At 41.9% G+C, this 72,089-nt stretch overlaps 1 protein-coding gene across 6 annotated transcripts; it reads left to right on the forward strand.

Moving 5' to 3' along the window:
* The first annotated feature begins 2,599 nt into the window (after positions 1–2,599).
* LOC139752844 (ileal sodium/bile acid cotransporter-like) lies at positions 2,600–49,359 on the forward strand. Of its 6 annotated transcripts, none has more exons than XM_071668802.1 (11): positions 2,600–2,618; positions 22,162–22,606; positions 23,207–23,344; positions 23,623–23,766; positions 26,902–27,108; positions 30,521–30,695; positions 34,550–34,697; positions 37,098–37,212; positions 38,740–38,926; positions 41,007–41,131; positions 48,126–49,359. In XM_071668802.1, exons 2-11 carry the CDS (start codon positions 22,511–22,513, stop codon positions 48,315–48,317), a joined length of 1,527 nt encoding a protein of 508 aa, XP_071524903.1. In that variant the 5' UTR covers positions 2,600–2,618; positions 22,162–22,510; the 3' UTR covers positions 48,318–49,359. The 6 variants fall into 6 exon arrangements, with proteins under 6 accessions (XP_071524903.1, XP_071524902.1, XP_071524900.1 ...); XM_071668801.1 differs by lacking the exon at positions 2,600–2,618 and adding an exon at positions 2,909–2,929; XM_071668799.1 differs by lacking the exon at positions 2,600–2,618 and adding an exon at positions 2,954–3,065.
* Positions 49,360–72,089: the final 22,730 nt, after the last annotated feature.

Genomic DNA, 72,089 nt, shown 5'->3' on the forward strand with positions numbered 1-72,089 from the left:
TTTGCAGTCGAGTCACATATCTAATCGATGGCTTCTTCTTGCAAAGGGTGTAGTAGCGAGCCCACATCAATGTTAGATGGAATTTGCACCAATTTCCAAACAAAATCATCCTAGGTGACATCTGGAAAGTAGTGCATAGATTTCTGAAGAATGGAATCCAGATAATTCCCCCCACCCCCACCCCCACCCCCACCCCACCCAAGTCATACTGATCAAGATCTTTCTTCTCTAGTCGGAGTTCACCGAGATGAGGTAACGATGAAAAGCTCCCAGCTTGTACTGTACGTTTCCATAGTTGAATTTTCTCAATGAAAGCTCTGAGTACGTCATAATGGGTAATGATGTTTGAGTTTCTTCCTTGTATATTTGAAGTGAGGTTCTTGATAGGCTCAGAAATGTCAATAAGATGTGCCGAGTGAAAGCTAGAACTTTTCGTCTGTGAGTGCATCGTACAGTTCTTTTTGTTTCTTGCTTTGAAAAATTTGCTCTTTTACCTTGAGTTCATAAAGCTGACTCGGAATATTTCCTCACGAGAGCCATTGGCTTCTGTGTGGAACAGGAGGGCTTTGTGATCACCTCCCAAATCTGAGCAAATAGCAGCAAACAGTCTAGAGTTTAAAGAGTTCTTCACACAAAATTCAAGCTTTTATTATCATATATAGTAAGTTGTGTAGGTCATCTGTAAGAGTCTTAGCAGAAAGCGCTTGTCTGTGGATGACGCAGTGAGTTCTAGTTATGGTTTGATTCTCTTCTTTGTCCAATTTTATGAAACCAGAGCAAAACCCAAGCATCGCTGTGACACCGTCAGTGGACACACACCCACTAGCTTTTCCCATGAAAGATAATTTTCTTGAAAAAGTCAGAAACATTTGCAAAAACATTGGAAGCCGTTGATGTGGTCTTCAGGGCTTTTGAGGAAAGGATTTCCTCTTTCACTCCTCCTATATCTGTAAATCGAGAATAAACAGGCAACTGACAGCATTAGGCAACATTAATGGCTTAGTTGCAATGTATCGCAGAAAAGTAGGACGCTTTTATTTCTAAAACTTGTAATTGTATGTCATTTGCTAGTTCATCAATGCGACATTTCACTGTGTTATCAGAAAGTGAAACCTCAGATAGCTTTTTCTAGCTTCCTCTGCCAAGGACAGTATTTACGGCACTCAACAAACACGGCTTTACTGAGTGTCTCCAATAGTGATCCTTCTTTGCTGTGGCAGTAAGTACTGACGTCTCGTAAAATGCTTCCACCACTTTGAACGTCTCCTGATGAAAAGCTCCGGTGGTGTCCACCTTCAAACGTTTCCACCCCTTATGTCTGGTTGTCAAACATTCCTTTGGCTTGCCTTTCATTGCCTTGTGGTTTGTGTTCAAATGTCGCTCCAAACGACCGGTCTCAGGGCATCATTGTTGAATAGTGCATGGAATACGACGCTCTGAGGGAGGTCAAGCCAAGCTTGATATACTCTTCTATGTACTTCCTTTTCTTTGTCACAGGCATTCCTGCAAATTACTACACAGTCACACACCACACCACACAGTTCCACACCACACAGTCATACCCGTCACACACCACACCACACAGTCACACACCACACCACACAGTTCCACACCACACAGTCATACCTGTCACACACCACACAACACAGTCACACACCACACCACACAGTTCCACACCACACAGTCATACCTGTGAAACACAATGCCACAGGCACACATCACACACTCAGACACCACATAGTCACATATAACAGTCATAAACCACACGACACAGTCATACAACTTAACTACAAGGTGGATTAAATGAGACCACACATAAGCTTTGTTGTGGGGAAAGCCTACGTCCACATCACGACATAGCTACAAGCAAAATCCACAAAAAAGATAATTTGAAGAGGAACACACGATGAGAAGCATGACATACATCTAAACACACACCTGAGGAAAGGGAAGATTGGTGGGTGGCAGTGTTGTGAGAGAGGAGCAATTAGTTAGCAAAGTATCAATGGCATGTATAAGACGGGTGAGCAATAATGTTGATGGATAGGAACTGAGTGATAAGGGTGACAACTGCATTTTGGTTTTGCAAGGATGTGTGGCAAGTTTAATCAGAGAGAGATTTCTCTTGAATGACATGAACTCACAATTTCCTTATCAGTCTCTTGTAAACAAAAAATCGTGCAACCTCCCCACTCCCTGTATCCACCTCACAACCCCCAAGGGGTGGCGCGCTTGGGAAACACTGATGTAAAGCAAATACAGCGTGTGTAATGGCAACTATACCTCTGCTTCGGAGAAAACATTTCTGAATTGACCACAAACACGAATTTCAACTCTTAGTTTCTCTCATACCCAATGTGTTTTAAGTTCCCAACCGTCATAGTGAAATCAGGAATGAAGAATGCTGCCATGTTGGACTGACATCCTTAATCTTTCCGCGAACACATAATATCCACTTGGAAACTGCAGGTAGCGATTGCTTATTCTCTCTTATACATCTATGACTATGTAGCGTATCACATGTTGTGGCGAGACGTGTTGTGGGTTCGTTCTCGTCAGAGTTAAGACTACAGCGACCTCATAACTTCCACGTTAGATATGGACGATACAGTCGTCCTGTGAGTTTGATTCCTAAAACGATGTTTAAGAAGACGAGTATATGTTCGATTTCACATACCGCCCAGGCATCTCTCGTTCTTCCTAGGGTCAGAGGAAGAGTGAAAACTTTGCCTCAATTATCTTACAATGCATTAGTCACAAAGTTAAAGTAAACGTGAAGAGAAAAATATTGGAACTAGAGTTCACTTTGTGATCATCCAGTGTCGAGCCAGTGTATAACGAAGTCTGTAGTGCGGAACTCACAGCGGTTATGGGTGATAATCTCATGTGTCAGGAATGTTACTAAAGTCCTTCTTGACGTAACAGCCAGGTGAGTGCGTCCCAGTAGCGTGGCCCCGCGCCGACATGACGCGGTGCTACCAACAGTCCAGGTTGAACGTCTGTGTTGTGGTGGTGTGTGTTGGCGTTCCCTGGCTGTTGAGAAACATACCCTGTTTGGTAGCAAGGTTAGAGACTATAGTCATCCTACTTTAATTCAGTCTGATCGTCTTGGGTAAGATCTACGTAATTCAACGCTGAAGTGTATAAAATTTTCCTATTTCCCGCTGTCATACTATACCCTGTGGAGTGTAGCGGACTTCCCTCATATGCGGGGTTAGATTTATACGTGGACTTCAACACTTATTAAGTGCTTTTTCTTTTTTTTTTACACTACTTGTTCGTCAACTGAAACCAACGTCTCCACTCATGCGATTACCTGGCACGAAGTGATTTCATTGCATCCAATCTCTATTCACTCTTTCAGCATCTACATATACGTTTAATCTCCTATATCTTTCTTATACGTTCCTGTGTTACTGATACCAACTCATTCAGTTTGTGTCGCTCCTGGTAGGTAATCATTATATATGCCATGACGTCAGTTTCTCGTCTTCCCTAGGCTGTTGCTTAACCACGGGGATTACTCTCTTTTTGCTAATGGTACGAATCAGCCACTTAGTTTAGTCGCACCAGTGCGAGCATTCTGAAAGAAGTTGTCATATGATAAGAATAGTGAAAGGTACTTTTTACGACGCTTCGTACCGTCAGGGAATACATAGTTCACTAGGGACTGAGACTGGGAATTTCAAGAGTGCGTGAAGAAATAATCAAGATGAGTTGGCCGAGAATATACATATTCTAAACGATGGTAATGCTGACAAATTGTGGGTCATTGTAGACTGGTCATGCTGAGGTCTTGCATGAATATTTTTTGTATTAACTGGGAAAGAAGGTCTCTAAGTTTCCCTTCATAGGATTCCATTCTGTTCCTGGTTTTGATAGCTGTATGCGAGACAACAAATGAACTCTTTGATATCACATGTTTCATCAAGAATGATGATATGAAACATATTAGTTTCATGAGGTGATACGTTGCTCCTTACTCAACGTAAATTTAGCCATATTCATTATCACTTAGATTTACGTTTGTACATGCAGTCCAGAATTTATTGATGAGCAGTTTGAGAAAATATGTTCTACCGGATCCCAGTTAAATATCCTGGATCTTTTTAAAGATAGATATCTTACCTTAGCTGAGAAATAAATTTGTAACCTTCAGCGATAAAAATACTAAAGGAAAAAAATCTGAATGAAAATTCGCCAAAATGTCTACGGGATGTATTTAGGGAAGCAGTGATGGCTTGCGCAAAAGATGCTTGTGGCGTGAGAAGCGTGGGAGGTGGGCAGATTAGAAAGGGTAGTGAGTGGTGCGATGAAGAAGTAAGATTATCAGTGGAAGAGAAGAGAGAGGCATTTAGAAGATTTTTGCGGGGAAATAATGCAAATGAGTGGGAGATGTATAAAAGAGAGAGGCATGAGGTCAAGAGAAAGGTGCAAGAGGTGAAAAAGAGGGCAAATGAGAGTTGGGGCGAGAGAGTATCATTAAATTTTAGGGAGAATAAAAAGATGTTTTGGAAGGAGGTAAATAAAGTGCATAAGACAAGGGAACAAATGGGAACTTCAGTGAAGGGGGCTAATGGGGAGGTGATAACAAGTAGTGGTGATGTGAGGAGATGGAGTGAGTATTTTGAAGGTTTGTTGAATGTGTTTGATGATAGAGTGGCAGATATAGGGTGTTTTGGTCGAGGTGGTGTGCAAAGTGAGAGGGTTACGGAGAATGATTTGGTAAACATAGAAGAGGTAGTAAAAGCTTTGCGGAAGATGAAAGCCGGCAAGACAGTGGGTTTGGATGGTATTGCAGTGGAATTTATTTAAAAAGGGGGTGACTGTATTGTTGACTGGTTGGTAAGGTTATTTAATGTATGTATGACTCATGATGAGGTGCCTGAGGATTGGCGGAATGCTTGCATAGTGCCATTGTACAAAGGCAAAGGGGATAAGAGTGAGTGCTCAAATTACAGAGGTATAAGTTTGTTGAGTATTCCTGGGAAATTATATGGGACGGTTTTGATTGAGAGGGTGAAGGCATGTACAGAGCATCAGATTGGGGAAGAGCAATGTGGTTTCAGAAGTGGTAGAGGATGTGTGGATCAGGTGTTTGCTTTGAAGAATGTATGTGAGAAATACTTAAAAAAGCAAATGGATTTGTATGTAGCACTTATGGATATGGAGAAGGCATATGATAGAGTTGATAGAGATGCTCTGCGGAAGTTATTAAGAATATATGATGTGGGAGGCAAGTTGTTAGAAGCAGTGAAAAGTTTTTATCGAGGATGTTAGGCATGTGTACGTGTAAGAAGAGAGGAAAGTGATTGGTTCTCAGTGAATGTAGGTTTGCGGCAGGGATGCGTGATGTCTCTATGGTTGTTTAATCTGTTTATGGATGGGGTTGTTAGGGAGGTGAATGCAAGAGTTTTGGAAAGAGGGGCAAGTATGCAGTCTGTTGTGGATAAGAGAGCTTGGGAAGTGAGTCAGTTGTTCGCTGATGATACAGCGCTGATTCATAGTAATGTTCTCGACTTCCACACATTTTTCAACACTCCCAGAACTTTCGCCCCCTCCCCCACCCTATGATTCACTTCCGCTTCCATGGTTCTATCCGCTGCCAAATCCACTCCCAGATATCTAAAACACTTCACTTCCTCCAGTTTTTCTCCACTCGAACCTACCTCCCAACTGACTTGTCCCTCAACCCTACTGTACCTAATAACCTTGCTTTTATTCACATTTACTCTCAGCTTTCTTCTTTCACACACTTTACCAAACTCAGTCACCAGCTTCTGCAGTTTCTCACGCAAATCAGCCACCAGCGCTGTATCATCAGCGAACAACAACTGACTCACTTCCCAAGCTCTCTCATCCACAACACACTACATACTTGCCCCTCTTTCCAAAACGCTTGCATTCACCTCCCTAACAAACCCATCCATAAACAAATCAAACAACCATGGAGACATCACACACCCCTGCCGCAAACCTACATTCACTAAGAACCAATCACTTTCCTCTCTTCCTACACGTACACATGCCTTACATCCTCGATAAAAACTTTTCACTGCTTCTAACAATTTACCTCCCACACCATATATTCTTAATACCTTCCACAGACCATCTCTATCAACTCTATCATATGCCTTCTCCATATCCATAAATGCTACATACAAATCCATTTGCTTTTCTAAGTATTTCTCATATACGTTCTTCAAAGCAAACATCTGATCCACACATCCTCTACCACTTCTGAAATCACACTGCTCTTCCCCATCCTAATGCTCTGTTCATGCCTTCAACCTCTCAATAAATACCCTCCCATATAATTTCCCAGGAATACTCAACAAACTTATACCTCTGTAATTTGAACACTCACTCTTATCCCCTTTGCCTTTGTACAGTGGTACTATGCAAGCATTATGCTAATCCTCAGGCACCTCACCATGTGTCAAACATACATTGAATAATCTTACCAACCAGTCAACAATACAGTCACCCCCTTTTTTAATAAATTCCACCGCAATACGATCCAAACCCGCTGCCTTGCCGGCTTTCATCTTCCGCAAAGATTTTACTAACTCTTCTCTGTTTACCAAATCATTCTCTCTAACCCTCTCACTTTGCACACCAACTCTACCAAAGCACCCTATATCTGCCACTCTATCAACAAACACATTCAACAAACCTTCAAAATACTCACTCCATCTCCTTCTCACATCACCACTACTTGTTATCACCTCCCCATTAGCCCCCTTCACTGATTTTCCCGTTGTTCCCTTCTCTTACGCACTTTATTTACCTCCTTCCAAAACATCTTTTTATTCTCCCTAAGATTTAATGATACTCTCTCACCCCAACTCTCATTTGCCCTCTTTTTCACCTCTTGCACCTTTCTCTTGACCTCCTGCCTTTTTCTTTTATACATCGCCCAGTCAATTGCATTATTTCCCTGCAAAAATCTTCCAAATACCTCTCTCTTCTCTTTCAATGATAATCCTACTTCCTCATCCCACCACTCATTACCCTTTCTAATCTGCCCACCTCCCACGTTTCTCATGCCACAAGCATCTTTTGCACAAGCCATTACTGCTTCACTAAATACATCCCATTCCTCCCCCACTCCCCTTACCTCCTTTGTTCTCACCTTTTTCCATTCTGTACTCAGTCTCTCCTGATACTTCCTCACACAAGTCTCCTTCCCAAGCTCACTTGCTCTCACCATTCTCTTCACCCCGACATTCTCTCTTCTTTTCTGGAAACCTCTACATATCTTCACCTTCGCCTCCACAAGATAATGATCAGACATCCCTCTAGTTGCACCTCTCAGCACATTAACATCCAAAAGTCTCTCTTTCGCGGGCCTATCAATTAACACGTAATCCAATAACGCTCTCTGGCCGTCTCTCCTACTTACATACGTATACTTATGTATATCTCTCTTTTTAAACCAGTCCTTTTTCAGCGCATAAATCTACAAGCTCTTCACCGTTTTCATTTACAAAACTGAACACCCCATGTACACCAATTATTCCCTCAACTGCCACATTACTCACCTTTGCGTTCAAATCACCCATCACTATAACCCGGTCTCGTGCATCAAAACTACTAACACACTCACTCAGCTGCTCCCAAAACACTTGCCTCTCATGATCTTTCTTCTCATGCCCAGATGCATATGCACCAATAATCACCCATCTCTCTCCATCCACTTTCAGTTTTACCCATATCAATCTAGAGTTTACTTTCTTACACTCTATCACATGCTCCCACCACTCCTGTTTCAGGAGTAGTGCTACTCCTTCCCTTGCTCTTGTCCTCTCACTAACCCCTGACTTCACTCCCAAGACATTCCCAAACCACTCTTCCCCTTTACCCTTGAGCTTCGTTTCACTCAGAGCCAAAACTTCCAGGTTCCTTTCGTCAAAGATACTACCTATCTCTCCTTTTTTCTCATCTTGGTTACATCCACACACATTTAGACACCCCAATCTGAGCCTTCGAGGAGGATGAGCACTCTCCGCGTGACTCCTTCTGTTTCCCCTTTTAGAAAGTTAAATTATATAGTTATAAATTATATATATTAACGACCACTACAAGGGAACGGCCAGAGGAGATACTACGTATTTCTTGGGGACTAAAGAAAGCAATAAAAAATAAATAAAATTCAAGTAAGGAAGATTAGTAAGAATCGCTTTATGCCAGACCCCGTCACATTGTTTTCGGAGCGTCGAGTTTACGTGAAGGTTTTCCCCATTGAGATGAACTACATGGAAGAGATCACCGGGAGACATAAACATGCGAAATCTAGATTCATGATCAGAAATAGTTAAAAAAGTGTTTATACATGCATGATTTAAAAGATCATCACTGCTATGTACGGGAGGTTTCCTTCAGAGATGTTACGCTTCTCTCGTATCCGGTCTACGCTCTGACGAACCTGGAAAGGAGGGTTTTCACGCATGACAGACACTGGTTCACTCACTCATAACCAACACACCGACGTTTCTGAACCGCAGTCGAAAATGTTTGGGTCACTAGAGTGAATGTTGTTAGAGGCCAGTCTGAAACCAGAAGATGATTAGCATGAGTACACACGGCGTAGCTGGAGGGTAAGATATTCAGGGCCATCTCCAGCTTGGCTCCAAACAAGGCACGAGACTCAGCCTCGCTTTGACAGTACAGGAATGTCGGAAGAACTGTGTAGCATCAGCGGTACGTCAAGATCATACTAGCCATAAGAGGGATGCTGCTTATGATTTTCTTTAGAATTCTGTCAGTTAATTCTTGATCGTTTGTGTGTGTGTGTGTGTGTGTGTGTGTGTGTGTGTGTATTGTAAGAGGGGGGGGGGGGCTGCTCTCTTTCGTGACCCTGACCATCCTGGTGCCCTCTATATGAAATGGTAATTTTGTAGTTGCGTGATTTCTCACACGCAGAATCCACTGGCCTGCATTTATGCCTATGTGGCAACTCTACTCACACCGGATGTAGGATTGCCAGATTGTTGAGCCCCGTTGCCATCCATCGTTCCAGGATGCATACAAGGCTTGAGATATAGCAGTCTCCTGATGGCCTTTATATTTCAATTGCTATTTCCGATTCTCCATGAGCCATTAGGAATAGCGTCGCCACCATATTTCAAGTGGGTATGCATGCATACCTGCTGTGGCATAGTCACCGTGAAAGACCGCAATCATAAAAATTCTCGCACCAAATATAGTCATTCATAAAACAGATGCGTCGAACACTAGAGTATTCGTTATGCAGATCAGACATTTTAACTGAAGAGAGATTTATGTGGATAATTTGTGGGATGTGTACCGTGCTGTATATGCGTGTGTGTGTGTGTACGTTCATAGAACGAGGTTGTATTGAGGATTCCCAAGTAGATCCTGTGCTAGGTAATAATTCACGTCTCTCTATGCTCTGTTTCTGAGGCTGGTAAAAAGAAAAGAAAAATGAGAAAAGTGACAATTGAAAATGAATATAGATTCTGAGAGATCTAGGATTATCAATATACCCTCTAGCGTATGAACAACAGTGGTGCTGGCTAAATTTCCCAGGTACTGTTACACTTCCTTAATGTTTTTTTGAAAAATTCCCTCGTAAATCTTGTTCTAGCATGACGGGACATCGAGATAATTCTGCAGTGTCGTGTTGGTGCTCACTTACTAGCACTGTAAACCTCAGAGATTTCGTGAAAGTTAACGAAAACATCACCTTTAGATATTTTTCTTGGTGAGCAAAATTGCGTAAGATATGTTGTAAACTTTTAGTTCTTTTATAATTAAGATCTAACGTCACATGGATATAAAAAATGAAACTTAGGTGTTGGCTATTAGTTTGTGAGCTCTGACTGTCCTCAGTTGACCAATAAGTCATACATCAAGATAAAAAGGGGGCATAAAAACGAGAGGATGAAAACCGATATGCAAGGTACAGTGACCAAAGCAGACTTGAAGAGAATAAATCATACATCTAAGATAAATTTCAACCACGGTCACAGATGGGCTGGTTGAGTAAATATAATGGTGTGTCATGTAGTGAAGATAATGATGTGCTTCCGGCTTCCTTTCAAGACTTAATGTGACATTGAGCCAACGAATATTGCTGTCATGTTTCATCACTGCTGTCATGTCTCATCCTCTACCCCGCCGTAGATACGCCACTGAACCCATATATGATACAAGAGCTTGATTTGTTGACAGACAGTATCAGTGTTGATTATGAACTTAATAACCTCGATACGAGGAGTATTGATAAAAAGGAGTATTGATAATAATAACAATAATGATGATATCAGTAATAACAATGATGATAAATGGCAAACTATCATCGTGATAATAATTATATCAAAATTGTAGTGATAGAGCAATAATGAATCTAGCTACACTATCATAATGATCACTAATGGTTATCATAATAAAGATGATAATGATGATGATTATAATAATGATAATAATAATCATGATAATAATGATAATGATAATATAATAATGATAATGAAATTGAAAATAATGATAATGATAATAATAATGATAATGATAATAATAATGATAATAATAATAATGATAATAATAATAATAATAATAATAGTAATAATAATGATAATAATAATGATGATAATAATAATAATAGTAATAATACAAAATGATTATGATAATGACAGTGATAGTAATGATAAGAATAACATCATAGAGAAGACGCAATGTGCTCTCTCCTCCCACACACTCGGCGTTGACCCTTTGCTTTCAAAATGCTAACTACTCCAACGAGCCATAGGTCCAGTCAGTACCTGCCAACGTCAGTAATAATGCCGCTAGGTTATAATCAACACCAGTAAAATGTTTAACAAATTCTAACGAGTCTAAACCTGATTCGAAGGCCACACACACACACTCACCAAGTGCAGGACCAATGAGTTAACGGGTTGGTTGATTGGTTGTTTGGCCCTTAGGTCTATCAACTGCCAGGGTCATTATGGCCGTCAACATCAAACTACATCCGTTAACCGAAAAGTCTTTAACACCTTCAGGTACTAAAGATAGCTCTAAGACACCGATTCCTGTTGGTATGTGGTCTGTGTTTATTCCAACATCATCACACCCGCAACACGCCTCAAGAACCTCAAGGACCCAATCTTTGATGTTATCTGGCTCAAGGTCTGTCCTCAACTACCATTGTTTCCCTCTCATCCGCCTACAGCTCTCATGATTTTACAAATTTTAAATCCTTCGACTGTCTGAACCCCTGGCATGAGGCCGTGACATCCTCTCACCCGCAAGCCGAGGTTATTGTTGTGGAAATGGAAGCAGTTATCCCATCTTCCCCCAAGATGACCTCTTCAACCAATCTATGGTTCATCCGTTCCTGTTCTGAGGCACGGGATCAGGCATATCGGGCTTGGAAAACTCTCCTTTCTCCGACTCTCTTTCAGCATTTATCACTACCCGTAATTATCGCAAGCCCGTTATCCCTAGAGCGAAGTGTTCCTTTATTCAAAATAAGTGTGATAACCTCTCCTTTTCGCCCACGTCAGGTCTTTTTTTCAGACAACTTCTGTCGCTCTACCTTTCCTTCTGACGGTACTATAGCTGTCTCTCCCGTAGACAAGGCAACTCTCTCTGGTTCTCGTTTCTCCTCTAACTCCACCTTGGATGATTCTAACATTCTTTTACCCCCTGATGAAACTCCTCTTACTTATCCTATGTCCCTTCCTGTAATCTCTTTTCGGACTGTCCGAAAAGTGCTTCTCTCTCTCTCTCTCTCTCTCTCTCTCTCTCTCTCTCTCTCTCTCTCTCTCTCTCTCTCTCTCTCTCTCTCTCTCTCTCTCTCTCTCTCTTTTGCTCATGTGTTCCGTTTCTATCATATCTTTTCCTTCTTGGAAGCATGCGTTGGTACATCCCGTCCCTAAGAAAGGTGATCGTTCTAACCCCTCCAACTATCGTCCTGTTGCTCTGATGTCTACTATTTCCTCAAAGACTTCTCTCTGATCCCCAGACTCACTAGCATCGCCAGCGCAGTCAGGAGTGAACACCTGGGTATAAAAACGGCAACGTCAAGACACAAAAACCAAATCAACTTTCACGACCTGTCATTTCTCAGGTCACCACTCCAACTCACAACACGACCAGAGGACTTAACAGCATCATCATCATGAAGGACCTTACAACACAATATTTAAACAACTCAACTGATGAATTCCTCTAGATTCCACACACTACTACTCCAGATGGGCTCAAAGCATCTCTTGATGTCGGAAGCCCATTCACCAGCGTTCCCACAGACACCACCATCGATTTCATCTGCGAAAACATATACAACCACCGAGATATATACCCACCAAGCATTGTATGCAGTACCCTAGAGCAACTTCGGAAAGCCTGCACCGCACAGGCTTCCTCCCACACACAGACGGCACCCTTTACTACCAGATAGGAGTGGCCGTAGGCTTGCTATATGTGTCACCTTCAAAACAGTGTTCTACAGGAAGAGATCACGCCTTCCATCTACATCCTGCAGATACGTCGATGATGTATACATTGCCATCAGAGATGAAACACACCTCAGTCGCCTCAAGACATAAATGGCGGGAAGCTCAGTTGTGAATTTCACTCATGAACAGAGCGTCAACATCAAGATGCCTTTCTTAAATGCCATGGCGAACGGCAACACTGATGGCTACGTAACCTTCATGTTTACATCCAAGTAACGAATGTCCCCAACTCTACAAAACTGGAGTCATTAACACTATGTTGCCCCGAGCACTATGTTACACCGAGCTTACAACTCCGCATCAAAGGGGCATACCTTCGACATAGAAACACAGCGTATTAAGCAGACCGTTACAAAAACTCAGACTTCGACAAACAACTAAGAAAACTTCTTACAAAACAAGCTCACTGCGGGCAGAGACTACACAACTGCGCAAAGTAGACTACTGCAACCAGGTGTCAACAACATGCGAGACAGATGAACGCGTACTACGAGACATCGGCTCTACAAATGTCAGCCACACAAGACAACAAAGTCAAGCGAATCATCTACTGTAGACAAGAAACAACTTCATCATGAGCAACCAGCTGTATAAAACACTAGACACCTTACAAGAATCCCATGTAGTTCATGAATTCAAATGTCAACATGGAGACTGTCAGCTCCATACCAACATGACCTACGTGGTAAGCACAACCTGTCCACTCTCCACAAGACTCACCCTACCTACACCTACAAGAAGGCTCCATCAAACTACATGTCACCCAGAAGCACAACACTGCCCTCGCACGAGAGACCACTGTTTAATCTACAAGGCTACTACGTCGTGAGTAAGATACAAGACGCCTACACACCTCAAAAAGCATTGATCAAGGAACAATAACAAAAGCAAGGCCAAGACAAGCTACTACATCTGCACGCCCCTACCATCGCGTTACAAACAATGAGAGCGCAGCGCTACATGCACGTCCGCTTACTGGAATTACTCAGCCTCACACAGTTTTCCCGCAGTCATTCCCAGCCGCCCTACCGACCTCTCCACACACTCCTGAAGATGATCTGATGATTCAAATGGAAACATTAAGACAACCCAAGGCAGATATCTTGCTCAACCTCCCCACGCATGGAAGAAAAAATAATCAGACAGCTTTAAAAAAAAATCAGAATGAATCTGATAAGAAAGTTCTCTGGTCATTTTAGCAAAACATCTTCATAAGAAGAACTGCTGCCAAGATCACACACACACACACACACACACACACACACACACACACACACACACACACACACCTGGCCAAAACAGGTATCCAATTTGTCGACCAATCACTAGGGGAGGATAAACAGCTAGATTGACAGTGTACTATTAATGTCTTTTCTAGACATATCAGCGCTTCTTAAACCTTCTCCGCATTTCATTTCGCTGGTGTTCGATCTATTGTCTTCCATTATGTGAAACACTTTTGAAAATGTTATGCAGTTCCTCACACATACCTTCCTTAACATCTCCTCCCTCTGAATCCCTAAGCTTGAGTAGCTGCTCAGCTGCTCTCTGACTGTCACTACACTCGTAATGAATCTAGGGAAGGGTTCTGGGTTTCCTTCCGTCTTGTCCAGAATATTCTTACCAAAGATTTTATGTTCCTTCAACCTTACAGTATCATACAGGTTCTTTGCTCTCCCTTATACCTTACAACACCTGCCGAAGATCCTCTCCCCTGTGGCATCTTTTATTGAACCACAGTCTCTCTCTCTCTCTCTCTCTCTCTCTCTCTCTCTCTCTCTCTCTCTCTCTCTCTCTCTCTCTCTCTCTCTCTCTTCTCGTTCCCTCCCAACTCCTTCATTGTAATTTCAACAAAACCTTTCACCACAATGCCCTGCTTCCTGCCTACTTGAGCTCCATTTTCTATTACTTGTTGCCATCAAAACTGTTGAATTTTCTTTAGTGTCCACGACTGTATCTCTTCTTTAACATTTGACTCGTCTTTGCACTTTTAACATTTACATTTACCACATCATCAGACTGAAGCATACCATATGTTGCTCTGGCTAACCAGACTTAAGTACTACGTATGTTGATATGGAAATGTGAAGTGTAGAATTCAGTCGTTTTGAAAATTAATGTAAATCTCTGATGTTGCTGAGGATAATCATAATGAACTCTACTGCAGTTTGAGGCTTGGTGGTGTAAACCTCCTCAAGGTGTTGGAAACCTGCGTCAAAAGGAGTAGTAGGAAAGACAGTGAGTGTGACCCGTTCTGTAACAAGGTAGTTCATCAATTTGAAGTTAGGCATTGAACGAGAACTTTTAATAGAGTTTGTCCTGGACTGATTTGTCCTGATTTACGTCTGGTCCATGATTGTGAAAGCGAATGTAAAGAAACAAAGATATGCGGATATATAGAGAGAAGCTGGTAGCAGCTCACCAAGGTTATGTCGTCCCATTATTATTACAGGCTCACTGTATCAACTGATTTGAATCAGCAATGAATCTTTTGTGGACAGACGCAGTACAAGGCCGAGCATTTCAGTCATGCTGTTCCCCTAACTGGTATAGTCTAACGAGTTCATTATAACGTAATTATGTTGTCAGTAAGGCGCCAAGATTCAATATACAACACGTAAGTAAGATAGATAGAGATACTCCAGTATCGGTGAATAATATCGTAACTGAATACATTGTCAGCTGCGCCATCAATACCATCAGATGTTTACTTGGTCTAGAACCTTCTACGCCCATCCGGCACGGACACCCACAGCTGAACACAAGGAAATTGCCACACAGTATTGTCTATGGTCTGTCAACCCTCCTGGTCCCTCCATCAACACACCCCCACACTCAGGCTCTGCTTGTTCTGTTCATGTTTTTTTTTTTTTCCTGTACCATCTTGCTTGTATGTGCTAAAGCCACACACATTGTGATGAATCATTGTTGGCTGCCGCCACCCAGGATATAGAGTCTCTCGTCACACACCTTTATCATCTGTAACACTCCCACCCCCCCTCCCCAAACACACAACCACAACACTTAACCATACACCTCCCACAACACCCACGTTCTCTCTCACCACGTTTCCCTCTCTGACGTTTTTGTGGGCCATGTTGAGGTTCCTGAGAAGTGGCGGAATGTTTGGATAGTGCGTTTACACAAAAACAATTATTGGATCAAATGTTTGCTTTAAAGAATTTGTGTGAGAAATACTTGAAGACAATGAATGGTAGGTGTGTGGCATTTATGGATTTGAAGAAACCGTGTAGTAGGGTTGACAGAAGTGCCTTGTGGAAGTTGCTACGAGTAAATAGGAAGTTACTAAATTCAGGCAGGTGTTTTCACTGGCAGAGTAAGAAATACGTGCGTGTAGGAAGGGAAGAAAGTGAGTGGTATGCTGGTGTAGACTGAGTCTACGTCAAGAGTAAGTGATGTTACCATGGTTGTTGATGTTCATGGAGGAAGTGGTGAGGGAGGCTAAGAAGGAGAGTCTTGGGGCTCTCAGTATGCTGAGCGTGAGGAGGGGGCACGGGAGTTGAATCAGTCGGTGTTTGCAGATGTTCTGATCTTATCGGCTTCCTCCTTCACCTTAATGTTCTCAGCCTTCAGTCTGTCTGGCCTCTTCCAGTCCCCCCCCCCACACACTCACTCTGCAGAAAGCATCTGTACCATCCGCTGTGATGTCAGTAGGGCAACACTTCATGAGCTTCCGTGGCGTAGTGGATGGTGGTGTTGCTGGCCACGAAGTCATCATGCAAGTGCCGCGCCGAGTGCGAAACTGGGTATGACGGACTGTACCCAGTCAACCCAGCTGTTCATCTCGCCCCAGGGCTAGTCGATAAATTGGGAACTTTACACAGTAGCCCTATTACAGGGCTCCTGTAGTTCCAAGGTTGTGCAACAATCAGTAGCAGGGAAACGGTGGATTCCTGTGGAGTGAGAAGTCCCTGAACGAGACTGTAACCTCGCCAAAGGTGAATTATCAGTCGTAGTGTAACTTCACACAGTCGGAGTAAGGTAACCCCAGCTAGAATATATTAGCAGCTTTGATGCACGAGACCGAGTTATAGTGATGGGTGATTTGAATACAAATGTGAGTAATGTGGCAGTTGAGAGAATAATTGGTGTACATGGAGTGTTCAGTGTTGTAAATGGAAATGGTGAAGAGCTTGTAGATTTGTGTGCCGAAAAAAGACTGGTGATTAGGAATACCTGATTTGAAAAGAGAGATATACATAAGTATACGTACGTGAGTAGGAGAGATGGCCAGAGGGCGTTGTAGGATTGCGTGTTAATTGATAGGCGTGTAAAAGAGAGGCTTTTGGATGTTAATGAGCTGAGAGGGGTAGCTGTAGGGATGGTTGATCACTATCTTGTGGAGGCGAAGGTGAAGATAGGTAGAGGTTTTCAGAAAAAAGAGAGAATGTTGGGGAGAGGAGAGCGGTTAGACTTGCGTGAGGAAGTACCAGGAGAGATTGAGTGTAGAATGGCAAAAGGTGAGACCAAATAACGTAAGGGGAGTGGGGGGGTGGATTGGGATGTATTTAGAGAAGCAGTAATGGCTTGCGCTAAAGATGCAGGTGGCATGAGAAAGGTGGGAGGTGGGCAGAGGAGGTAACTATCATCACAACGCACTCAGGAGGTGGGGTTGGGGAGTAACCACCAGCTTATCTGACACAACCAGTATGTTTTGACATTCAGTGTGCTGCAGTTCTTTCGTGCGCGCACCACTGTCATTTCCCACCCCACACCTGGTCATGCTGTGGCATCTTCTCAACAGTCATCAATCTACGCATCACCTGCTTTAAGGGAACAAGAACGAATGATTGCAACATCCCTCCACAACAAGGAGGATGTAGGCATAGTACGTCGAGAGGCCTGAGCTCATAATTCATCCCTACTATCGTCTTTATAACAAAAAGTAAAGGAATGCATATCTTTGGTGATGAGATTCATGACATATTCATGTTCATTCTATCTTATGACTTTCCCGCTAGAATTTCCTTCAGGTATATTAGTCCTACAAGGTATTTTTTTCCTACCTGTTTTCCGCGTCCGAGGCGTTGCTGTGGTGAGTGGAGGGGTGGGGTGGGGAGGGGAAGGAGCCTTTGCTTTGCTATCCTCTTCTTCTACTGCTTCCAGGGGAAGTGTCTCTCTCTCTCTTAGTAGCGTTAGGGCGAGACCACTTCTCTTGGACCTCAGGTCTGTGTCCTCTCTCTCTCTCTCTCTCTCTCTCTCTCTCTCTCTCTCTCTCTCTCTCTCTCTCTCTCTCTCTCTCTCTCTCTCTCTCTCTCTCTCTCTCTGTATGTGGTAGACAGCCACGGACCAGGGCCCCAGGTATACTACCAGTACCACCCAGCCTGGTCAGTGAGCCAGCACTTTAGTGTTTGCCAAGTGTCGCTCCTTTGGTACAAGTATTCCCCCTTTTCTCTCCGCCTCACCCACACTTGGCTGCTGGGCGTCCAGTCTCCACACACACACACACACACACACATAACACTTGGCATTGCGGTTCTCGCACAAGTCCCTCGTAACTCTGTCTTATGTCCTGCGGTGAGTGCTACGCGCTAGCCCTACCTTGTGGCGAAATCTCGTCGTAAAGTATTCGTAAGTATGTATATACTCTCTCTCTCTCTCTCTCTCTCTCTCTCTCTCTCTCTCTCTCTCTCTCTCTCTCTCTCTCTCTCTCTCTCTCATCTGGCCTGGACCTTGAGTCTGCCTCTCCCTCTCGTCCACTGTCCTTTGTCTCCTCCCTTCACTCTACCTCTCCCTCGACCTATCCACCTGACTACCGCACTCACGGTGGGGGGGGGGGGGTCCCTCAGGTGTTGGAGGTTTGAAGGAGCCATGTGTGTATACCTGACCTACCAACCTATCGTGGAAGACTGGGTTGGTCTGTGTCCGGTCCCTCAAGGCCAATTTGAGTAAGAGATGGCGGGGGGGGGGGGGGGGGGGGGGGGGGGGGGGGAGTGAAGGTAATGCTTAAGTCGACGAGAGAGAGAGAGAGAGAGAGAGAGAGAGAGAGAGAGAGAGAGAGAGAGAGAGAGAGAGAGAGAGAGAGAGAGAGAGAGAGAGAGAGAAGCACGGTCCTTCATCCAACCCCCTTCCCCACACAAACTAAAAAAAGAAAAAAAGAAATGAAATTCTTTGGAAACCAAAACAAAAAATGATTTCCATGTTGAAGCAGCTATCACTGTGAATGTCTATGAACAATCAACAGGAGTCACAGACTCGTACTGTATGGGGAAGGGGAGTCTACACTCGTAGGGTCAACAGCTCTTCAACATTCTCAACTGTCATCTAGTTTTGTAAACTTCTGGATACCGTCAGCATTTACATTTTCATTATTCAGTTTACTCCATTATTCAGTTTACGACCACTCTTACACGTCTTTTCTCACAAGTTTCGTGCTTAACTTCGTGTTATTTGCCCCTGGTTGTTTTACCTACGTGCACCTTTCGAAGAACATTTCATTGTTGATGTTATCAAAGAACCTTAAAAAAATGATGTGACCAGGTCGCCACTTAGTCTTCTATATCCCAGTTTCTTTATACTTCAGCTCTCATAATTCTGGTACTATTCTTGTTACTATTTCCTGTATGTTCTACATTGTTTCCTTGTGTTTCTTTAAGTACGGTGACCAAAGCAGAGAGGCATATTCTATTTACAACCTAAGTTGTGACAGTATGCTGAACATATCCATGTACCTGAATATAATGTTAATATATATACCAGTCGACTGTTTGTCTCAAACAATTTTTTTGAGGCAAGACTTTGGGAAGACAATAGGTATAATGTCCCTTTCTGTAACTTATGTCATCATGTGAATTCAGATTCTCCACGTCTGTCTCTGTTTACTTGACATCTTTCTTGATGAGATGACTACCAGGTCTATTCCACAGCATTAGACAAAACCTATTTTTGTTCATCAGGTCCACAATTAGCGACTGTTCCCCTCCGTCAGTCCTCAGTAGTCTACGTTATCTGTGTGTAATGGCCGTTACCTTTTGTTGATGTATCCCTAGGGCCCTCAGGCCCACGTCTCCGATGCTTGTCGTTCAATTCTTCTTTCCTCTGTTTACGATCTTTCTGAATCCCTTCAGTTGCCCTGATATCAGTTAACTAATCTCTTCCTTCTACCTTCTGATTCTGTTTCTCAGTAGCTGTTATCAATGCCCCTAGCCTTATGATTGTATACGATTAAGTCCTTTGATTCTTCTCTGAATCCTTTTTTTTCCCTCCATTCAACATAAAGTCTTCATTTGATTTGTGCCGAATCTCCAGCAAGTTTAATGCACACTTCATGTGAGCGATGGGGCAAGAGGATTATAACAGGTAACATAGGGTTTTTTTTCAGACTCCGGTGGAGTTACTTGCTTCGAGAAACTGTTATGAAATTGGTTCGTGACTTACGCTAACACAATTTCATATGGTAAGTTATACTGACAAGATGTGAAAAGTGGATGCAGTCTCAGAATTTCAAGTATCTTGTTATTAGCAAGGTTTTACACCCGTATAGTGTTGGTAATGTCTGTGTCCACCTCAGTGTGAATGTCTGTACATCGTCAGTAGTGTGAATGTGTTTAGTGTGAATGTTTGTGTGCAGCATCGGTGGTGCGAGAGTGCGTTCCAGCATCTGTGGTGTGTATGTCTACAAAAGCCTTCAGCAACATGTAGCCTTCACTACTTACAGTAAACCTGTACCTGTATCATTATGTAGGTCAGTTCAATAGGTGGAGCCACAATAGAACCCGATGATTCACTGCATCCTGGTCGTGGGACGTCACTATCAGCTTAATGACTGGTGGAAAGTTTGCTTCCCTTTTTTCTTCTCTCTCTCTCTCTCTCTCTCTCTCTCTCTCTCTCTCTCTCTCTCTCTCTCTCTCTCTCTCTCGTACACAAAATTTGCCTTAAGAAGTTCACGTTCAAAAATTCGTATTAGTATTGTGAAATATAGCTCATATTTCAACCCCCCATTTCGCATTACTTTGACTCCCTCGTCCGACGAAACGGTGTTCATATTCTGGGATGCTGCTATTTTGGTGTCATGTGTTTGAAAACGTTTGCGTCACAAAGACAGATTTAAAAAGATAATTCTCCGACTGTTGATTGGCCGTTCGGGCTTCAAGCATAACGATTGCCAGGGTTGTTCAGGCCGTCTGCGTCAAGTTGATGGCTTTGAAGATGATCATCGATGGTGATTCAAGAACCAGGCACGTTCTCACTGCATGAACAGTCCTAGTCCTGGTGGTTGGAGATTAAACCATGAAAACCCCCTGGTCGAGGATGGGAGGGAGAGGTTTTCGAATGGAGAATGACGGAGGGGTTTCTTGGAGGGCACGTGAGAGTTGGGAGAAGAGAAAGCTAAATGAAGAGGATGATAGCAGGTCCCGGGGCTATACGTTGCCCTCAATATGCTACCTTACACGGCAACTTGAGCACACGCGCTGGTGACGACTGGGCAAAGAAGACCAAGTCATTACTGTTCACTAAGAACAAACCTTTTTAACCCACTTTACATAACATTCTTAGTCTATACTTTGGCTGAAAATTGATCGAAAACGGTTTAACGTTTGATTGATTTCAGTATAGGGGTTAGTTTAGGTCAGGTCATGTTAGGTTAGGTTAGGTTAGGTTAGGCTGAGGTTAGATTAGGTCATGTCATGTTAGGTTAGGTAAGATTAGGTTAGGTTAGGTTAGGTTAGGTTAGGCTAGGCTGAGGTTAGACTGGGTCAAGTCATGTTAGGTTAGGTTAGGTTACGTTAGGCTGAGGTTTGTTCAATTCCGTTGTACAATGGTTTTGTGTTTGTGGACAAACGCGTTTGTTGACGTCTCAAGGGCCAGAGTTCTAGGTCATAGTCTAAGATGAGACGGCAGCTCCAAGTGGGAAGGCAAATTATCATAGTTATGTACGTTGCCTTACACAGTTGTGTGGAAAAACAATAATGTCGGAAAGCTGCAGACTTGCTGGACTCAACATTTGATCTGTTATTGTCAAGTAAAGTTTGGGTATGTCTGAGGTGGCATTATGTGCTGGCTAGGTAAGGCCTTGAGGCTTTATTATACCCCTGGTCATGCAAGGAAGGCAGCTCGTTTGCTTTACATGAGTTTGCTCAACAAAAACAAAATTGTAGACATTCATCTTACGGTTGGTTGTCTATCTTATTTTTTTTCTTTTAGCTCTGATGACGAGGCTGAACGTACACCAAAATAGTATACGGAAGCGAGAGGAACGTTTCTTCTCGGGGGTTTAGTCAAGGGAACGCAAAATTAGGTAGAGATATATGACCGGCGATATCTTTGCCGTATACTCTTACATAACTCCATAACAGATGAGAGCGTCACGATTTGGCCGCTTCGTAATTCATACCTTTCAAAATATTATGATAAATCTAATGTAACGTATTGTTAGAGCGAAGATTCAAGCCGAAAGAGATGGACCATTCTTTATCATTTTAGAAGCACCTGGTCACGTGCAGCGACCAGGCCTGTACAAGCAATAGGTCACATACGTACAGGAAAATGACTGTATGTAAGCGTGTATAATAAGAGTAACTGATGTATAGATGATTTGCAGTGCAATCATATATCTCCCTATTTTCATGGAGGCTGTATGACCCGCTTTCTTAAATGTTTGACATTCTAATAAACTTCACAGGTCTGTCACAATAAGGCATCCTTCCCATTCCAGGCCAGGCGGCGATATAGAAGGTCTCCACTACTGAGCAGTTCTACCCAAACAAAATACTGATAGCCATCCCGTTCCATGTACTGCCCCCAACATGACTGTCTCCCGCGGGTAGAAAACGGAACCATAAACACTCCGCCATGACTGTGGAGAATATACGAATGACTAGACCCATCAAAGGACATTACATATATACCATAAGTGGAGTGTGATACAAAGAAAAAGATGCTTTAGTTAACTAGATACTTCATGAATCATCAGAGTCTTCTTTGAAGAGGAAATATTAAAGACTTAGGCAAATACGACGTGGAAAAAGCGTAACTGCAGCTCACATCACTGTCTGATATCTGAAATGGTTCCCGTGAGGGCATCGGGTGGCCGCAGGTATGCGTGGATGATGGTGTTGGTGCCAGTGTTGGTACTACCCGCCGCTGCCCAGCACAACAACGTAAGTGATGTAATTGGTTGGCTTGATGCAAGAGCTTCTGGCGCGAATGTTGCTTGTGTTTCTAGAGATTGCATGTGTCTGTTTGTGTTGCCTTTCAGTTTTAAAACCTCTTCCTTTTTGTTTATTTCCCCCTACCTTCTCTCTCTCTCTCTCTCTCTCTCTCTCTCTCTCTCTCTCTCTCTCTCTCTCTCTCTCTCTCTCTCTCTCTCTCTCTCTCTCTCTCTCCAGAGTGACTTTGAACTCTAAACAACAGTTTTTCATCGTCACGTCTGTGTCTACTCAATCATTTATGAAATCATGACCTTCGAAAGTAAACTGAATTCTGAGCACAATGTAACGCTTATTAATAGTTGCCATATGTTGAGCCACAAGTAGAGTTAACTTGTTATTCAGATAACTTCATTTGTACCCGATAAAGAACCACGAGCAACCTTGAACCTAAAGTTACAATGACTTGAAACAGGACACGTCAGTTTATTAATCTGAAACAATATGGAATTTTGAAACTCCATGAAATCCGCTGACCTGGAACCAAGATAACACTGTATGTCATAGTATTTTGAACCCAAAGTTTAGGTTAACATTGTGTCTTCCCAACAGCAGATGACGGAGGACCGACCACAGTTGGTGCTGGAGCCAGAGGAGCTGCAAAAGGTGACGGAAGGTACTCAGCACCGGGTCAGGTGGCAAACTCTCATGCCCTCCGTAGTCAAGGTCACCGCCAGAGTGGAAAATGAGGTCAGAGGAAGTAATGGGGAGGAGGGGCTGATGGGGAAGGAGGGATATATTCATATGCTGGGGAGGTAAGGTGTAGTTTCAGAGGGAAAGTGACTACCTTCAACTGTAGTCCAGCAAAAAATTGGTCAGAGACATAGAGTGTGACTTAGCCCCTGGCAGAAAGTAATTCATGCCCTTATTCAGTAATAATAATCATAATAACTTAGAACTTTAGGCGCTGAATTGGATGACAAAGCACTTTAAGTCTTTCTTGTGTGGAACACTCGCGTTTGTTGCAGATGGTGGCTGAAGTGACGTCAGTAGGGATGGTGGTTCCTGGCGCCCCTGGTGACAACTTCACCTACTATGGCTACGTCAATGTATCGGCGCTCTTCATTGGCTACAACAATATCAACGTGACGTTGTACGATGACTTGGGTGATGTGAGTTTCACTTTGTACTCTTCCCTTGGGTCATATTTAAGTGAATTTATTGAAAGCTAATTTGAGATATAGCTAAGAACTTTTACTTTCGGATAACAATAGAGAACAACAGCGTCTACGTTAGTGGATGAAAAGAAAAAGACGGTGTGAATTCTTAAAAGAAAACAGAGGTTACGTCTTGGAGGTGCCTTTCCAAAGTGAGGTATAATAACCACTGGTGTTCCTCAGGGCTCAGTCTCAGGGCCATTGCTATTTGGGTTGATGCTATAAGCAAAAACCTACAAAGAGGCTTGAACAGGTTTCATCAGCAGTTAGATACACGGTTGAAATATCAAACCTAAACATATATTATGCAATGACGATGGAAGAGATTGGATAAAGTTAAACTATAAATCTCATTCACAGTAATCTACTTAGTAGTGGCACTTAGGGGTTGACATCTTGCCTAGTATGTATATTCAATGTATGTATGGACCATAGTGAAGTGCCTGAGGATTGGCGGAATGCATGCATAGTGCATTGTACAAAGGCAAAGGGGATACAGATGAGTGTTCAAATTACACAGGTATAAGTTTGTTGAGTATTCCTGGGATATCATATGGAAGGGTATTGACTGAAAGAGTGAAGGCATCAGACTGGAGAAGAGCAGTGTGGTTTCAGAAGTGGTAGAGGATGTGTGGTTGAGAGAGCAGAAGAGGGTGTGTTGACATAGTTTAGTCATGGAGAGAATGACTGAGGAAAGATTGACAAAGAGGATATATGTGTCAGAGGTGGAGGGAACAAAGAGAAGCGGAGACCAATTTGAAGATGGAAGGAAGGAGTGAAAAAGATTTTGAGCGATCGGGGCCTGAACTTACAGGAGTGTGAGAGGCGTGCAAGGTATAGAGTGAATTGGAACGATTTGTGTTATACAGGGGTCGACTTGCTGTCAATGGACTGAACCAGGGCATGTGAAGCGTCTGGGGTAAACCATGAAAAGGTATGTGGGGCCTGGATGTGGATAGGGAGCTGTGGTTTCGGTGCATTGCACATTACAGCTGGAGACTGAGTGTGAACGAATGTGGACTTTTTTGTATGTTTTCCCTGGCGCTACCTCGCGTAAGCAAGGGGTAGCGATGCTGTTATCTGTGGCGCGGGGTAGCGACAGGAGTGGATGAGAGCAAGTATGAGTATGTACATGTGTATGTATGTATGTATGTATATAACTGCGTATGTGTAGGTATATGTATGTATATGTCTGCGTATGTGTATCTATATGTATGCATATTAAAACGTAATTAAAACGTAATCCAATAACGCTCTCTGGCCATCTCTCCTACTTACATACGTATACTTATGTATATCTCTCTTTTTGAACCAGGTATTCCCAGTCACCAGTTCTTCTTCAGCACACAAATCTACAAGCTCTTCACAATTTCCATATACAACACTGAACACCCCATGTACACCAATTATACCATTAACTGCCACATTACTCACCTCTGTATTCAAATCACCCATCACTATAACCCGGTCTCGTGCATTAAAGCTGCTAACACACTCACTAAGCTGCTCCCAAAACACTTGCCTCTCATGATCTTTCTTCTCATGCCCAGGTGCATATGCACCAATAATCACCCATCTCTTTCCATCCACTTTCAGTTTTACCCATATCAATCCAGAGTTTACATTCTTACACTCTATCACATACTCCCACAACTCCTGCTTCAGGAGTAGTGCTACTACTTCCTTTGCTCTTGTCCTATCACCAACCCCTGACTTTTCTCCCAAGACATTTCCACACCACTCTTCCCCTCTACCATTGAGCTTCGTTTCGAAAACAATTATCTGGTTTGCCTCTAACTTTAGAAAGGATGTTGTGTGAAAGTGCAGGTTGAACCTCTCATCCGGTAACCTTGGGACCTGGCCATTACCGGGCCACATAAATGCCGGAGAACAGAAATTATACCCAAAGGGAACCTCCTCTGTAAATATTTTCCCACCCCTAGTCTTGCCAGCTCATTCCTCACTGCTGTGTTATCAAGGACAGAACAGAGCTTAGAGTAGGAAATAATACAGCCATCAAATCTTTCAAACATGGTTTTTATTGTTACATCAGTTTACATTAAAATGTCCCCAGATGGAGACTCCGCCATATCTTGGTCAGGGGTTTTTCGTGGCTTACAGCGTCAGTAGAGAGAGGATCTGTTAGCATTATGCTCTAGTTCTGGGGCTAAGTTTTCCGCTGTCACTAACTAACTGTGCCAATTCATCCACAAACTTTGTTGCAGCTTTGTGACGAGTAGTTAATGTAACGAATGACCATAGGCTGGTAGTTGGCTTTGGTCGACTCTTGTTACTATTGTTATCGTCAAAAGGCAGCCAACCCACCGCTACATCGGTCTCAGCCAGGCAGGCAGCCGGCTCGTACTCTCTCTCTCTCTCTCTCTCTCTCTCTCTCTCTCTCTCTCTCTCTCTCTCTCTCTCTCTGTATACGTATTGCTGTTTGTTGTTTGATAGAGAACTGGAGCTTTTATCGATCATTTAATACGACTTTAAACTACAGGCTTCCCTGTCAGTACTACGCTTTTCGCCGTACACATTATGTGCTGAAATTCCCTGTCTCCACTTAGATATTCTGTAAACATCCTTGCGAGTATTCATAGTCATAGTCTAGCTTTAGTTCTATATGAAAAACTTTGGCCTGCTCAATTAGCAACTCCTCAGAAATGCTTATTCTTTCATTACGTGGTGGCTTAAACCCTTTTATAAATGCACTAAGTCTGTGCTCCTGGCACCTTTCAAAATTTTCCGAAACTTTGAACTTTTCTGGCGTTCATTTTCAGCACAAAAAGAAAAAAATAAGAAAAAATAAACATAAGAAATTATGTTGGCTGCAACGTCAACAGATTTTGGCGCTTCAGCGCTGCTAACAGCCTCCCCCTCCCCTCCCCCTCCCCGGTTACGGTCGACTCAATACGTGGTGGACCATGGGAGTCGCCGGACCACAGAGTGCTGTATGAGAGAGAGTTGCAACCTGTACTGTGTCACAGAGGGGAACTGGGAGCTTCATTTCTTCAGGGACCCTTGACCTGACCTTTGAGCCTTACCCCTCACTCCTCATGACCTAACACTTTGCGCCCGACGCTCTTGCAGGTAGTGGGCGAGGGCGTGTTGCGCATGTCGGTCCTTCTCTCGTACCAGAACCTGAGTGACCTGTTTACCATGATCATCGGGGTGCTGGTGACTTTTATGTACGTCAGCATGGGCGCTACCATCGACCTGCAGGTCATCTGGAACATCGTCAAGAAACCCATCGGCCCCATGTTGGGCATGATCTGCCAGTACATCTTCATGCCCCTAGTGAGACACCAACACTTCTCTTACTTCTCTAACAATTATTATCATTTTTGTTATTCATTATTATTATTATTATTATTATTATTATTATTATTATTATTATTATTATCATCATTATTATTATTATTATTATTATTACTATTATTATCATTATTATTATTATTATTATTATTATTATCATCATCTTCATGCCCCTAGTGAGACACCAACACTTCTCTTACTTCTCTAACAATTATTATCATTTTTGTTATTCATTATTATTATTATTATTATTATTATTATTATTATTATTATTATCATTATTATTATTATTATTATTATTATTATTATCATCATTATTATTATTATTATTATTATTATTATTACTATTATTATCATTATTATTATTATTATCATTATTATCATCATCTTCATGCCCCTAGTGAGACACCAACACTTCTCTTACTTCTCTAACAATTATTATCATTTTTGTTATTCATTATTATTATTATTATTATTATTATTATTATTATTATTATTATTATCAACAACCAACACTTCTCTTACTTCTCTAACAATTATTATCATTTTTGTTATTCATTATTATTATTATTATTATTATTATTATTATCATTATTATTATTATTATTGTTATTATTATTATTACTATTATTATCATTATTATTATTATCATCATTATTATTATTATTATTATTATTATTATTATTACTATTACCATCATTATTATTATTATTATTATTATTATTATTATTATTATTATTATTATTATTATTATTATCATTATTATTATTATTATCATCTTCATGCCCCTAGTGAGACACCAACACTTCTCTTACTTCTCTAACAATTATCATTATTATTATCATTACTATTATTATCATTTATTATTATTATTGTTATTATTATCATTTTTATCATCATCGTTATTATTATTATTATTATCATTATTATTATTATTATTATTATTATTATTATTATTATTATTATTATTATCATTATCATTACTATCATTGTTGCTATTATCATTGTTATCATTATTATTATTATTATTATTATTATTATTATTATTATTATTATTATTATTATTATCATTATTATTATTATCATTATTATCATCGTTATTATTATTATCATTGTCATGATTATTATTGTTATTATTATTATTATTATTATTATTATTATTATTATTATTATCATTATTATTACAATTATCATTATCATTATTAATATCTTCATGCCCCTAGTGAGACACCAACACCTCTCTTACTTCTCTAACGATATTATTATTATTATCATTATTATTATTATTATTATCATTATTATTATCATCATTATCATTGTTATACTTTGTCGCTGTCTCCCGCGTTAGCGAGGTAGCGCAAGAAAACAGACGAAAGAATGGCCCAACCCACCCACATACAAATGTATATACATACATACACGTCCACACACGCACACATACATACCTATACATTTCAACGTATACATATATAAACATTATACACATGTACATGATTCATACTTGCTGCCTTTATTCATTACCGTCACTACCCCGCCACATATGAAATGATAACCCCCTCCCCCCAAATGCGCGCAAGGTAGCTCTAGGGAAAGACAACAAAGGCCACATTTGTTCACACTCAGTCTCTAGCTGTCATGTATAATGCATCGAAACCACAGCTCCCTTTCCACATCCATGTCCCACAAAACTTTCCATGGTTTACCCCAGATGCTTCACATGCCCTGGCTCAATCCATTGACAGCACTTAGACCCCGGTATACCACGTCGTTCCAATTCACTCTATTCCTTGCACGCCTTTCACCCTCCTGCATGTTCAGGCCCCGATCACTCAAAATCTTTTTCACTCCATCCTTCCACAACCAATTTCGTCTCCCACTTCTCCTCGTTCCCTCCACCTGTGACACATGTATCCTCTTTGTCAATCTTTCCTCACTCATTCTCTCCATGTGACCAAACCATTCCAAAACACCCTCCTCTGCTCTCTCAACCACTCTTTTTATTACCACACATCTCTCTTACCCTTTCATTACTTACTCGATCAAACCACCTCACACCACATATTGTCCTCAAACATCTCATTTCCAACACATCCACCCTCCTTCGCTCAACTCTGTCTATAGCCCACGCCTCGCAACCATATAACATTGTTGGAACCACTATTCCTTCAAACATACCCATTTTTGCTTTCCAAGGTAATGTTCTCACCCTCCACACATTTTTCAACGTTCCCATATTTTCGCCCCCTCCCCCACCCTGTGACTCGCTTTCGCTTCCATGGTTCCATCCGCTGCCAGATCCACTCCCAGATATCTAAAACGCTTCACTTCCTCCAGTTTTTCTCCATTTTAGCTTACCTCCTAATTGACTTGTCCCTCAACCCTACTGTACCTAATAACCATATTATTATTATTGTTATTATTATTATTATTATTATTGTTATTATTGTCGGTAGTAGTAGTAGTAGTTGTAGTATATCCTAATTATCATTATTATTATTATCATTATTATTATTATTATTATTATTATTATCATTATTATTACTATCATTATTATTGATATCATTATCATTTCTAAAGTTACTATAATCATTCCAATCATTATTCTTATCATCATCATCACTATTATTACAGTCCCTCATTATATCTTCACAGACATCCCTCCATCTTCTTTCTTCTTTCATGACAATTATCAACTTATTTCACAAACATCCTTCTTCCTTCCTGCTTCCTTCATAACTATCCTTCACTTTATTTTTCCTTCATATTTAACAACCGTCCATCCCTCTTTCTCCTTTTCACAAACATCCCTCAATGTTCCTCCTCCCTTCACAACCATACCCCACTGTCCTTTACAACCACCCTTTACTGTCCCTTTTTCCTTCACAACATTCCCTCACTATCCCTCTACCTTCACAACCACCCCTCACTGTCCCTCCTTCCCTGACAACCATTTCTCACTATCCCCTTATCTTCACAACCACCCATAACTATCCCTCCTTCCTTTACAACCACCTCTAACTATCCCTTCTTCCTCCACAACCACCCCTCACTGTTCCTTCTTCCTTCACAACCACCCCTCACTATCCCTCCTTCCTTTGCAACCACCCCTAATTATCCCTTCTTCTTTCACAACCACCCCTCTCTGTCCCTTCTTCCCTGACAACCACTCCTCACTATTTCCCCCTACCTTCAGAACCACCCCTAACTATCTCTACTTCCTTCACAACCACCCCTAACTATCCCTCCTTCCTTCACAACCATCCCTCACTGTCCCTTCTTCATTCACAACCTCCTCTCTATCCCTCCTTCCCTCACAACCATCCCTCACTATCCCTTCTTCCCTCATAACCACCACTAACCTTCCCTGTACTCCTCCTGCCGTGCTCGACCACAGATCGCCTTCGGGATCGGGTTAGTGGCCTTCCCAGACAATGTGTTGGCGCGGCTGGGGCTGTTCCTGATGGGGTGCTGCCCGGGTGGAGGCTCCTCCAACATGTGGACCTACCTGCTGAACAGCTCCCTCGACCTTTCCATCATGATGACCTTCGCTTCCTCCGTTGCCGCCTTCGGTAAGGCAAGTGGAGGGGCCTTCTGGAGGGCTTAATGTTTTGAAAAAAAAAAAGTCTTCTTATGGAGGGGCCTTTTGGGAGTGGTTAATGCTGGGCGAGCAGTCATATAGAGGGAGGGGTGGGGTCTTTGGGAATGGTTGATGTTGGGATAGTATCAAACACTCCACTTCCTCCAGTTTTTCGCCATTCAAACTTACCTCCCAATTGACTTGTCCCTCAGCCTTACAGTACCTAATAACTTTGGTCTTATTCACATTTACTCAGTTTTCTTCTTTTTCACACTTTGCCAAACTTCAGTCACCAACTTCTGCAGTTTCTCACCCGAATCAGCCACCAGCGATCTATCATCAGCGAACAACAACTAACTCACTTCAAAAGCCCCCTTATCCACAACAGATTGCATACTTGCCCCTCTCCAAAACTCTTGCATTCACCTCCCTAACAACCCCATCCATAAACAAATTAAACAACCATGGAGACATCACGCGCCCCTGCTGCAAACCAACATTCACTCGGAACCCATCATTTCCCTCTCTTCCTACTCGTACACATGCCTTACATCCTCAATAAAAACGTTTCACTGCTTCCAGCAACTTGCCTCCCACACTATGTACTCTTAATACCTTCCACAGAGCATCTCTATCAACTGTATCATATGCCTTCTCCAGATCCATAAATGCTACATACAGATTCATTTGCTTTTTTAAGTATTTCTCACATACAATCTTCAAAGCAAACACCTGATCGACACATCCTCTACCACTTCTGAAACCACACTGCTCTTCCCCAATCTGATGCTCTGTACATGCTTTCACCCTCTCAATCAATACCCTCCCATATAATTTCCCAGGAATACTCAACAAACTTATACCTCTGTAATTTGAACACTCACCTTTATCCCCTTTGCCTTTGTACGATGGCACTATGCATGCATTCCGCCAATCCTCAGGCGCTTCACCATGAGCCGTACATACATTGAATATCCTCACCAACCAGTCAACAATATAGTCACTCCCTTTTTAATAAATTCCACTACAATACCATCCAAACCCGCCGCCTTGCAGGCTTTCATCTTCCACAAAGCTTTCACTACCTCTTCTCTGCTTATCAAACCATTCTCCCTGACACTCTCACTTCGCACACCACCTCTACCAAAACACCCTATATCTGCCACTCTATCCTCAAGCATATTCAGCAAACCTTCAAAATACTCACTCCATCTCCTTCTCACATCACTACTACTTGTTATTACCTCCCTATTAGCCCCATTTGTTCTCTTGTCTTACGCACTTTATTTACCTCCTTTTATCTTTTTATTCTCCCTAAAATTTAACGATAATCTCTCACCCCAACTTTCTTTTACCTTCTTTTTCACCCCTTGCACCTTTCTCTTGACCTCCTGCCTCTTTCTTTTATTCATCTCCCAGTCATTTGCACTATTTCCCTGCAAAACTCGTCCAAATGCCTCTCTCTTCTCTTTCACTAACAATCGTACATCTTCATCTCACCACTCACTACCCTTTCTAATCTGCCCACCTTCCACCTTTTTTCATGCCACAGGCATCTTTTGCGCAAGCCATCACTGCTTCCCTAAATACATCCCATTCCTCTCCCACTCCCTTTACGTCATTTGCTTTCACCTTTTTCCATTCTGCACACAATCTCTCTTAGTACTTCCTTACACAAGTCTCCTCTCCAAGCTCAATACTCTCACCACTCTCTTCACCCCAACATTCTCTCCTTTTCTGAAAACCTCTACAAATCTTCACCTTCGAATCCACAAGATAATGATCAGATATCCCTCCAGTTGCTCCTCTCAGGACATTAACATCCAAAAGTCTCTCATTCATACGCCTATCAATTAACACGTAATTTAATATCGCTCTCTGGCCATCTCTCCTACTTGCATAGGGATACTTATGTATATCTCTCTTTTTAAACCAGGTATTCCCAATCACCGGTCCCTTTTCAGCACACAAATCTACAAGCTCTTCACCATTTCCATTTACAACACTGAACACACCATGTACACCAATTATTTCCTCAACTGCCAAATTACTCATCTTTGCATTCAAATCACCTATCACTATAACCCGGTCTCGTGCATCAAAACTGCTAACACACTCAGCTGCTCCCAAAACACTTGCCTCTCATGATCTTTCTTCTCATGACCAGGTGCATATGCACCAATAATCACCCATCTCTCTCCATCTACTTTAAGTTTTACCCATATCAATCTAGAGTTCACTTTCTTACACTCTATCACATACTCCCACAACTCCTGCTACAGAAGTAGTGCTACTCCTTTCTTGCTCTTGTCCTTTCACCAACCCCTGACTTTACTCCCAAGACATTCCCAAACCACTCTTCCCCTTTACCCTTGAGCCGTGTTTCACTTGGAGCGAAAACGTCCAGGTTCCTTTCCTTTTTTCTCATCTTGGTTACATCCACACACATTTAAACACCCCAATCTGAGCCTTCGAGGAGAATGAGCACTCCCCGCATGACCCCTTCATCTGTTTCCCTTTTTAGAAAGTTGAAATACAAGAAGGGGAGGGTTTCTAGCCCCCCGCTCCTGTCACCTTTAGTCGCCTTCTGCGACACGCAAGGAATGCGTAGGAAGTATTCTTTCTCCACTATCCCTCAGGGATATATACCTATTACAATCTGTCAAAGGGCGACGGCAAAACCTTCACGAAAATCCTTGAGAGAGGATGACCAGAAGTGAGTTACATGGAAGAGATCACCAGTAGGCATAGCACTGCGAAATCCATACTCATGATCGGAAAGAATGGAATGGGATTCCACGTGCCTGGGAGAATGAGAGTCGAGGAGAGATTCAAAGACATTAGAAACAGTGGTAGTGAGGAGTTGAAACTGGTCTCCTGTCTTAGGGATGGGCTGCACCAAGGCATGCTTCCGAGAAGAGGGGTATGCTCTGGGTGTTTAGATAAATACGAAGTAGCGAGCTAGGGTCAGAGATAGCTCACTTAGGAGATAAGGAGGTTATGCCATCTGGGGTATTCGCCTCGCTACCTTTGAGATGGGAAGGAACACGGAGGATATTACACGATGAAAATATAGGAGTTGACTTTAGGTTCAGTGGGAGGTGATGGTGGAGGAGAAATGGACGCAGAACCATCCAGTGCTGAATGATGGGAAAATATGGTAACAAAAAATGTGGCTTTAGCAGTTAAAGAATTAGCTATAGACATGAGGTCGGGAGAAGGGAAGAAAGATTGAATTACTGAGTTAGTAAAGATGGTTTTGGTCAAAGACGAGAGAGACTGGTCAAGAAGCCCATGAACAAATTTGCTCAGGTGATTATCAATTGATTTTTACTTCTTGTTCAACGAAGTTTACATCCGGTGTCTAGTAGTGGTAAAGTGTTATATGTGCTCCTGGGATACGGGACATATGCGCTCCAGGGATACAGAACATATGTGCTCCTGGGATACGGGGCATATGCGCTCCAGGGATACAGAACATATGTGCTCCTGGGATACGGGGCATATGCGCTCCAGGGATACAGAACATATGTGCTCCTGGGATACGGGGCATATGCGCTCCAGGGATACAGAACATATGTGCTCCTGGGATACGGAATATTGATTCTAATCCTTGACTAATGATGATATCAATGATCACATGTATTTGCAGTTGTACAGGAAACGCCATACACTTTCCTCTATGTCCACTACAAGCCTCACATATATATATATACCTTTGTTTTTAACATATTCTCATTTCAGTATGTTCCATGCTCATGTACCTTACTGTTCAACACTCCTCCTCTGTGATCATGTTAGTGTTTATTACAATACGTTGTCCCTCTGTTTGCTGTGCCGTTGTAGCGATGCTACCTGCATGGGTCCTGCTGCTGGGTCGGGTCATCATGGCGGACCAGGATTTCTACATGCCCTACAAAGACATCGCCCTGGTGATCCTGAGCCTGTCCTTCCCCTGCTTCCTGGGAATACTCGCCCAGAGGTACCTCCCCAGGTTAGTGTGTCCATGGGCTGGTGCACCTCAGGTCAACCCTCAAGGTTATGTATGTGTGTATTGGCAGCGTCGGGAGCTTGATGAAGAGGTCTGGAGGTGAGGGATATTCCATCGAGAGTCTGGAAATCCATTAAGGAATCCTGGAATCCCAGTAGGGATCCTGGATCCTGTTAAAGGATTCGGGATTCCCGCTTTCCAACTGAAGTCCCATTAGGCAACTGGGATTCTAACGGGATTCTGAAACTCCCGCCGGGGTTCATGGGATTTCGCTATGAACCTGAAGCACCGAAAAGATGCCTCGAGTCCCCAACAGAAGCCGAGAGGTTCAAGTAGGAAGTCTGGGATCTAAACAGAACTGTGAAGCTCCAGTGAAGGTCTTGGATTCTTATTGGCTGTCCGGATCTCAATTAAGTGTCTTAGGGATCCCAATAAGGAGCCGAGGAATCACACTGGCAGTGTGGATCCCAGCTGCCTTGCAGATCCAAATAAGGAAGCCAAGGATCGCAGTAGGAGTTCGAATCCCATCTAAGTTCCTGAGGCTCCCAGGTAGAGATGAATTGGCCACTTGGCAGATATTGATCATTGAGGTCCTCTCTCCCTGAGGTAATACATCGACTAGTCTTGCTATGTTATCTCTTGGTCCTCTAGTGAGGAAAAACTTCCCGAGCTGCTCTCACAATGTTGAATCTCTCTTCTCTCTCTCTCTCTCTCTCTCTCTCTCTTCTCTCTCTCTCTCTCTCTCTCTCTCTCTCTCTCTCTCTCTCTCTCTCTCTCTCTCTCTCTCTCTCTCTCTCTCTCTCTATCTATCTATCTATCTATCTATCTATCTCTGTTGTATACTATTTTCTCATTTCTAGAATATCTCTGGTATAGAAAAGAATTTTCCTCGTACAATCGCCTCACTTGAATAAATGGAAACTACACCGCACAAAATCTGCCCACTCTTACTTCACACAGACTTCCTACAGTTCGGCGTAATCGTCCCATATCTCAAGGGAAAGTGCCCAGTAAAAAGTCTTGCGGTATCTAAAAAGAAAAAAGTTTAAAAAGCCATCACGCACCCCTGCCGCAAACCAACATTCACTGAGAATCAATCACTTTCCTCTCTTCCTATTCGTAGACATGCCTTACATTCTTGATAAAAACTATTCACTGCTTCTAGCAACTTGCCTCCCACACCATACATTCTTAATACCTTCCATAGAGCATCTCTATCAACTCTATCATATGCTTTTTCCAGATCCAAAAATGCTACATACAAATCCATTTGCTTTTCTAAGTATTTCTCACATACATTTTAATCTACGCATCCTCTACTACTTCTGAAACCACACTGATGTTCCCCAATCTGATGCTCTGTCCATGCCTTCACCCTCTCAATCAATACCCTCCCATATAATTTCCCAGGAATACTCAACAAACTTATACCTCTTTAATTTGAGAACTCACTTTTATACCCTTTGCCTTTGTACAATGGCACTATGCAAGCATTCCGCCAATCCTCAGGCACCTCACCATGAGTCATACATACATTAAATAACCTTACCAACCAGTCAACAATACAGTCACCCCCTTTTTAATAAATTCCGCTGTAATACCATCCAAACCCGCTTCCTTGCCGGCTTTCATCTTCCGCAAAGATTTTACTACCTCTTCTCTGTTTACCAAACCATTCTCCCTAACCCTCTCACTTTGCACACCACCTCGACCAAAACACCCTATATCTGCCACTCTATCATCAAATACATTCAACAAACCTTCAAAATACTCACTTCATCTCCTTCTCACGTCACCACTACTTGTTATCACCTCCCCATTAGCCCCCTTCACTGATGTTCCCATTTGTTCCCTTATCTTACACACTTTATTTACCTCCTTCCAAAACATCTTTTTATTCTCCCTAAAATTTAATGATACTTTCTCACCCCAACTCTCATTTGCCCTCTTTTTCACCTCCTGCACCTTTCTCTTGACCTCCTACCTCTCTCTTTTATACATCTCCCACTCATTTGCATTATTTCCCTGCAAAAATCGTCCAAATACCACTCTCTTCTCTTTCACTAATAATCTCACTTCTTCATATGTATATATATATATATATATATATATATATATATATATATATATATATATATATATATGCGTGTGTATGTGTGTGTGTGTGTGTGTGTGTGTGTGTGTGTGTGTATGTTGGAAAGGATCAAAATTTTGCGTGTGATCAGGTATATTCCTATGAGTCCGCGAGGAAAATAAAGATAACCAATACTGATTGAATCTCCAACTCACAATATTTTTTTGTATATCATCCGTTTCTAAATATCTCTTTATTTCCAGTATGGTCAAGGTTAGGAAGGGTCACTGCCAAAACCACAGACATTACTCTTTTTCTTCTATTCCCAGGGTGACGAAGGCGCTGAAATTCCTCCTGACGCCTGTAACAGTCTTCAACCTTCTCTTTATATTCACCTTCGGCGTCTACGCTAACCGCTACGTCTTCAGACTTTTTGACGTTAAGGTAAGAAGGAGGAGGAGGAGTAGGGAAGGTGAGGGAGAGTAGAGGAGGTGAGGGAGAGTGAGAGTGATTTCTGCTTGTGTCTTAATGGAGAAAGTCTTACTCGCAATAATGTCTTGTATATACTTTACTATACTTTCTATGTACCATATCTTCGTGTATGCACACACCCATTCATCCACTAGCCACGAATGGTTGGAAGAACAGCTGGGTTGGCTGTGAACTAGTTGCCCTGTCCAGGATTCGAACATGGGTCTGTTAGGTGAGTGTGTTGCAACGTTGACCGCTGGACAATGTGATTATGATTACTATCTGCGTGTAACCGGAAGAGTTTTATACTCGTGTTAACCCATTAGATTATAAAGAAAGACATGGGCAAAGGAATGACTGTTTGAAACCTTCAGTTCATACTGTCAAGCCTATGACCTTCCGGTAATTTTTTTTCTTTACATTGTAGGCTTCAGTCACGGACAGAAGTCCACATCAAGGCAGGGCCTTAATGGAATTACAGAGGAGTTAAAGGAAATGAAAAAGAAAGAGACAAGGAAAAGTATCTATGAATTTGGGAGGACGCGGGAAACCTGTCTTTATTACTATATGTGTATAGCTGGGAAAGAGTTACCCGGTACCTAAAGCCAAAAAGAATATTAATCTCGGATATGAGATAATCGGTCGGCCATTACTGAGAAGTAGAAGACGAGTAACGATACGAAAAACAATGACCAGCTGCATTATGGTAAAGCGAACCGAAAGTTGGGTTTTATGGATAGATATATTTAGCTTTACAGGAAATGATACACTACTTACTCTTCATTTGTAATAATTTGTTCAGATTTGGTCATCAAACTTGATCGAAGATAAAAAAAAAAATCAAAGAAGTGCAGCAAAACTAATTCCGATCCTAAAAAGAATAAACCTTATGGACAAAGACTCAGAAATCTGAAATCATACTCCCTAAAATAACTATAGATGCCAGATGTTATGGAAGTTTTCAAAATAGTGCACAATTTTACAAAATATGAAAATCCCTTCTCATTAGATAAAGATTCAGCGACCAGAAATAACGGTATGACTTGAAAAGGAATGAGATGTAGCACAACGTAGGCAAAAATTTTCTCAGTTATGGAAAATGAAAATGAATTTCCACTAGATGTTGTCAGTAGGAACACTCATTTCCTTAAAATGAGAGATGGACATGTACCTCACTGATAAACGTAATGTCACCAGCAAAAATTCCTGTTCCAGAAACGAAAAGCAGACATTTTTTTCATTCATTTTGTTAACGTAGATAATCATTTTTCCCTCTCAGAATCGAGGCCCATCCCAGTAGAATCCTGCTGCAGTTTCGGTCTCATTTAATTCTATTCCTGTCGGCTGTTGTATCAAAGGAAGTGGCAGTGAGGGATATCAGTAGGCAACTTGTTATTTCTCCAAAGAAGTTCAAGCCCATGACCTCTTGGTCACTTACCTGTAACCTCTGACCTGCAGATGATAATCTCGAAACTGTAACCTCTCGACCTCTGCCTCCAGACTGTCGTCGCTGGGTTTGGTCTACCAGCACTAGGCTACATGAGCGGATATTTCTTGGCGCTCATCTTTCGACTGCCTCACAAGGACAGAGTCGCCATCAGTATCGAGACAGGCATCCAGAACGCTACTCTAGCAGTCTTCATCCTCAAGTTCACGCTAGAGAAGCCTGCGGGGGACCTCACCGTTCGTATGTGTAGCAGCAATACTTTCTGTCGTTCAAATTGTTTTTAAAAGTAAAGTTAGTCTGGCATGGTTGTTTCCGCTTACGTTGTGACTGGCAGTCTGGCACACCGCATATATTTATGCTGAGGTCACTGGCAGATATCGAACTTCTCGTTCAGTTACCTTTATTATATAAGGCTCAGATCAAAAAATGATCGTGTATATAGAATTATTCTGTCGCTCTACTCTTCAGTCCTCTTATAACTTGATGTCATTTTAAGTTTAGTGAATATGAAACAAGCATAGTTTTAGTGTATTGTTTAGAAGTCGGTCCACAGCATTAATGCTCCTTTGTCTGTTAGATTTGGCTTCTGTTTTACAACCCAGTTGTGTAAACAGAGATAACCAAGCATCATCATGACGCAGCTCTCATACAGGATAGGCTGCGGGCTAGATGACGAAGCAGAGCTAACGTGTTTGGAATATCTACTTCAAGGTAGATGAGAGCATGGAGAATGAAATATGTCAACTAACCTAGTTTCATGGCGAGATGGATCGTACCAAAGAAAGTTTACTTGTACAGTACCTCAGCGTTTCAAAATATGGTAGATGGAGATATAACCATATTGAACGTGTTATATAACCCTAAGGCCCATTCTATGCGGTTATTGTAACTGCAAAACTACCTGCCACGAAGGAGCACGGAAATGACGAACGCCTTAAGAGCAATTATATTTTTATGTTGATACTGCAGCCTCGCCGAAGGTGACTTTTTACTCGCGGTGTTACTGCCTACAGGCCAGGTCGATAACATCCTTACTGGATATGTGAGCCAAACGTATGGTAAGGATAGCATATCTCTCCTTATCATAAATAACCGTGTCTCCCAACTAGCTTCGATCATTGCTCACCTATTTCTTCTCGGACATAGAACTGAAACTTTCTTTCTATGAAGCAATCCCTGATGCAGCCTATCCCTAGAAAATAAAAAATAAAAAAAATGGAAACCGTTCTAAGTCTTCTGAACATCGCTACGTCGCTCTCATTTCTGCAGACTCCACAAATTTTTGAAACTCTTCAACAGTGAGAATCTCGTTCCCTAATTTCCGACCACCTATACGGCATTCACGTTGTAAAGTTTGCTGGCGAACTTCTCTTCTCTGTGACTCTTCACTCAGGAATTTTAGTTAATAGTTTGTAATTATTTTGTAATGGCGCGCGACATCTCCAAAACCTTCGATATATTTTTTTTCGTTGTTGATCATAACCTTCTCTCTGTCTGCGTAGCCAAACATAAAGAACATAACCAACGCTGCTTCCTAAAAGCTAGGAATGTCATATGGGTACCGTAATTACTTTTGAGAAGCTTCCAAATTTTTACAGGAGCTTAACTCGTATGGAGCACCTCAGGCAGGAAAGGGTCCTGGGTAACGCTGCTCCTGGTGTGATCATAAACGAATAAATGAATGCGTTGAACTAGTTATATTCCAGACCGCTGACATGATAGCAGACGGTAAGATACTTTTGTTATAGCTAGGTAATGCTACAGGCACATGCCATCGCTTCGTAAAAGCCTTTATCAATTTTATGTTCTGCATAACTAATGGTGCTGATTAAGAAAACTGTTCTATAATGACGGAAGTGCGTAATGCTGTGAAATACCAGAGACGTAGGTGATAAACGCTATGTTTATGATATAGGTGAAAATGATATAGGTGTGTGATACTGTATAATACTTGTGACATAAATACTAATTGATATATAGGTGATAATGATATAGGTGTGTAATGCTGTACAGTACTTGTGATGTAAATATCAAATCATATATAGGTGATAATGATATAGGTGTGTAATGTTGTATAATAATTGACATGAATACTAAAAGATATATAGGTGATAATGATATGGGTGTGTAATGCTGTGTAATATTAGACATGAATACTAATTACTATGCTTACAACATTAATGCTTACAACATCAATGCTCAATATCTTTGCTGATGTTGTGGATATTATGTTTTATTTTGTTACAATAATGATGCATGTCAGTATAGTGTTATCCCCAAGGGCCGGAGTATAAGTTGCTAAGGTGGATTCTCTCGGCAGTGTACCCGGCAGCCTCGGTCGTCATGACTCCAGTGCCGTTGGTAATTGCGCTCATCACATATCGACTGTATCTCTACTACCGCGCCAGGTCAAGCAAGAAGGAACTTCAAGGGTCAACAGTCAAGGTCAGCACTAGGAGGAAGGGGGGGGGGGGGTTACAGGGATCAAGATCGCCTTATGTCAATCGAATTCACACACACACACACACACACACACACACACACACACACACACACACAACTGGGTAGTTGGTGTCCTGGGAATCATGTTGACTACATGGGTCATTTGACCTTCCATGACATAAGTATTACAGACGTTGTTGCATGGAACTGGAAACTTAAGTACGACCCCCGCGAGCGAAGGTAACGACTATTCAGAACGGATGTACGACCCTTGAGAGTGAAGGTACGACCCTTGAGCACCACGGAACGACCCCTGAGAGATGATTGACCCCTGAGGGATGATTGACGAGCTTTTAACCTGAATCTTAAGGGTTAGGTCAAAGGCCAGGCCATCATGCCTTAGAGTCGTACCGACGCGTCCAATGGAAGGCAGGCAGTGGCATCGTGCGCAGAGGTCGTACCCTCGTGCTCAAAGGCCCTACCGCCGTGCTCAAGGGTCGTACACTCATGCTCAAAGGCCGTACCGCCGTGCTCGAGGGCCGTACCGCCGTGCTCAAGGGCCGTACCGTCGTGCTCAAGGGTCGTACCCTCGTGCTCAAAGGCCGTACCGCCGTGCTCGAGGGCCGTACCGCCGTGCTCAAGGGCCGTACCGTCGTGCTCAAGGGTCGTACCCTCGTGCTCAAAGGCCGTACCGCCGTGCTCGAGGGCCTTACCGCTGTGCTCAAGGGCCGTACCGTCATGCTCAAGGATCGTACCCTCGTGCTCAAGGGCCGTACCCTCGTACTCAAAGGCCGTACCGCCGTGCTGAAGGACCGTACCCTCGTGCTCAAGGGTCGTACCCTCGTGCTCAAGGGCCGTACCCTCGTGTTCAAGGGCCGTACCACCGTGCTCAAGGGTCGTAACGCCGTGCTCAAAAGCCGTACCCTCGTGCTCAAGGGCCGTACTCTCGTGCTCAAAGGCCGTACCCTCGTGGTCAAGGGCCGTACCCTCGTGCTCAAAGGCCGTACCGCCGTGCTCAAGGGCCGTACCGCCGTGCTCAAGGGCCGTACCCTCGTGCTCAAGTGCCGTACTCTCGTGCTCAAGGGCCGTACCGCCGTGCTCAAGGGCCGTACCGTCGTGCTCAAGGAACTAAGATTTCCCATTTCATTATTTATAAGAAAACTTTGAAATTATCATATACCAAAAAACTATTCAGTAGCTCTTACATATGCAGGAGGAAATTACGACAAATGTCCTGTGCATTGCTGTATAGAAAATGTTGTTCACTCAGTAGACATTAATATCGAGGAAGGTAAAATTATTCTGATTCTCAACATCACAAAGAGAAAAGTTGAGTTTGATGTTGGATGTGAACAACAACAAGAACAATGTGTCAACATATCTATAATAGAACTAAAGTCCTGAAACCAGGACACTCGCCTGATCACTTTTGTTTAATGACACATGAAAATATTTTTGTGTCATTGTGGAAAAAAAAGTGGTTAACTGAGCGTTCTAGTTTTAGGCCTTCAGTTGTATTATAGATATATTAACGACGTATTTTTGTTGATCATAGGTTACTATAAAATGCAGCTGTTTTTATATTGCTTCTTCTCAAAACACCCTGATATCAATTTCATCTGTTATGTTGAGGCTCAAAGTATCCATCTTCGATATCAATGTCTACACAGTGAATAAGTGTTTCTCTACATGTCTACACAGTGAAAAAGTGTTTCTCTACATGTCTACACAGTGAATAAGTGTTTCTCTACATGTCTACACAGTGAATAAGTGTTTCTCTACATAACTCTACAGCACACAAACACACATACTGGCCTTACCACCAACTTCAATTTTTTCATGCCATTAAGATTGAAAGCTAACATGATACCTACCCTGGTTGACCGAACATTTAAGATTTCTAAAATCAACCTCATTTTTACAAAGGAGTCAGATTTTCTGAGATATGATGTGGAAGATTGGATTCCCCTTGCATATCAAGGAAAGTGAAATTAAGAGATTATTAGATAATATTTTCTTTAAAAAAAAAAAAAGCTCCCACTATCGCTGCACCTAAAAAGAAAGAAAGAAAAAAAAAAAAAAAGCTTTACATGAAAGTACCTTAGTTACGGCTTGTTACGTTTTCTCTCAGAAGAAAACTGTCAGAGATTATATATCAGATCTAAGGGTTCTGATGATGATTTAAGGGCAGTACTTACCTCTTTAAACACGATATATAACTGGTTCAAAGTCAAACAACAGCTACGGCTAGCCATATGTTCACTTGGAACGTGTATTCCCTCAAGAGTTTACATCTGAATAGGTATTTAGGTTATTAGTATATCTATATGTAATCTACTTTCATGATCGCATTTTCTTACATTTTATATTACATTTAACCAGGTTCTTAGTGAGCTGCGCATATTCATAATCATTCCAGGTCATTAATAATGGATTAAGGACATCGGAACCTAAAGTTCTGAAGTTCAGATACAAGCCATGTACACCGCAGCGTGGATTTTCTTGTTCCTTTTTTTTTTTTTTTTTTCATACGATTCGCCATTTCCCGCGTTTGCGAGGTAGCGTTAAGAACAGAGGACTGGGCCTTAGACGGAAAATCCTCACCTGGCCCCCTTCTCTGTTCCCTCTTTTGGAAAATTAAAAAAAAAAAAAAAACACGAGAGGGGAGAATTTCCAGCCACGCGCTCCCTTCCCATTTAGTCGCCTTCTACGACACGCAGGGAATACGTGGGAAGTATTCTTTCTCCCCTATCCCCAGGGATTGTTCCTTATATATATATATATTTATTATACTTAGTCACTGTCTCCCGCGTTAGCAAGGTAGCGCAAGGAAACAGACGAAAGAATGGCCCAACCCACCCACATACACATGCATATACATAAACGCCCACACACGTACATATACATACCTATACATTTCAACGTATACATACATATATATGCACATACATATGTACACATGTACATATTCATACTTGCTGCCTTCATCCATTCTCGTCGCCACCCCACCACACATGAAATCGCACCCCCGTACCTGCGCGCGCGCGAGGTAACGGTAGGAAAAGACAACAAAGGCTACATTCGTTCACACTAAGTCTCTGGCTATCATGTGTAATGCACCGAAACTACAGCTCCACATCCAAGCCCCACAAAACTTTCCACGGTTTATCTATCTATCTATCTATCTATCTATCTATCTATATATATATATATATATATATATATATATATATATATATATATATATATATATGTATATATATATATATATATATATTTTCTTTCTTTTCTTTTCTTTCAAACTATTCGCCATTTCCCGCATTAGCGAGGTAGCGTTAAGAACAGAGGACTGGGCCTTTGAGGGAATACCCTCACCTGGCCCAATTCTCTGTTCCTTCTTTTGGAAAAAAAAAAAAGGGGGAGAAAGAATACTTCACACGTATTCCCTGCGTGTCATAGAAGGCCACTAAAAGGGGAGGGAGCGGGGGACTGGAAATCCTCCCCTCTTTTTTTTTTTTTAATTTTCCAAAAGAAGGAACAGAGAAGGGGGCCAGGTGAGGATATTCCCTCAGAGGCCCAGTCCTCTGTTCTTAACGCTACCTTGCTAATGCGGGAAATGGCGAATAGTTTGAAAGAAAGAAATATATATATATATATATATATATATATATATATATATATATATATATATATATATATATATATATATATATATATATATATATATATATATTGCTTTGTCGCTGTCTCCCGCGTTTGCGAGGTACCGCAAGGAAACAGACGAAAGAAATGACCCAACCCACCCCCATACACATGTATATACATACACGTCCACACACGCAAATATACATACCCATACATCTCAATGTACACATATATATACACACACAGACACATACATATATACACATGCACACAATTCACACTGTCTGCCTTTATTCATTCCCATCGCCACCTCGCCACACATGGAATAACATCCCCCTCCCCCCTCATGTGTGCGAGGTAGCGCTAGGAAAAGACAACAAAGGCCTCATTCGTTCACACTCAGTCTCTAGCTGTCATGCAATAATGCGCGAAACCACAGCTCCCTTTCCACATCCAGGCCCCACACAACTTTCCATGGTTTACCCCAGACGCTTCACATGCCCTGATTCAATTCATTGACAGCACGTCGACCCCGGTATACCACATCGATCCAATTCACTCTATTCCTTGCCCGCCTTTCACCCTCTTGTATGTTCAGGCCCCGATCACTCAAAATCTTTTTCACTCCATCTTTCCACCTCCAATTTGGTCTCCCACTTCTCCTCGTTCCCTCCACCTCCGACACATATATTCTCTTGGTCAATCTTTCCTCACTCATTCTCTCCATGTGCCCAAACCATTTCAAAACACCCTCTTCTGCTCTCTCAACCACGCTCTTTCTATTTCCACACATCTCTCTTACCCTTACATTACTTACTCGATCAAACACCTCACACCACACATTGTCCTCAAACATCTCATTTCCAGCACATCCACCCTCCTGCGCACAACTCTATCCATAGCCCACGCCTCGCAACCATACAACATTGTTGGAACCACTATTCCTTCAAACATAACCATTTTTGCTCTCCGAGATAATGTTCTCGACTTCCACACATTCTTCAAGGCTCCCAGGATTTTCGCCCCCTCCCCCACCCTATGATTCACTTCCGCTTCCATGGTTCCATCCGCTGCCAGATCCACTCCCAGATATCTAAAACGCTTTACTTCCTCTGGTTTTTCTCCATTCAAACTTACCTCCCAATTGACTTGACCCTCAACCCTACTGTACCTAATAACCTTGCTCTTATTCACATTTACTTTTAACTTTCTTCTTTCTTCTTTGGTGTGCAAAGTGAGAGGGTTAGGGAAAATGATTTGGTAAACAGAGAAGAGGTAGTGAAAGCTTTGCGGAAGATGAAAGCCGGCAAGGCAGCAGGTTTGGATGGTATTGCAGCGGAATCTATTAAAAAAGGGTGTGACTGTATTTTTGACTGGTTGGTAAGGTTATTTAATGTATGTATGATTCATGGTGATGTGCCTGAGGATTGGCGGAATGCTTGCATAGTGCCATTGTACAAAGGCAAAGGGGATAAGAGTGAGTGCTCAAATTACAGAGGTATAAGTTTGTTGAGTATTCCTGGTAAATTGTATGGGAGAGTATTGATTGAGAGGGTGAAGGCATGTACAGAGCATCAGATTGGGGAAGAGCTTCTTTCTTTTATACATCTCCCAGTCATTTGCACTATATATATATTATATATATATATATATATATATATATATATATATATATATATATATATATATATATATATATATATATATATATATATATATATATATATATATATTTTTTTTTTTTTTTTTTTTTTTGCTTTGTCGCTGTCTCCCGCGTTTGCGAGGTAGCGCAAGGAAACAGACGAAAGAAATGGCCCAACCCTCCCCCATACACATGTATATACATACGTCCACACACGCAAATATACATACCTACACAGCTTTCCATGGTTTACCCCAGACGCTTCACATGCCCTTGATTCAATCCACTGACAGCACGTCAACCCCGGTATACCACATCGCTCCAATTCACTCTATTCCTTGCCCTCCTCTCACCCTCCTGCATGTTCAGGCCCCGATCACACAAAATCTTTTTCACTCCATCTTCCCACCTTCAATTTGGTCTCCCTCTTCTCCTCGTTCCCTCCACCTCCGACACATATATCCTCTTGGTCAATCTTTCCTCACTCATTCTCTCCATGTGCCCAAACCATTTCAAAACACCCTCTTCTGCTCTCTCAACCACGCTCTTTTTATTTCCACACATCTCTCTTACCCTTACGTTACTTACTCGATCAAACCACCTCACACCACACATTGTCCTCAAACATCTCATTTCCAGCACATCCATCCTCCTGCGCACAACTCTATCCATAGCCCACGCCTCGCAACCATACAACATTGTTGGAACCACTATTCCTTCAAACATACCCATTTTTGCTTTCCGAGATAATGTTCTCGACTTCCACACATTCTTTAAGGCTCCCAGAATTTTCGCCCCCTCCCCCACCCTATGATCCACTTCCGCTTCCATGGTTCCATCCGCTGCCAGATCCACTCCCAGATATCTAAAACACTTCACTTCCTCCAGTTTTTCTCCATTCAAACTCACCTCCCAATTGACTTGACCCTCAACCCTACTGTACCTAATAACCTTGCTCTTATTCACATTTACTCTTAACTTTCTTCTTTCACACACTTTACCAAACTCAGTCACCAGCTTCTGCAGTTTCTCACATGAATCAGCCACCAGCGCTGTATCATCAGCGAACAACAACTGACTCACTTCCCAAGCTCTGTCATCCCCAACAGACTTCATACTTGCCCCTCTTTCCAAAACTCTTGCATTCACCTCCCTAACAACCCCATCCATAAACAAATTAAACAACCATGGAGACATCACACACCCCTGCCGCAAACCTACATTCACTGAGAACCAATCACTTTCCTCTCTTCCTACACATACACATGCCTTACATCCTCGATAAAAACTTTTCACTGCTTCTAACAACTTGCCTCCCACACAATATATTCTTAATACCTTCCACAGAGCATCTCTATCAACTCTATCATATGCCTTCTCCAGATCCATAAATGCTACATACAAATCCATTTGCTTTTCTAAGTATTTCTCACATACATTCTTCAAAGCAAACACCTGATCCACACATCCTCTACCACTTCTGAAACCACACTGCTCTTCCCCAATCTGATGCTCTGTACATATATATATATATATACATATATATATATATATATATATATATATATATATATATATATATATATATATAATTAGTTATAATAGAAACATATTGAGCAAAATATTTCTACGTTCATTCACTCATGCCGCTGTCAGAAGTGAGTATGTGAAAGATAAAGACGTCATCATGTATTCTCTCTCTGTTCTCAGGAGATGGAGGAAGACAGAAAGAAGCAGGAGGACCTCGCGAACGGCGCTGCGAACTGTGAGAATGGCATCAGGAAAGGGGAGGCTGAGGGGATGAGAGGTGAGGTCGTTGGCGGTAGGACGGAGGATAGCATGACGCTGCCTGATGGAGGACTGGACAACCCGGCGGTAGATCTCAGGGAGGAGGCTCTCTGAGCCCGTTGGGGTGGTTGTAAATAAACATGGTACCTGTAGGAGTGGTTGTGATCGTTAAGGTGTCCGCAGAAGGAGTTGTAAGCGCCAAGGGATATCTGTAGGAGTGGTTGTGATTCATTAAGGTGCCTGCAGGAGAATTTGTGAACATCAAGTGTACCTGTAAGGAAGGCTGTGATCTGTTAAGGTGTCTGCTGTAGGGTTCATGATCACCTGGGATGCCTGCAGAAGTGTTATAAGCACCTAATGTGCCTAAAGATTTTGTGATCACCTAAGGTGCCTGCAGAAGTGTTTGTAAGTACATGCAGGTACCTGTAGAGTTGTTAGAACCTGAAGTGTCTACAGATGTGATTCTCTAAGGTGTCAACAGGTGAGGTTGTGTGTATCTGTAGTGCCTACAGGAGGGTTTGTGAGCAAATTAGTGTTTGAAGGAAAGATTGTAAGTGCCAAGGATACACGCAGGAGGGCTATAAGCACTTGGGGTGCCTGCAGCAGGGATTGTAATCTAAAAAATTGCATGCAGGAAGGATAATACCCAATACAGTGCCTGCAGAAATGGTTGTGAGCCTCTAGGGTGGAGCCTGCGGAAGAGATTGTAAGAATCTCGGATGGTACCTGCAGAGAGTAGTTATGAGCATCTGTTGTGCTTGTAGGGTTGTGGGCACTTAAAATATCTGCTGAAGGAGTTGTAGGAACTTTTGTTGCCTGCAGAAGTGGTTATGAGGATCTATACTGCCTGCAGAGGAGGCTTTGGTAGGTTTGGGTCCTGCTGGAGTGGTTATGAGCTCCTATGGTTCTTACAGGAGACGTCATTAGCACCTGTAGGTCCTGCAGGGATGTGAGAATCTGTGGTGCCTGCAGAAGGGTCGTGAGCACCTGTGGTGCCTGCAGAAGGTTTGTAAACACCTCTGGTACCTGCAGAAGGGGTTGTGACAATAAATATGTAATCAAGATATAACTAATGTTAACTGCTTCTGAATCAAGTTAAACGATATAGATATTAGCTTTAAGAGTCAAGATTACTGGTGTAAATTTCATATTTGTGTATATAGTTTTATTATTCCCCTGAGCTGCAGTTCTGCACCATAACCACGTCGACTTCATGTGAGCTTGCACAAACTGCCACAAGAACAGCCTCTTCCATGAGGGTAGCACAAGTCCTTGCTTACTGAAGTTCTGTCCTATGGCTTTTCTGCTTCTCTCTGCTCTAACAGGCATGTAGTTCTCTTTTCAGTCCTCCCACTGCCATTGTCGTTGGTGGAGTGACAATTTGTTGTTATCGGCAGTAAGTGTCCGTCTGGGTTCTGTCCAACCGCTTTCCTTTACCTCGTCTTCATGACTGGTCTTCTGTCTTCACCCTCCAACGCTATTCACTCCTTTTCTAACAGTTCCACTCTATCTGCATCTCACCCTTCCCCTCCTCCTCCTCCTCACTCTGAGACTTTTTCTCATATTGAACACATTTTCCCTCTTAGCACGGATCTCTGCAGCATCGTGGAATGGAGAAGTGATAGCCTAGTCAAATTTTAAAATGCTAAATACAATTTCTATCAGTATCTCTTTCCAAATCACACTCATTTGCCACCCCTCAATTTCCTAACATATCAATTCATCTATACAGTAGCTCTGTCTTTGAAACCCCGCAAAATGACCAATGCGGAACCTGATTCCAAAAAGTTGGTGTCGTACAGGCGCCACAATTATCGTCCTTGTCGGAAGCTATTCTGTATCTACGGGTGACTCATTTCCTCTGGTATGGAAGACACCCCTTGCTCCACCTCTCTCTTTGCCAGGGTAGAACCAAAAGCATTCTTCCATACCAACTGTCTGTCCATCATGATGTTGCTCCACTCTCTCTGTTTTGCAGTTATTTTCTCAGTCATCTTTTTTCGCTGTCTACGTGGACCCACAACTCACGTCAGGTTACTGCTTCCCGTAGCTTCTGTGTGGAGACCAGTCACACGAGGAATGGCCATTATGAACACTTCTTCCTTCTTCGTAAAAACGTAGCTACGGTGATTCTCTGTCGTCTTTCCCTGTACCTGTAACTTTTCTACCGTGAAGAGTCAGATCTATAAACACAGATTTAGTCCTTCCTACACATATTTTTTTTTTTTCTTCATGAACCATTTAACTTCCCTTCCATTAGAGAAAGACCGTGACTTGGGCCTGCCACTCCCCGTACCATGACGGAGATATAGCTGTAAACAAGTAGGATGCTGTGCGTCACCACCCAAAGATGTATAAAAGCTGTTTGTGAACTCCTTGTCTTACTCATTCCCTTTGTTCATTGTTGTATGTATTTTCTCTGTATGGGACACATTTAGCATTTTGAGCGTGATAAAGTATATTCCTTATGAGTCCACGGACTCGTAGGAATATCTATCTATCTATCTATCTTTCTATCTATCTATCTATATATATATATATATATATATATATATATATATATATATATATATATATATATATATATATATATATTGGAAAGGATCACAATTTTGCTCGTGATCAAGATATTCCTATGAGTCCACGAGGAAAATGAAACACGAAAAGTTCCCAAGTGCACTTTCGTGTAATAATCACATCATCAGGGGAGACACAAGAGAGGAATATAACAGTCAGTTGATATACATCGAAGAGACATGGACAATCACATGTTTACCAAATGGCGTCCTAGCTTCGTCTCTTCGATGTATATCAACTGACTGTTATATTCCTCTCTTGTGTCTCCCCTGATGATGTGATTATTACACGAAAGTGCACTTGGGAACTTTTCGTGTTTCATTTTCCTCGTGGACTCATAGGAATATATATATATATATATATATATATATATATATATATATATATATATATATATATATATATATATATATATATATATATATATATATCCCATTTTAGAAAGTTAAAATACAAGGAGGGGAGGATTTCTGGCCCCCCGCTCCCGTCCCCTCTAGTCGCCTTCTACGACACGTGAGGAATGCGTGGGAAGTATTCTTTCTCCCCTATCCCCAGGGTTGAGAGAGCAGAATAGGGTGTTTTGAAATGGTTTGGGCACATGCAGAGAATGAGTGAGGAAAGATTGACCAAGAGGATATATGTGTCGGAGGTGGAGGGAACGAGGAGAAGTGGGAGACCAAATTGGAGGTGGAAAGATGGAGTGAAAAAGATTTTGAGTGATCGGGGCCTGAACATGCAGGAGGGTGAAAGGCGGGCAAGGAATAGAGTGAATTGGATCGATGTGGTGTACCGGGGTCGACGTGCTGTCAATGGATTGAATTAGGGCATATGAAGCGTCTGGGGTAAACCATGGAAAGTTGTGTGGGGCCTGGATGTGGTAAAGGGAGCTGTGGTTTCGGGCATTATTACATGCCAGCTAGAGACTGAGTGTGAACGAATGGGGCCTTTGTTGTCTTTTCCTAGCGATACCTCGCACACATGACGGGGTAGGGGGATATTATTCCATGTGTGGCGATGGGAATAAATAAAGGCAGACAGTATGAATTATGTACATGTGTATATATGTATGTGTCTGTGTGTGTATATATATGTGTACATTGAGATGTATAGGTATGTATATTTGCGTGTGTGGACGTGTATGTATATACATGTGTATGGGGGTGGGTTGGGCCATTTCTTTCGTCTGTTTCTTTGAGCTACCTCGCAAACGCGGTTGACAGCGACAAAGCAAAATGATATAATAATGATAATAATATATATATATATATATATATATATATATATATATATATATATATATATATATATATATATATATATGTATCATAGACTAATTAAATCAAGCATTTCACGAAATGACCAGATTTTCAGTCAAGCATTTTTTGCGGTGTTCCTTAAGACGCGTGCAGGCCAATGCGCCTAGTTGCCGTGCATCTTCCTATCCCTCTACGCATGCACCACGCACGCTCACGCATGCCTCTAGTTGCATGACTCCCCCTCGATAGATGCGCATACCTCCTGTTCACAGCTGAAGACATCCACAAGCAAGTAAACGAGTGATAATCGTCGATCAAGTTTATATTTCTTTTCATTGGACCATTCCGCCATACGAGCCATACAAACGAGGAACTAATGAAAAAAAACAAAAAAAAAACGAGTATACAGAACTGTGGTTGACGGGTGACTGTTGCGTGAGTCTCGTCGTCTTGGATGGGGTGACAGCTGCTCCCTCGTGCGGTCTGCGCAGGTTGGCTTGTGCGCACAGATTTGAAGCATGACTTACCTTGCACCCGTGCATGCCTTTGATTGCCTCTTTATCTTCATGCAACAGGCGCACGTGTCCTGTGCGCACGCAAAGTTGCACAATTCTGAACGAGGCTTTAACAAACTGCCTGGTTGTTTGTTATTAAGCTGCTTCAGTAGCAGGCTCTCTCCAGAATTCATACAGTTATATGTATACGTAAAATGACAACAAAGAGTTCTTCGAAGTGTTTTGACCTTGATATACCGGTGTATGAGGGAGATATTAAAACCACGTAATCCACATTGATTTAGAAAGGCGTAGGAGTCAGGCGAGACCCTGTTGACACATGGAGCGTAACTACTCATTCTACAGTTCGGTCTGGTCCCAGTAATGCACCGTCTCTCAGGCCATGATCTACTGTGGCTGGAAGAGGACAGTGCTGGTAGTGGTGGTGATGTGTGAGTGTGTATCCCTGGAGTGTAGTGGCTTATTAACCGCGATGTCTGGCCACATTTTGTGTTGTGCTAGTGTTGTTTTTTCTCCTTATATTCAGCAGAAATGACAACAAAGACATGGATCAGACATTCCCTCCAGCAGAGTTTATAGAAATGATCGTTGAAAGCCTGGTGTGGCCAAGACCTGAGTATGATGAAGTAAAAGCAGTCAAACAATGCAAGATGGAGTCACCAGCGGGTTGATATGAAAGCTACAGGTATGACGTTCCTTAATTTCGTAGTTAATGGTACATCATACTATGGTGCGGTTATACTCTGTGCATTCGTCAATAAATTAGGTAGAGAGGAGGGGTATGTAGCAGAGAGAGAGAGGGAGGGAGAGAGTTATGGAGGTTAGATAGAAGTTGTAGTGACGATGATAGGGGAAATTTGCTATCTTGAAACGAGAGAAAAGCAACAGCAGACGAGCTGATAATATTGGAAAATAATAAAGTTATTCAGATAAGATTCTTAAAGAATTTAGAGGCTATAGCCACAGTTGTCTTGTTGACGCCTCATATAGGGGTAATATGGTTACACGATCTATTATTATGGCTCCCATGATTGATGAATCGCAGATGTCATCCCAACATGAACCTTGAAGACTTATAAACCCTGTTGTAAGGGTGTAGTTTTCTTGCTATACTTGTGCAAATAAGTCATTATGTGTCATTCTGTTTTGTACGATTGTGTTGTGCAGTTCCGCTTAACATCGAGAATAAAATAAGATTGAAAGGAATTTAAACAGCAACAGACCAGTGGGACTTAACGAGGGTGTTTGTGATGGCTGTAAAAACCAGAAATCCAGATGAACGTGTTAAGAATACAAAGGCATACAAATAATTCAGATATTGAACGAAAGTGAAAGTACTCTCAGTCGTGGATTTGAAGCCTAGTACTTATCATAATATTTTGGCTTTTGACCACTATTGATGGTGAAACATTCCATATACAAACGATCCAGTTGAGAAAATACTTTGTCTCATTCCAGGTAAAATAATTTCATACGAGTTGGTGTCCATTATTATGAGTGACATCACCATTTGATGATCTTGAATACTTGTGTTAGATCTCTTCTTAACCTTCTCTTTTCTAAGCTAAATAGGTTCAAGTCGTTGAGTCAGTTGTTTGGTTAGGACGTATTTTTCTGTCCGGGAATCACCTCTGCAGCTCGACGCTTTACCCTCCTCACTCTGTCTGTCTCTTTTTAAGGTTACGTCCACACGGTCGATCAGTGTCCGTCGGACAAACACTGTTACCATATCATAAGGAGAAGCAGGATGACGTCATAAGCGTCGAAACGAGGGAACTTGATATGGCAACAATCAGTGGTACCATATGAAGTTGTATACCACAGTGTCTACTGTGTTCACCAGGCAAAGACCGGCAGACGATGTTCGAAGCTGATGTCCGCTGGCAACACACAGGTATTCAAGTCAGTGTTAGTGTGGACTTGGGCGACAGGTGGTCGTTGCCAGCGTCTAGTGCGGTACATCATTACCATGGTGCAAAAGAAGATAAAAAACAAAACCAAGAAAATAGCACTATGCAGCATGATAATTGCTACACTATGTGAGGACAAGGAGGTGACAAGAAGGGAATGGTGCAAGGACTGGTTACAAAAACGAAGCGAAAGGGGAAGCCATGCAACCATTTTACATGAACTGCGAGTTGGTTATGAATCAGACTTCACAAACTATATGCGGATGGACCCAAACAGCTTCTATGACTTTTTTGAGAAGGTAAAACCTCTTATAACGAAGCAGGACACTTGTATGAGAGAGAGCATTTCACCAGAAGCACGTCTAGAGACAATGTTGATTTACCTTTCCACCGGGTACTCCTACATACATAACAAGAACATCTAAACATAGTCTGTCTGCAATTATTCCTGATACGTGCCAAACCATCTATGATGTGCTTCAGGATCCATATTTAAACGTAAGCAATGCTTCTTTGTGACAGGTTAAAGGCAGGTAAAAATAATGACATGCATAGTGTGAAGGACAGGTCCACTATTGAGCACATAGACATGAGATTGATATTATACATTATAGTTCCTGTCAACTGTATCGGAGAAGACACTTGTTTTGCTTGGAGTTTGGTGCTCAGACATCACTCAACTTGAGGGGCGATCCTGCAGATAAAACGAGATAATCTTTACACATATGTAAAGTTGTTAATGAATATTGTTTCTAAACATGGGATATAGACAAACTACGTCTGTTGTTTCTTGCTAAGCTTTAATTCAAATGATTCAGAGAGTATATTTGCATGTAATTTTGAATACACAGACACTTGTAATTATGTTCGTACCATATCATCATATTAACAATAGAGATGATTATTCTATAGCAAAAACATATCGTCATGTTGAAAATAGGAATAATTATTCAACAACCTTTGATGAATAGGAGAGCTTGCCTAATTTTCCTAAAAAAAAGCACCTCAGAAATTAGTTTTTGTCCCTGGATTTTATTTTCTTCATTCATCTTTCGTAAATCTTTGGTAACAACATCACCAAAAGCACTTTCATCATCGCTATCCTCTTTCTCCGATCGAGATAATTGTCTCAGTTGATGAAGCGCTTCTTGAAGCACTTCATGCCTCTCGGCAGTGACTAAAGATCTTTTCCCCCTCGAGTCGTTTGAGGCTGAATGCCATGGTGAGAACTAATCAAGAAACAGACTCAGAAAGTCCAGTAACCTAGTAACTTTGTTCATCGTGTGCCTGGCTGTATCGTATACTTCCACGCCTCTGTCCCACCAGACAGTGTCCGAAGTTCCGATACTACGAACATGGATAGTGTCCGGCACACCTCTAGGTGCTCGCTTCTGACGTCATCAGCGACCCTCGTTAACTGGTAACAGTGTTTGTCCGCCGGACATTGTTCGACCGTGTGGACGCACTCTAATAAGTTCCGTGACCAAAACTAAACACAATCTTTCAAGACTGGGACTCACAAGTAACATAAAGAGCGAGGATGATTTTTTTAAACTTAGATTCGAAAACCTTACTGATGAAAACAAGAATTTTGTTTGCCATTCCTACTGCTTCTGTGCACTGCTTATGTGGATTTAGGTCACGAGAAATTATTACATCCAAGTCTTTTTCCTCGTTTACCTTTTTGTAGCCCAACAGAATACATGCTGTAGCTTGCCGTCTTATTCTTATCGACCATACGGAAGATTTTATAGGTCGCCATATTAGACTTCATTTGCCATCTGTGAGCCCAGTCCATCAGTTTCACTGTGTCGATATGGAGCTGCAAACTCTCAAGTTCAGTTGTAGATTTCTTTTCCAGTTTTATATTATCTGCGAGTTTCGATAATATACAATGCAGTCCATCATCAATATCATTGATATATATATATATATATATATATATATATATATATATATATATATATATATATATATATATATATATATATATATATATATATTTTTTTTTTTTTTTTTTTTTTTCTTTTTATACTTTGTCGCTGTCTCCCGCGTTTGCGAGGTAGCGCAAGGAAACAGACGAAAGAAATGGCCCCCCCCCCCCCATACACATGTATAAACATGCGTCCACACACGCAAATATACATACCTACACAGCTTTCCATGGTTTACCCCAGACGCTTCACATGCCTTGATTCAATCCACTGACAGCACGTCAACCCCGGTATACCACATCGCTCCAATTCACTCTATTCCTTGCCCTCCTTTCACCCTCCTGCATGTTCAGGCCCCGATCACACAAAATCTTTTTCACTCCATCTTTCCACCTCCAATTTGGCCTCCCTCTTCTCCTCGTTCCCTCCACCTCCGACACATATATCCTCTTGGTCAATCTTTCCTCACTCATTCTCTCCATGTGCCCAAACCACTTCAAAACACTCTCTTCTGCTCTCTCAACCACGCTCTTTTTATTACCACACATCTCTCTTACCCTTACGTTACTCACTCGATCAAACCACCTCACACCACACATTGTCCTCAAACATCTCATTTCCAGCACATCCATCCTCCTGCGCACAACTCTATCCATAGCCCACGCCTCGCAACCATACAACATTGTTGGAACCACTATTCCTTCAAACATACCCATTTTTGCTTTCCGAGATAATGTTCTCGACTTCCACACATTCTTCAAGGCCCCCAGAATTTTTGCCCCCTCCCCCACCCTATGATCCACTTCCGCTTCCATGGTTCCATCCGCTGCCAGATCCACTCCCAGATATCTAAAACACTTCACTTCCTCCAGTTTTTCTCCATTCAAACTCACCTCCCAATTGACTTGACCCTCAACCCTACTGTACCTAATAACCTTGCTCTTATTCACATTTACTCTTAACTTTCTTCTTCCACACACTTTACCAAACTCAGTCACCAGCTTCCGCAGTTTCTCACATGAATCAGCCACCAGCGCTGTATCATCAGCGAACAACAACTGACTCACTTCCCAAGCTCTCTCATCCCCAACAGACTTCATACTTACCCCTCTTTCCAAAACTCTTGCATTTACCTCCCTAACAACCCCATCCATAAACAAATTAAACAACCATGGAGACATCACACACCCCTGCCGCAAACCTACATTCACTGAGAACCAATCACTTTCCTCTCTTCCTACACGTACACATGCCTTACATCCTCGATAAAAACTTTTCACTGCTTCTAACAACTTTCCTCCCACACCATATATTCTTAATACCTTCCACAGAGCATCTCTATCAACTCTATCATATGCCTTCTCCAGATCCATAAATGCTACATACAAATCCATTTGCTTTTCTAAGTATTTCTCACATACATTCTTCAAAGCAAACACCTGATCCACACATCCTCTACCACTTCTGAAACCACACTGCTCTTCCCCAATCTGATGCTCTGTACATGCCTTCACCCTCTCAATCAATACCCTCCCATATAATTTACCAGGAATACTCAACAAACTTATACCTCTGTAATTTGAGCACTCACTCTTATCCCCTTTGCCTTTGTACAATGGCACTATGCACGCATTCCGCCAATCCTCAGGCACCTCACCATGAGTCATACATACATTAAATAACCTTACCAACCAGTCAACAATACAGTCACCCCCTTTTTTAATAAATTCCACTGCAATACCATCCAAACCTGCTGCCTTGCCGGCTTTCATCTTCCGCAAAGCTTTCACTACCTCTTCTCTGTTTACCAAATCATTTTCCCTAACCCTCTCACTTTGCACACCACCTCGACCAAAACACCCTATATCTGCCACTCTATCATCAAACACATTCAACAAACCTTCAAAATACTCACTCCATCTCCTTCTCACATCACCACTACTTGTTATCACCTCCCCATTTGCGCCCTTCACTGAAGTTCCCATTTGCTCCCTTGTCTTACGCACTTTATTTACCTCCTTCCAGAACATCTTTTTATTCTCCCTAAAATTTAATGATACTCTCTCACCCCAACTCTCATTTGCCCTTTTTTTCACCTCTTGCACCTTTCTCTTGACCTCCTGTCTCTTTCTTTTATACATCTCCCACTCAATTGCATTTTTTCCCTGCAAAAATCGTCCAAATGCATCTCTCTTCTCTTTCACTAATACTCTTACTTCTTCATCCCACCACTCACTACCCTTTCTAATCAACCCACCTCCCACTCTTCTCATGCCACAAGCATCTTTTGCGCAATCCATCACTGATTCCCTAAATACATCCCATTCCTCCCCCACTCCCCTTGCTTCCATTGTTCTCACCTTTTTCCATTCTGTACTCAGTCTCTCCTGGTACTTCCTCACACAGGTCTCCTTCTCAAGCTCACTTACTCTCACCACCCTCTTCACCCCAACATTCACTCTTCTTTTCTGAAAACCCATACAAATCTTCACCTTAGCCTCCACAAGATAATGATCAGACATCCCTCCAGTTGCACCTCTCAGCACATTAACATCCAAAAGTCTCTCTTTCGCACGCCTGTCAATTAACACGTAATACAATAACGCTCTCTGGCCATCTCTCCTACTTACATAAGTATACTTATGTATATCTCGCTTTTTAAACCAGGTATTCCCAATCATCAGTCCTTTTTCAGCACATAAATCTACAAGCTCTTCACCATTTCCATTTATATATATATATATATATATATATATATATATATATATATATATATATATATATATTTCTTTTTTTTTGGCTGTCTCCCGCGTTTGCGAGGTAGCGCAAGGAAACAGACGAAAGAAATGGCCCAACCCACCCCCATACACATGTATATACATACACGTCCACACACGCAAATATACATACCTACACAGCTCTCCATGGTTTACCCCAGACGCTTCACATGCCCTGATTCAATCCACTGACAGCACGTCAACCCCGGTATACCACATCGATCCAATTCACTCTATTCCTTGCACGCCTTTCACCCTCCTGCATGTTCAGGCCCCGATCACACAAAATCTTTTTCACTCCATCTTTCCACCTCCAATTTGGTCTCCCACTTCTCCTCGTTCCCTCCACCTCCGACACATATATCCTCTTGGTCAATCTTTCCTCACTCATTCTCTCCATGTGCCCAAACCATTTCAAAACACCCTCTTCTGCTCTCTCAACCACGCTCTTTTTATTTCCACACATCTCTCTTACCCTTACGTTACTTACTCGATCAAACCACCTCACACCACACATTGTCCTCAAACATCTTATTTCCAGCACATCCACCCTCCTGCGCACAACTCTATCCATAGCCCACACCTCGCAACCATACAACATTGTTGGAACCACTATTCCTTCAAACATACCCATTTTTGCTTTCCGAGATAATGTTCTCGACTTCCACACACTCTTCAAGGCTCCCAGGATTTTCGCCCCCTCCCCCACCCTATGATCCACTTCCGCTTCCAAGGTTCCATCCGCGCCAGATCCACTCCCAGATATCTAAAACACTTTACTTCCTCCAGTTTTTCTCCATTCAAACTTACCTCCCAATTGACTTGACCCTCAACCCTATTGTACCTAATTACCTTGCTCTTATTCACATTTACTCTTAACTTTCTTCTTTCACACACTTTACCAAACTCAGTCACCAGCTTCTGCAGTTTCTCACATGAATCAGCCACCAGCGCTGTATCATCAGCGAACAACAACTGACTCACTTCAAAAGCTCTCTCATCCCTAACACACTTCATACTTGCCCCTCTTTCCAAAACTCTTGCATTCACCTCCCTAACAACCCCATCCATAAACAAATTAAACAACCATGGAGACATCACACACCCCTGCCGCAAACCTACATTTACTGAGAACCAGTCACTTTCCTCTCTTCCTACACGTACACATGCCTTACATCCTCGATAAAAACTTTTCACTGCTTCTAACAACTTGCCTCCCACACCATATATTCTTATATATATATATATATATATATATATATATATATATATATATATATATATATATATATATATATATATATATATATTCCGAAGTAAACTTTCGTGTAATAATCACAACATCAGGGGAGACACAAGAGAGAAATATAAGTCAGTTGATATACAACGAAGAGATGTAGCTAGGACGCCATTAGGTAAACATGCAATTGGCCAAGACAGACAACGAGCGTATCATAAACTTATCATTTTACAAACTTTATCAACAATAAAGTTATCCAATTTGTATAGACCATCACTAATATCAAGATAATAATTCTTTGTGCATCTAATAATAGAAGATTCAATAATATTTCTCGTGGTAATAGAGTTAAGAGTTAATAACTGAGATGGCATTACTCCAGTCAATACAATGATCATAGTTTTTAATGTGATCAAACAAGGCATTTGATTCTTGTCCAATTCTTATACTACATATATTTTGCTTAAGTTTAACAGAAAGATCCTTACCAGTCTGCCCAACAAAAAGCTTATCACAATTTCTACATGGCACTTTATAGATACACCCATGAGAATTTTCTGGTGAATTCCTGATTAAGATATTCTTTATATTATTATTGTTGCTGAAGGCAACATTTATATTAAAGGATTTAAGCAGCATGGGAAGTAAAGTAAAATTATTATTATAAGGGAGAACTAAAAGATTCTTGATGTCAATGGGAGGTTTAGGCTCAACTCTATTAAATGATTTCTTTGCTAACTTAAGGAATTTATCTAAGAATGATCTAGGGTACTTTAACTTAGATCCAATAGAATATATCTTCTCAAACTCATCATCAATAAACTCTGGACTGCAAATACGTAATGCCCTAAGGAACATAGATTGAAATGATGATAATTTAACTCTGTCATGTTGAGATGAGTAATAATGAATATATGAGCATACATTGGTAGGTTTTCTGTATGTGCTAAACTTAAACTTGTTTCCTTGCCTATAGATCATGCAATCTGAAAATGGTAACATACCATTATTTTCATTTTCTACTGTAAATTCGATGGAAGGTACTTAATTGTTAAGTAAGGGGAGAAATATTTGTATGTATTCATTTGTTGGTTAAAGACAAAGAACATCATCTACATACCTAAACCAAATTGCATTAGAAGGTAATATATACATTGGAGGGGATAACAATTTTGCGCTTGATCAAGTGTATTCCTATCACTCCACGGGGAAAATGAAACACGATAAGTTCCCAAGTGCACTTTCGTGTAATAATCACAACATCGGGGGAGATACAAGAAAGAAATATAAGTCAGTTGATATACAACGAAGAGACGTAGCTAGGACGCCATTTGGTAAACAAGTGATTGTCCAAGACAGACAAGGAGCGTATCATGAACTTATTATGTGGACAAGAAGGGAAACTGTTTACAAATTCTATCAACCATAAAGCTATCTAAACCGCTTAACTTCCCCCAGTGTTTCACCATTCAAACGTACCTCCCAACAGCTTGTCCCTCAACCCTACTGAACCTGATAACCTTGCTCTTATTCACATTTACTCTCAGCTTTCTTCTTTCACACACTTTACCAAACTCAGTCACCAACTTCTGCAGTTTCTCACTCGAATCAGCCACCAGCGCTGTATCATCAGCGAACAACAACTGGCTCACTTCTCAAACGCTCTCATCCACAAAAGACTGCATACTTACCCCTCTCTCCCAAACTCTTGCCTTCACCTCCCTAACAACCCCATCAATAAACAATTAAACAGCCAATCACTTTCCTCTCTTCCTACTTGTATACGTGCCTTACATCCTTGATAAAAACTTTTCACTGCTTCTAGCAACTTACCTCCCACATCGTATACTCTTAATACCTTCCACAAAGCATCTCTATGAACTCTGTCATATGCCATCTCCAGATCCATAAATGCTACATAAAAATCCATCTGTTTTTCTAAGTATTTCTCACATACATTCTTCAAAGCAAACACCTGATCCACACATCCTCTACCCCTTCTGAAGCCACACCGCCCTTCCCAATCTGATGCTCTGTATATGCCTTCACCCTCTCAATCAATACCCTCCATTATAATTTCCCAGGAATACTCAACAAACTTATACCTCTATAATTTGAACTCTCACCTTTATCCCCTTTGCCTTTGTACAAGAGGAGAAAGAATACTTCCCACGCATTTGTCTCGTGTCGTAGAAGGCGACTAAAGGGGACGGGAGCGGGGGGCTAGAAAGCCTCCCCTCCTTGTATCTTAATTCTGTAAAAGGGAAAACAGAAGAAGGAGTCATGCGGGGAGTGCGTATCTTCCTCGAAGGCTCAGATTGGGGTGTCTAAATGGAGAATGGAGAAAATCTGGAGGAAGTGAAGTGTTTTAGATATCTGGGAGTGGATTTAGCAGCGGATGGAACCATGGAAGCGGAAGTGAGTCACAGGGTGGGGGAGGGGGCGAAGGTTCTGGGAGCGTTGAAAAATGTGTGGAAAGCCAGAACATTACCTTGGAGAGCAAAAATGGGTATGTTTGAAGGAGTAGTGGTTCCAACAATGTTATATGGTTGCGAGGCATGAGCTATACATAGTGTTGTGCGGAGGAGGGTGGATGTGTTGGAAATGAAATGTTTGAGGACAATATGTGGTGTAAGGTGGCTTGATCGAGTAAGTAATAAGAGAGTAAGAGAGATGTGTGGCAATAAGAATAGTGTGGATGAGAGAGCAGAAGAGGGTGTATTGAAATGGTTTGGTCACATGGAGAGAATGAGTGAGGAAAGATTGACAAAGAAGATATATGTGTCAAAGTTGGAGGGAACGAGAAGTGGGAGACCAAATTGGAGGTGGAAGGATGGAGTGAAAAAGATTTTGAGTGTTCAGAGCCTGAACATACAGGAAGGTGAAAGACACGCAAGGAATTGACTGAATTGGAACGATACGGTATACCGGCGTCGATGTGCTGTCAATGGATTGAACCAGGGCATGGGGGGAGGGGGTGCTGTTTCACGTGTGACGGGGTGACGACGGAAATGGATGAAGGTAGCAAGTAAGAATATGTACATGTGTATATATTTATATGTCTGTGTATGTATATATATGTATATGTTGAAATGTATAGGTATGTATATGCGTGTGTGGGCGTTTCTGTATATGCATGTGTATGTGAGTGAGTTGGGCCTTTTCTTTCGTCTGTTTCCTTGCGCTACCTCGCTAACGCAGGAGACAGCGACTAAGTATAATGATAATATAGAAATATATATATTCCACACTTGATCGTCGTTTCCCACGTTAGCACGATAAACAGAAGATAAAAAGCAACTGCACATCCATTCTCTCGCTGTCATATTGTCTAATGCACCGAAACCACAGCTCCCTATCCATATCGAGGGTCCCACAGAACATTCCATGGTTTATCCCTGATGCTTTACATGCTCTGGTTAAATCCACTAACATCATGTCGATCCCAGTATACCAATACCACACAGTTCCATTTCACTCTATCCCGTGCACGCCTTTCACCCTCCTGCATGCTCAGGCCTCGATCGCTCAAAATCTCTCTCACTTCATCGCTCCCTCTCCAGTTTGGTCTCCTTGTTCCCTTGTTCCCTCCAATGCTTTCTCAGCCATACTTTTGGATCAACATACATCTCTCTTAACCTTTCATTACTTACTCGAACATATCACCTCACACCACATATAGCCGTCAAACATTTCATTTCCAATACATCCTCCACCTTCGCACAACCTTGTCTATAGCTCAAACCTCACATCTGTATGATATCGCTGGTACTACTATTCCTTCAAACATGCCTGTTTTTGCCCGTTCAGGTAACGTTCTCCCTTTCCATACTTTCTTCTGTGCTCCTAGAACCCTCGCACCCTTCCCCACCCTATGACTCACTTCCGATTCCAAGCTACGTCTCTTCCTTGTATATCAACTGACTTATATTTCTTTCTTATATCTCCCCTGATGATGTGATCATTACAAGAAAGTGCAATGGGGAACTTATCGTGTATCATTTCCCCGTGGATTAGATGGAAAGGGTAGGAGAGATGTGTGTTAATAAAAAGAGTGTGGTTGAAAGAGCAGAAGAGGGTGTATTGATATGGTTTGGTCACATGGAGAGAATGAGTAAGGAAAGATTGACAAAGAGGATATATGTGTCAGAGGTGGTTGGAACGAGGAGAAGTGAGAGACCAAATTGGAGGTAGAAGGATGGAGTGAAAGCGATTTTGAGCGATCGGGGCCTGAACATGCAGGAGGGTGAAAGGCGTGCAAGGAATAGAGTGAATTAGAACGATGTAGTATACCGGGGTCGACGTGCTGTCAATAGATTGAACCAGGGCATGTGAAGCGTCTGGGGTAAACCATGGAAAGTTTTGTGGGGCCTGAATGTGGAAGGGGAGGTGTGGTTTCGGTGCATTATACATGACAGCTAGAGACTGAGTGTGAACGAATGTGGCCATTGTTGTCTGTTCCTAGCGCTACCTCGCACGCGTGCGGGGGAAGGGGGTTGTCATTTCATGTGAGGCGGAGTGGCGACGAGAATGAATAAAGGCAGCAAGTATGAATTATGTACATATGTATATATGTATATGACTGTGTATGTATATCTATGTATACGTTGAAGTGTATAGGTATGTATATTTGCGTGTGTGGACGTGTACATACATGTGTATGTGGGTGGGTTGGGCCATTCTTTCGTCTGTTTCTTTGCGCTACCTCGCTGACGAGGGAGACAGCGACTAAGTATAATAAATGAATGAATTAATGAATATATATGTATGTATATATATATATATATATATATATATATATATATATATATATATATATATATATATATATATATATATATACATATATATATATATATATATATATATATATATATATATATATATATATATATATATATATATATATATATATATTATTCTTAAGATTTAACCATCAAAACAGTTGACTGAGTTCCTACGGGGAAGAGGACTAGTTTCGTATCTGGTCTGAGGGGAAGGACAGGAGCCACATATGTGACAGGCTTGTCATATGCATGTCATCACTGGAGTCACGTGAGACACCCGAAGATATGATTCATTCTTGAACATAGTCAGCGGGACGCCATCAAATGATGCAGTCGATGATGATCAAGCTTATGACATAGGTATGAAACACTGTTGATGGTTTGTACAAATCACTTACTAGCAATATGGTTACATGATGGTATCACCACGGTAATCCAGGAGCGTGGAAGACATTGATGTATTGGACATGAAACTCCTATTATCATACGTCATTACACTTCATATGTCTCGCGTGTTTGTCTCAGTGAACGATACACTGAGACATGAGCTGATGCTCGAACCCAAAACTAAACTCAAATGATGCAGCTGCAACGCTTCCACCCAAGGAAAAGTCTATGCTGAAGATGACGCATCCGACTGTATTGTGATGGATGGCTGTGCCATGCTGTGGAATATCCATTGCCTCTTAATGGCAACAATCGGTGACTATATATATGTATATCAGCTGACCACGTCATCAAGATATTATGATTACAGCATCAAATCACCTGCGGGAGCAAGACTCGGTAAAGTTGTACCAACACGGCCTCACAAGCTCTCCATTCAGACACCACAGCCACCAAAACTATTTGTCCTGATAAACACAGAGGACAAAGTACGACTCACAGATCTCGTGTTCTGTGACCATCATTACAACTACAGACAGGACGTTCACAACTGTGCTTGTTGTCACTGGTAAATCTTCAGTCCTAACACAGGTTCAGTCTGGGATTCTGACCCAAGCTCAGGGGGCTACAGGCGGCTCGTGGCGAAAGTGTGATACAAGGACAGTATGCTATAACGCATCGTGGAAGGAGGAACATAAGACGTTATATCACTCAAGGAGCTACAGACGACTCGTGAAGGTAGTGTTAAGTATTCTACCAGGCAACATATATCATCAAATACTATCTTGTTTGTACTATTATGCCTGTTCTTCTGTGGCTGCTGGAATGAAATCCTATAACGAAGGTGTGGATGGAAGCTGCCTGTTATCAGGGAAAGATAACGGACACAGTGTAGACTGTGGAGGAAGATACTATTCTCAGAAACGTGGCAACGCACGCTCTCTGGGTGTGACTGGCCATATATACAGCACGGTATTGGGGAAGCAGTCGTGCTCAAGAAGATGCAGGAGGTAAAGAAGCTTGGTGATGTACGGAAAAAATCAGTGTTGACTTTGGTCATGTGCTGCAGGAAGCTGCAGACACAGTAAGCAATTGTTATGGTAAACCTAACCTACCAATACGTCTCCTTCGAGAATGAAACTTTTGTTAGCAAAAATACTAATACACCAAAATATGAATCCAACCCCTCTCCCACCTGCTACAGAAACGTTCGGTCTGAAATCCACATCTCCCTAACTAGACCAGGATCCGAACCAGCAGCTTACAAACAGGTGTTGGAACTCATCAACATGCGATGGAAAACAAAGGAATTCAAGCAGTAACATACCACTGGGTCCTTACGAGTATGTATCATAGTGACAGAGAATGGAAACTCAAAGATTAGTGTGGGAAGATTTCAAAGACAAACATATTTTAAGGGAAAAAAACGTAACCATTTCATTTAACTAAGTGGACGTAATTATCGTCTGTCGTGGATATGAAGCGAAATGGGACGAAAACTAAACACGACGCTCAAGATGGGGACACACCATTGGGCTGTTAAAGAGTGAGGATAATTCCCCTAGACTTGGATTCGAAAACTCTACTTAGGAATTCAGGAATTTTGTTCGCCCCTTTTTACAGCTTCTGTGCACCTTCACTTGACTTTACGTCACTAGAAATTATTACACCCAAGTACCCAAGTCTTTCTCGTCGTTTGAGAAAGGTAGCACAACACAATTCGTGCTCACGGTATGTAAAATTCCGCACTTAGGAAGATTATCCTTCAAAAGACGCCTGTGAGCCCAGCCCATTAGTTTGTCTAAGTCCGTTTAAAACTGCACACGTTTAATTTCGTAGATTTGTTTCCCAGCATAGTATCGTTTGCGAATTTCGATACCTTACAATGAAGCCTAATTATTATCATTATATATATATATATATATATATATATATATATATATATATATATATATATATATATATATATATATATATATATATATATATATATATTATGTATAATGAATAGATGTATGAAATAAACAGTCCCACTTGTTATGTCTAACCCTTCTGAGGCCTAACCATTAATCACAACACTGTTTACGGCCAGCTAACCAGTTTCCTAACCACCGAAGTATAACCCCAGCTGTACCACGTGACTTCAGTTAGTAACCTTTGATTTGGAACTTTATCGAGTGCTTCTAGAAAAATCTAGATAGATGACATTAGCTGCTTTTCTTCTTTCCTTTCATCATACATTTTGAGTACATCGTCACAGAAGCCAAGCAAATTTGTCAGACATGAACGTTGCATCGAGGAGTATGTAAACAGTCATGTATTATATAGTAGTCCTGTAAATTGTTTACAATCTTATCGCGAATGAGGGTTTCCAATAGTTTACCAAATACACACATTAAGCTGTCTGGGCGATAATTTTAGGGCAGCGATTCATTGCCTCTTTTGAAAACTGGCGTAACATTGGCAAACTTCCAATATACTCTAGAACATTCCGTTTACCAAATGAAACTGGGGAAAAAAAAGCAGTCAGGACAAGACAGAAGACACGGAACGGTCAGTTGATATACAAGGACGAGACGTAGCAAAGACGCCACTGGTAAACAAACGTCTCTTCTTTGTATATAAACTGACGGTTCTGTGTCTATGTCATTCTTGTATCTTCCCTGACGATGTGATCAGTACACGAAAGAGCACTTGGGAACTTATCGTGCTTCATTTTCCTCGTGGTTATCAGCATATATATATATATATATATATATATATATATATATATATATATATATATATATATATATATATATATATATATATATATATATATATATATTCTCAAATTACAGAGGCATAAGTTTGTTGAGTATTCCTGGGAAATTGTATGGGAAGGTATTGATTGAGAGAGTGAAAGCATGTACAGAGCATCAGATTGGGGAAGAGGAGTGTGGTTTCAGAAGTGGTAGAGGATGTGTGGATCAGGTGTTTGCTTTGAAGAATGTGTGTGTGTGTGTGTGTGTGTGTGTGTGTGTGTGTGTGTGTGTGATATTACCAAAATGATAAGGGAATACAGGAGACATGCTGTGTGACTGGTGGCAATAGTTGTTTAAGATATTGTAGGTAATTATCATGTTCTCAGTCTACAAGCCTGAGACTAGCTATCTCCACTTTCCCTCAGCTGTGGTATCCCACAGGGTGTACGGATGGAAACTTTATGTTTACTTGTTCTTGTGAAGGACGGTTGTTTCTTGAGAACATGTTCTTTGGGCGTCAGACCTGGACCAACAGGTATCAGCATCAACCAAACGGAGCCCGTGGTCATGCACGTCAACCTTTCTCACATGGCCCAGTCATGGGCGACTAGATAAGACGCAAAAGAGAGGAAAAAAAAAGCATGCAATATCATCCACAGTTCTTGGCTTCAGTACAGTGCTCTCTCTCTCTCTCTCTCTCTCTCTCTCTCTCTCTCTCTCTCTCTCTCTCTCTCTCTCTCTCTCTCTCTCTCTCTCTCTCTCTCTCTCTCCGAGCATTACTTGGACCTTATCCAATGTCTCGGGGTGAGGCTACTGAGTCCGACTTACATGTTTAAATCGCCACTGGTCACCAGGTGAACAGCGACCAGGTGAATCCCATTGACCTGGACCTAGCTAATGACCTCAGGCTGACCCTGTCTGCCTGTGCTGGGGGTGGACCATGTTACCTGACCACTTGACCTGAGTGGTGGAGGGGTGAGATACTCTTGCCTATCTGGACCCGGTCAGTAACCTGCGTCTGACCCGACCCTCTCCCGCTGGGCTTGGCTCTTTACAAGGCTTCCTGAGTTTCTAACTCTCTAACTTATGCTTTTTTTCTTTCCGTACTTGTTCGCAGCTTCCCGGGTGGCGAGGTAGCGCCAGGAACAGATGAAGATCTGCCTCACTCGCTCACATACACTTTCTAATTGTCATGGATATTGTAACAAAACCAGAGCTCCCGATCCACAACTCCACAGACCTTTCTATCGTTTCCCCTGATCACTTTATATACTCTCTCGTTCAGCCCATCGACATCACGTCGCTCCCTGTATACCACACCGCTGCAGTTTGCTCTATCCCATACATGTGTCTAACCCTTCTCGTTATTCGAGCCCCAATAACTCAAAGATTCTTTCGCTCCATCTTTCAATCTCTCCCTCAGTCTCCCCCTTCTCCTTGCTTCATCCATATCTAACACATATGTCCTCTTATTCATTTCCTTTCTCTTACATGGTCATTCCTCACACGACCATCCAGCCTTACACACAGGACGTCCAAAAGCATTTCATTTACAACAAATCTAACCTCTTCGGTTCTTTGCTTTCAGGGCCCAAGACTCATACCTATACAGCACGGAATTACGAGACCAGCAACGCATCTATCTTTGTCCTCACTTCTCTCTATACACATTTCAATGCATCCAGTACTTTTGCCTCCTCACCCATTCTCTGGTTCTTTTCAGTTCCCTCAGTTCCATCCGCCGCCATGTCTACTCTCAGGCATCTAACACTCTTCATCTACACGGTCATCCTCCTTAGCAAAAGCAAAGTTAAGAAAGCTGCAAACCACACAAAACAGAGCACTTAGGACAATCACTAACTGCTTAGCAACCACGAACACTTTAACATCTACACCAGAGAACAAAACTCCCCTCAGTACAACCCCATCTCAACATGCTTGTCCCCTCAGTTCTTTCCAACCACACTACACCCTCCCATCCAAACCACTCCATAACTAACCACCAACAACTTCCAAGCAGACATTGAATGCTTACCCATGCCTCACACTTCAGTAACCTGTAAGCACAGATTATCCTGCTCATCAGCAAACACAACACTAACACTAGTGTATACACACTGTAATAACCTGACAAACGCTAAACAAACACCCTGTACACACTGGCTCTGTCGCACCCACATCCTCCCCACATATACGTACACACAGAAGCATCACCACATTTTATGGCGTGGTCCCGACCGATGGACATGGCTGGCTTCCTGAGCGCTGCTGGGACCCTAAAGAAGATGACGGCTCGCAGGATAGGGGAGAAAGAATACTTCCCACGTATTCCCTGCGTGTCGTAGAAGGCGACTAAAAGGGGAGGGAGCGGGGGGCTGGAAATCCTCCCCTCTCGTTTTTTTTTTAATTTTCCAAAAGAAGGAACAGAGAATTGGGCCAGGTGAGGGTATTCCCTCAAAGGCCCAGTCCTCTGTTCTTAACGCTACCTCGCTAATGCGGGAAATGGCGAATAGTTTGAAAGAAAAAGAAAAGATATATATATATATATATATATATATATATATATATATATATATATATATATATATATATATATATATATATATATATATATATATATATATCTTTCTTTCTTTCTTTTAAACTATTCGCCATTTCCCGCGTTAGCGAGGTAGCGCTAAGAACAGAGGACTGGGCCTTTTTTGGAATATCCTCAACTGGCCCCCTCTGTTCCTTCTTTTGGAAAATTTAAAAAAAAAAAACGAGAGGGGAGGATTTCCAGCCCCCCGCTCCCTCCCCTTTTAGTCGCCTTCTACGACACGCAGGGAATACGTGGGAAGTATTCTTAATCCCCTATCCCCAGGGATAATATATATATATATATATATATATATATATATATATATATATATATATATATATATATATATATATATATATATATATATATATATATAAGTCAGTTGTTGTTTGCTGGTGACTGAGTTTGGTAAGTGTGAAAGAAGAAAGCTGAGAGTAAATGTGAATAAGAGCAAGGTTATTAGGTACAGTAGGGTTGAGGGACAAGTCAACTGGGAGGTAAGTTTGAATGGAGAAAAACTGGAGGAAGCGAAGTGTTTTAGATATCTGGGAGTGGATGTAGCAGCGGATGGAACCATGGAAGCGAAAGTGAGTCACAGGGTGGGGGAGGGGGCGTTGAAGAATGTGTGGAAGGCGAGAACGTTATCTCGGAAAGCAAAAATGGATATGTTTGAAGGAATGGTGGTTCTATCAATGTTATATAATTGCGAGGTGTGGGCTATAGTTAGAATTGTGCGGAGGAAGATGGATGTGTTGGAAATGAGATGTTTGAGGACAATATAAGGTATGAGGTGGTTTGATCGAGCAAGTAATGAAAGGGTTAGAGAGATGTGTAGTAATAAAAAGAGTGTAGTTGAGAGAGCAGAAGGGGGGGGGGGTTGAAATGGTTTGGTCACATGGAGAGAATGAGTAAGGAAAGATTGACAAAGAGGATATATGTGTCAGAGGTGGAGGGAACGTGAAGTGGGAGACCAAATTGGAGATGGAAGGATGGAGTGAAAAAGATTTTGAGCGATCGGGGCCTTAACATACAGAAGGGTGAAAGGCGTGCAAGGAATAGAGTGAATTGGAACGATGTGGTATACCGGAGTCGACGTGCTGTCAATGAATTGAACCAGGGCATGTGAAGCGTCTGGGGTAAACCATGAAAAGTTTTGTGGGGGCCTGGATGTGGTACGG

Source organism: Panulirus ornatus, chromosome 13, assembly GCF_036320965.1.
Source record: "Panulirus ornatus isolate Po-2019 chromosome 13, ASM3632096v1, whole genome shotgun sequence".
NCBI classification, from domain to species: domain Eukaryota; kingdom Metazoa; phylum Arthropoda; class Malacostraca; order Decapoda; family Palinuridae; genus Panulirus; species Panulirus ornatus.

What these genes read in the sequence shown, in the direction of transcription:
- LOC139752844 (XM_071668802.1), top strand. Translation starts at nt 22,511, where the DNA reads ATGGTTCCCGTGAGGGCATCGGGTGGCCGCAGGTATGCGTGGATGATG. An exon ending in CCGCCAGAGTGGAAAATGAG is followed by an intron (nt 23,345 to 23,622) that starts GTCAGAGGAAGT and finishes CGTTTGTTGCAG; the next exon opens with ATGGTGGCTGAAGTGACGTC. An exon ending in TTCCTCCGTTGCCGCCTTCG is followed by an intron (nt 30,696 to 34,549) that starts GTAAGGCAAGTG and finishes GTGCCGTTGTAG; the next exon opens with CGATGCTACCTGCATGGGTC.